This window comes from Artemia sp. Qi Xiang Cuo, chromosome 18 (assembly GCF_049724085.1).
Source record: "Artemia sp. Qi Xiang Cuo chromosome 18, ASM4972408v1, whole genome shotgun sequence".
In the NCBI taxonomy this organism is placed as follows: Eukaryota; Metazoa; Arthropoda; class Branchiopoda; order Anostraca; family Artemiidae; genus Artemia; species Artemia sp. Qi Xiang Cuo.
In genome coordinates, this window is record NC_142811.1 from 28,841,972 (window position 1) to 28,914,060 (window position 72,089).

At 35.0% G+C, this 72,089-nt stretch overlaps 1 protein-coding gene across 1 annotated transcript; it reads left to right on the forward strand.

Moving 5' to 3' along the window:
* The first annotated feature begins 8,723 nt into the window (after positions 1 to 8,723).
* Positions 8,724 to 57,115, forward strand: opa (Zic family member odd paired). The gene is made up of 3 exons (XM_089103951.1): positions 8,724 to 9,606; positions 47,143 to 47,312; positions 53,734 to 57,115. The coding sequence occupies exons 1-3, from the start codon at positions 8,724 to 8,726 to the stop codon at positions 54,061 to 54,063; spliced, it is 1,383 nt and encodes a 460-aa protein (XP_088960077.1). The 3' UTR covers positions 54,064 to 57,115.
* The last annotated feature ends 14,974 nt before the right edge of the window (positions 57,116 to 72,089 follow it).

Below are 72,089 nucleotides of genomic sequence, written 5' to 3' on the forward strand. Positions count from 1 at the left end.
AAATCAACTCTTCGATGGAATACAGAGTTTTAAATTTTTTTTTCTTAGAAGTGGGGCTCAGATGTTGCAAAACTGATAAAAAAGTTTCTTAAGCTTTTGCATGGTCCGTTTAAAATAAATGGTTAATACAGACAATGACATTGAAAAGCTTTATTTAAATAAGTTGATTCTTTTCAGGCTTGATAAAATTATGTACAATGACAATATATATTTTTGCACAGGGCCGTATACAGGATTTTTTCGGGGGAGGGGGAGAGTTAAAACAAACTTTAAAAAACACATCAAAAATTTGTTTCTATTCATTTATGTTACGGTTTTACGGGTCGGACAAGCATTTCAGGGAGGGGTGGGCCGAACTCCCTACCCCTCTCCCCTGGACGCGGCCTTATTTGTGCATAATCCATTGTTATGTGTCTTAGTTATCTCTTGTGTCGTAATTTCGCTTAAACTAATCTGAATTTTAGAGAAGAGTCTATTTCCCAGCAGTGACAAATGGGTTAAAAGCCGTGGTGTCAATTAGGGGAGAGGGCGAGAGACATGTGCCCCCTAAATTTTGAAAAAAATGCATTTTAATTCCCTCCCCCAATGCTTGTGAATTGACACCACTAGTCGAAAGCATTCTTACCCTGAAAAATACAAAATATCCTTAATTTAGAGTTTCTGAACAAGCATGTTCAAATATAGTTTTGAGTGTGCCTACAGAACCCCCTGTTATAAACACTTTTTCCTATTTTGGAGATTCATTAAACTAAGTTTTGGTGTAATTCAAATAAAAATTTTGGAAGAATGAAAATAATTCGAAAAGCTTTTTATGAAAAATTAAAAAAAAGCAATAGTAGCACACTCGCTCTGCAAAGGGAACAAATGTATTCATACTTATGCGTTGTGATTATGAATTATCCAATTATGCCACAGGAACAGCCCGGTGCACAAATAGCAGGGGAGTCGTTTGGGGGGGGGCAGTTGCCCTCTAATAATGTGGAGAAAAAAATATTATATATCCCATGCCCCTTGACTATCCGGATATAGACCCATCTTGCCCCCCCCAATAAAATGCTGGAGATTCGCCCATGACTAATGGTATTTCTCGTAAGTAGGTGACAGCAACATGAACATATGAAGTTACTACTACTACTAACAGCTTGCTGCAGCACTAAGCCATATGAGAACACAGCCCGCAAAAAGTGTCCTAGCCACCTCAATACTTCTCTCATTATAACCCTAGAAAGCGGGGTAGAGCCATATTTTTCTTGCAGCTTGCTTTTAGAAATATGGCTAGTCAAACGGGTACCCAAAATAATCCGTAGATAGTTCCTTTGAAAAACATCTAAAAAATCCTCGTCCATCTTCCCTAGTGCCCAAGTTTCAGAGCCATACTTGACCATTGTCATCATTGTAGCTTCCAATATTCTAATCTTGGTTCGCAGTATGATCTTTCTATTCTTCCAAACTCGATTCAACTGTGAAAAACACCCTGGGCCTGACTATCCTACTTTTGACATATTCTAATTCTACTTATTATATTTATACTTATTATAATATTACCCGGGTAAGTGAAGCTATCTACTTGATCAATCTTATCGTTACCCAATATCACCTCTTCACCTTCATTTAATCCTGGTCTGTTATTGCATTGTATTTTATCTAACAATTTTCAAAGTTCTTTCTTGCCTGGAAACACAGACTTGTACTAACTTAATATAGTAAACATTTGTCAAGCATTGCGTAAGAATCTCCGAGTTTTTCATATTCAAAGAAGAAGAAGAGGCAGAATTGAATAAATCAGTAAATGAAGACATTAGTCATTTATTTTAAAAGCAAGCTAGATATATATAGACAATTTAAGGTAAAATAGTTTACATACAATTAGTTATATTAAAAGGTTATTAGGCTACCAAGGGCGAATCTCCAGGATTTTTATTGGGGGGAGGGGGGGGGAGAGGAGTCCATAACTGGATAGTCAAAAAGCAAGGGATGTATAATATTTTTTCTCCACATTATTAGGGGGAGGGGAACTGCCCCCCTTGCCACCCCCAAACGACGCCCCTGGTTATTACTATCACTAATGATAAATAAATGAGCCTAACCTTAGGTTGCAAATTAAGATAGTATTTAGGACAATAGCCTAATGGAGAAAGGCACTATATATAGAAAAGAAAAAAAAATAGTGGCATCAATGCACGAAAACGACGGGGAGGAAAGAAAAAATATGGGGGGGGGGTGTATGACAATTTTTTTTAGTGAATTACACAAAAGAAATCAATGAAAATAACAAAAATGGCATTTTTCGAAATCTAACCAGGACAGGAGATGGGGAGAGCCTAGGGGGAGAAAATGCCTCTTCCCCTCCGCCCATTACCTCCCAATGTGTGCCACTGAGAAAAATAAAATAGTGAATCAACTTAGAGCCGAAAGTAAAGGCGAAGCTGCAGAGTAAATGAGCTTACGGACTATTCCAAAACTAAATTATGAGTTTGTATTTGTTTGTTGTTGTTTTTTTTAGATCAGTTCTAGCTTCAATTTAGTTATGCCTTTGATTGATTTAAATAAAAAACAAGTATTTTCAACTGAAAGTAAGGAGCAACATTAAAACTTGAAACGAACAAAAGTTATTACGGATATGAGGGTTTATATTTACGGATACGGATATATAGGCTTTCAGGAGTCGTTCTTAAAGAATTAAGACAGAATTCAAACTTTAGCGTAAAGAGCGAGGTGTTTTGGAGGAGTAACCCCCCTCATATACGTAACCATTTCTGTTCGTTTTTAAGTTTTAATGTTGCTCCTTACTTTCAGCTGGAAAAACTTGTTTTTTTTATTTAATTTCTGATTGTTGTTTAAATAATTCCAGGAAATCTGGCTACTCCTCCACGGAAAACTCCTTCCTCCGCAAGGATTTATTCTCTAGACAATTAAATCGGGATAAACATTTACCACGGGCGATTACTCTTAACATCTCCACGCGTAAAATTGAGTTGGCAATGAAAAAGCAAGACATAAGAAGAATTTCGTATAGGAAACTTCCTTCCCCATGGAAAATTATCACCGTGGAAAATACAACCAGTGAAAAATTCCCCTCCCCCACCCCGAAAAATGTATGCATAATTCCCAATAACAAATACTATATGTAAACAATGGGCAAATTTTATAACTTAAAGACCTTTCCCCAGGGGCTGTGGGAGGGTCATGATATCCCAAAAATTATAGTTATTCGTCCTTTCAACTGAGTTGAACAAAATGGCTATATTAAAATTTTGATCGGACAATTCTGAGAAAAAATTGGGGCGTGAGATGGGGCCTAGTTGCCCTCCAACTTTTTGGTCACTTAAAAAGGGCACTAGAACTTTTAACTTACGTTCAACTGATACCTCTCACAATATTCTATAATCACTGGGTCGATACAGTCACCCATGGGAAAAACAAACAAACAAACAAATAAACACGCATCCGTGATCTTTCTTCTGGAAAAATTACAAAATTCCACATTTTTTCAGACAGGCAGTTGAAACCTCTACAGTAAGGTTTTCTGATAAGCTGAATCTGATGGTGTGATTTTCATTAACATTATATGACTTTTAGGGGATGATTCCTCATTTTTTAAAATCAGGTAAATGTTCTCAGGCTCGTAACCTTTGATTGGTAGGATCAAACTTAGAGAAACTTATATATTTAAAATCAGCATAAAACTGCAATTCTTTTGATATATCTATTGGTATCAAAATTCTGCTTTTTAGAGTTTCAGTTACTATTGAGCCGGGTCGCTCCTTACTTACAGTTCGTTGTCCAGAACTGTTTAACAGGGAAAAAAAAAAAGGTGGTGAATTTCTTTGTGTCTTTGTTCCACTTTTATTTTAATATTTCTGGTAGTTTTCTGGTGTTTTAACCAGTTACAAGTTCTTGATTTCTTCCTTTAAAATTAGATAAAAAAAGAAGTTTTTTCAACTGAAAGTAAGAAGCAACATTAAAACTTAAAACGAACAGAAATTATTACGTATACGAGGGGTTCTCCCCTCCTCATTACCCCACTCTTTACGCGTTAAGTTTGAATATTGTTCCAATTATTTAAGAATGGCCCCCTGAATCACAAAGGGTTTAATTAGAATAAATAGCTCTTTTGAAAGCACTAAAACAAACTTTGGCGTAAAGAGCGAGGTATTGAAGAGGGGGAGAATCCCCTCATATACGTAATAATTTCAGTTCATTTTAAGTTTTAATGTTGCTCCTTACTTTCAGTTGAAAATGCTTGTTTTTTTATTTAATATCTGATCGTTTTTTAAATAATGCTGGGAAATCCAGCACCCCCTTCATGGAAAATTAGCTTTCCCCATGAAATATCTCTCCATGGATAAATCGTACAACGTAAACTTCTCCCCCTGAACCTCCCCCCCCCAACATAAAAATCCCCCCTAAAAACGTCTGTATACTTCCCAATAACCAATAAGATATGCAAACAATGGGCCGAGTTCACAACATGCAACTCTTTTCCCGGAGACTGTGGGGGATATTCCTCAAAGACATAGTTATTGAATTTTTTTACTATGCTGAACAAAATGTCTATCTCAAAATTTTGATCGGGTGACTTTGGGATAAAATGAGCGTGGGAGGGGGTCTAGTTGCCCTCCAATTTTTTTCGCTCACTTAAAAGGGGCAATAGGACTTTTAATTTTAGTTTGATTGAACCCTCTCGTAATATTCTAGGACCACTGGATCGATACGATCACCCCTGGGAAGAGAGAGAGAGAGAGAAAAAAAAAAAATAAACACGCATCCGTGATCTTTCTTCTGGCAAAAACACAAAATATTCCACATTTTTGCAGATAGGAGCTTGGAACCTCTACTGTAGGGTTCTCGGAAACCCTGGATCTGACGTTGTGATTTTCATTATGATTTTATGACTTTTAGGGATTGTTTCCCCCTTTTTTTCTAAAATAAAACAACTCTTCTCAGGCTCGTAACTTTTGATGGGTAAGACTAAACTTGATGAAACTTATATATTTGAAATCAGCACAAAAATTTAATTTTTTTGATGCATCTACTGGTATTAAAATTCCGTTTTTTAGAGGTTCGGTTACTATCGAGCCGGATCGCTCCTTACTTACAGTTCGTTATCACGAACCGTTTGATTCAGCATTGTTCTTTGTATCTTATGGTTTTCTATTTGGTTAAGGATTATTATTTTAAAATATGAACAATGATGGTGAGGGTATGATAAAACCTCATATAAGGTAATGTTTTACTTGGGGAAAGAGATGTAATTGTTCTTAGTAAGGATCAGTGTGTCCCCCATGTATTATGTCTTTCTGGCCTGATGGTACTGAGCTAACGACCATAAAAAAAATAAGGATAAGGCTCAGTCAATTATTTTCTTGAAGGAACTAAAGAGCTATTTTTAACTTACAACGAACACAAAATAGCTTCCATAGGATACCAATCTTAAAACGAATGGAAATCGCAATGAATGAAGAAATAAAACAGAAAAACAGGAATTACTTCGAATGAGTGTGGTGTTACTCCCCTTTTACATAAAGATGTATAGATTGTTATTTCTGCTTTGGGCAGAACAAAATATTTCTTGATCCTTTATATTTTTTTGTCTAAGTAAAAAAAAAGAAGCTAGCTAGCAGAAAAATTAACGGATATTTTTTTTTAATATAAATTATCGGTATTTATGTATTAGGTGGTACCCACGCGATTTATTGTGCTAAAGGAAACTAGTCAAACGGGTATCTGTCAATAGAGAAATGGATGGCAAAGTATCCTTGCGTTTACAGTATTAAACTGTTGTTTTTTGGGGTTTAGGGGGAAGGGAAAGGTACCTAGGTTAGGTTAGGCTATGCATTTAATATATGCTATTCTTTAGCCCCCCCCCGCCTAATGTGCACATAGATAGCCCAAATCTGTTTCTAAACTATTACGTTTTCATCATATTTTGTTTTATTTCATTAGAATTAACCAAACTTGGCTTCTCGCGTGGGTACCAGCTAATACATAAGCACCAAATTATCTTATGAAAAGCAATCATTTTATTGTATAAATACGGATGTCATTTTTATCAACATTTTCTTTCTTTTCAGCATGTTCCTTTTGAATAGAACTTATCTTAACAGCTTAACAACATTTCCAGAAGCATCGATTGTTAATATTCGAAGTCACCTATGATATTTCTTAATTAATAAGAAGGTCGAGCTTAAAACGAACAGAACTGTCCATTAATAAGAGTAAGGTTGCACCATACCTGAAAACCCTCCTAAGGATAATTTTTCATTTCTAATTTAAATGGACATAAAAAAAAACAGTTCAAAAACAATGATGATGTTTCAATGAAGAAATTATTGATCAAAAACATTCTTCACATCTAATTTGGCTTTACTATTTTAAAAGTGAACATGTTCTGTCAGGTTTACTTCAAGTGGCTTGGTGCTATAGTAATTTGTTGTAAGATGGTACTCTTCTATTAAAAAGACTCTTTTATATAGTGCTAGTTCCTTTATAATGAAATGAAACAAAATAGGATGAATATATAATAGTTTAGAAACACATTTGGGCTATATTTTTGCACATTTGGGGGTGGTGGGGGGCAAAGCACACCATATATTGAATACATGACCTAACCTAGGTACCTCCCCCCTCCTTAAGCCCCAAAAAACCGCAATTTAAATACAGTTCTTGCCTTTGTTTGTATCCCAGAAGGCATTGTAAACCTGTTTACATCCCTCGTCTCAGTCTGTTTCGTAACTGGTATGCATTGTCGTAGATAAAAGAGTCCGCTTAATAGAAGCGTACCGAAGAAATTATTATTCTTGTCACCATTCTTCTCCCTATTCCTTCCAAATGTACTAAGACACTAAATGGACAGTGGCGCCAATTAGGTGGGGGGGGGGGGGCTCCTAGATTTGGAAAAAATACTTTTTTAGGGTGGGATGTTGAAAATGTATTCCCCCCTCTGAAATTGAAGCCGTTGTGAATGGCTATTAGAGTTTGAATTCCTGGCAATGTACTTAGTTTTCACTATAAACGTAATGACAGTCAATCCCTATGGTGAGTTTTAGGGAGAGGCCAAGCTATTTATGTTAATTTTTGGTTGTTTTTAGTTTGACTTAAATGTTCATTGGAATTTCTGTTTGTCTTAGCCTCTTAGCTGTAATTTTTTGTTTCATGGTAATATTGCATAACGTGATTACTGCTCTTAATTATCTAAAGACTGAAAACACTCGCATTTTCCTGCATGTAGAAGTCTTCAAGGACTTGCAGACATTCCATAGTCATTCCATGTTTTTTTTTTTAGTTTGACTTAAATGTTCATTGGAATTTCTGTTTGTCTTAGGCAGGGGCGAATCTCCAGCGCTTATATTGGGGGGAAGAGGGTTCCATATCTGGATAGTCAAAGGGCATGGGATGTAAATATTTTTCTCTCCACATTATTGGGGGAATGGGCAACTGCCCCCCCCCCAAACGCCGCCCCTGGTCTTAGGTTTAATTTCTTTTTTCATGGTAATATCTGTTCGTATTAAATTTGATAATTTATTAGTAAAACAGGCTTAGAGAGCCGTTCCGGTAAGGATATCGAAAATTAAATTGTCAAGTTATTCTATAGACCTACTTTTTGTGGAAGACGCTAAGAATATAATTCGCTGGCAAAAAGAGCAGTTTATGGGCACGCACCTCCACCCACAAAATCAAGCAACTATATTTTTGCAAATGCTATTATTTATTATAATTGATAAAACCTAGTCTATTTGGTAAATTTTTACCAAATCCTATTATCGACTTACGAAAAAGTAAACATACCACTTGATGCCCTTTTTTATCCTTTTTCCAAATATAGTAATCTTATTTGTCGGAAATGAATTTCACCCCCACCCCCATTTATACCAATTCGGGGTATATATTTACACATTAGGGGGGTGGGGGTAAATTTTATTTCTGATATAAATGAGAGGTAAGATTGGAATTCTCCCCCCCCCCCCAACCCCCTAATGTTGAAATATTATACCCTGAATTCGTATATATAGGGGTGGGGGCTAAAATTCATTTCCGACAAAAATGATTATTATATTTGGAAATAGCATAAAAAAAGCTTCAAGTGGTATATTCACTTTATTCGTAAGTCAATAATATGATTTGGTAAAAATTTACCGCCTATTTAACTTTTGTTATTCCGATGTTAGTATTTTTCCCCCATAAAACCCTTTTTCCAATTCTCAGCCAATGTGTTGTTTTACCTGCTATTACTGCAAATGCCAAATAAAGATCTTTTTTTCTCCAAGTGTAATCTCTTGAGGCTCTTTACCTCCCTTGGACTGCATCATTGCACCCTGGGTTGACAAAGTTGACACTTACAGAGCTCTTATCACCTAATCAATCTATATCATTTTCTTTCTTTGGGGATACGAATGGATTCCCTGCCTTATAAACCGCTGGGATACTTTGTAATGTTGTTTGGGCCTCTGCTGAGCCTTCCCGAACCACTTAAAGAACCGCTAGGAGGGGCTTCAACCGCTGTGACAGCGCGTGTCACCTCCCTATGTGTTTACGTCCAGCCTCCTCGGAACACATTCTCTATTGGCTGTTTGATCAAGAATCTTCAAGTGGAACTTTTTATCTAGCCAATCAGGCAAAAGTAAGCTTTTGTGTTATTGACAGCAGGAGGACGGAATAGAGGTGGCTAACTGAGAAACCTGCTGAGCTACTATTATTCCTTCGTAGGGCGTCCTAGTGGTAGGATGACTGCTAGTTTAAGTGCAAGCGTGATGAATCCAAGTTTTATAAAGAGGGAAAGTCCTGCATCGGCTACAGCCCTGTTCGTACCAAACCAATTTAGTGCAGTGCCTAATTTCGGATTCCACCATGTTCCTAGTGCTTGTGCAACTGAGCAAAGTAGTGAAATGCTGAACCCTTTTGTGGATAATCATCTGAGATTGAATGATCAAAGTAATTTTCAGGGATATCACCACCCGCACCATGGGCAAATCCAGCAGCACCACCTTGGGTCCTATGCCGCAAGAGATTTTCTTTTTAGGAGAGATATGGGACTTGGAATGGGTCTTGAGGCCCATCACACTCATGCAGCTCAGCACCATCATATGTTTGACCCAAGCCATGCGGCTGCTGCAGCTCACCATGCCATGTTCACCGGATTCGACCATAATACAATGCGTCTCCCCATGGAAATGTACACAAGAGATGCATCAGGCTATGCTGCACAACAGTTTCATCAAATGGGCTCAATGGCCCCTATGGCCCATCCAGCCTCTGCCGGTGCTTTTCTCCGGTACATGAGAACCCCAATAAAGCAAGAATTACACTGCCTATGGGTTGACCCAGAACAACCAAGCCCAAAAAAGACTTGTGGTAAAACATTTGGCTCAATGCATGAAATAGTGACTCATATAACAGTTGAACACGTTGGTGGACCAGAATGTACAAATCACGCGTGCTTTTGGCAAGGGTGTGTGCGGAACGGGCGAGCCTTTAAAGCCAAGTATAAACTTGTAAACCACATACGAGTGCATACAGGTGAAAAACCGTTTCCCTGCCCATTCCCTGGATGTGGAAAAGTGTTTGCTAGATCCGAAAACTTAAAGATACACAAAAGGACACATACAGGTAAGATTTTTGTAGTTTTCAGCGATGTCTATTAGGCTATTTCTTGTGCATTAGATTAACCGTTATCAAATATATATATATATATATATATATATATATATATATATATATATATATATATATATATATATATATATATATATATATATATATATATATATATATATATATATATATATATAAATATATATATATATATATATATCAGTTTAGTTAACCTGAAAACTAAACTGATGCTGAGGCCAACTGACTCTAATTTATAATAATTCATTTTATTAATGAGAATTGAGTTTTAAATTCCGTGAATTTGTTCAAGCAAAAACTAGACTATTTTTTCTGATTTAAGAATGCTATCTGAAAGTTGGTTCAGCGACTTGGGAACTGACACTAGATTTCAGTTACTTTTTTGTCTTTTCGGTTTTGAAAGTGACTTTTAATTCCAAGCTCAGTTTTAACGTTATATCATTCGCTGTTGGCTAAAAGTATACCAGTATAGGAAACGTACGTGAAATGGATTAGGCCTACTAGTTAGGCTTATCTGCGTAATCCCGTGTTCTACATTGTGCCTGTTTAAGTTTGGTTGTTCCATAGACCAGCCTTATTTTAGTAAGCTAGGGGATGTACTATATATTAAACAGACGCAAAATGTATTTCTAAATGCCCAGATTGGCAACCACTTACAGTTTTCTTTATCTAATGATTGGCCTACTCCGTCGGTGCGTAAGTCGGAAGTTATATATGAACTCTGATCACCTTGACGTGACTGCATTTGAGATTGGTCAATATCTCAATAATACTTTATTTACAACTTATTATATAACCAGGAGAATTCAAGCATCAAAAATAGAAGAAAATGAATGAAGAAAATAAACATCCCCTGCGATAAAACTGCAAAAGAATCGTTGAAGGGATTACCGTTAGAATACTAATATATTTCTATGACATAAACAGGCTTTTACGCGAAATGGGTGGTTTTTTACCCGTCCTCCCTCAGAAAATTGTATAATTTCTTAAAGTTCCCATAAGAATAATTGTATTGAACAGCCAATAATTCATGTACAAAAACTTAGCGACACAACGATAGTAAAGTTAAACAAAATATATGCAAAATTGAGAGGTAATAAATATATAAAATTTAGCAGAATTAGGGAACATTTTGATATTTGACTTAAAGCTGAATAATAAAAGTATCGACGGTGAATGTATACTTCGGCAACCATGAAGTTAAAACAAAAAATACAACATATATTGGTCCGTCTGTTTTTATGTTTTTGAAGTATGTATCCCCGTCAAAATAGCGTTTTCATAGATACATTGGCATATAGTTAACTGTGTTTAATTCATAAATATGCCTTTAGATATTAGAAAACGTCCTTATCTTTAAAAAGCCTTTTGGACTTTAACAACCGTTTAGTTTCCGTACAGACTACAGTCAAGACCAGGTATGGAAAAAGTTCGGAAGCTGCCAGTAGCGAAATCACAAAAGCTGCTACCATTTGAGCAGCCAAAGTTATGGTTTGACAACCTTTTACTAGCAAAAAGTACTTTTTTTTTATGCAAAAATGATCTATTCAAACAATATCTGCCCACCAATCTAGAAACTATCAACCAGTATTGCAGCTACGCTACCCCACTTTTTGTACAGCTGGTGAAGGCCGTATTCACGAGGGGGGTGGGCTTACGGGGCTTAACCCCCCTTGAAATCTTTCTTCGAATCCTAAAAAATAACAAAAATGTATCTAACTACTTTTGGTGCGTTTTGTAAACTGTTTTTTCGTAAAACCCCTCCCGAGCAAAATACCCCCAACTTTGCTATGCAAAATTGGAACAAGTTTTTAGAATTAACTTGCTTAATATCAATAAAATCTGATTTAAATGAGATAGTTCTTCCGATTAAATCGCGCCTTGTTCAGCGAAAAATGCTCATTGGAGTAATCAGCGGAATCTTAATCTGTCATGGCAGATTGACATGGATATGCTAGTTTAGCTAGCACATAAAGATTAGCTAGCATATTAGGCAGTGAGCATATACGGTACTGTTCTATTAACCGGACTCTTTTAAATAGTGCTAGTTTGGTTAATGCTATTGAAATAAAATAGGATGACTATGTAATAGTTTAGAAACAACTTTGGGCTATATATTTGCACATTAGGGGGGGGGGCAAAGAATAGCATATATTAAATACATAACCTAATTTGACCTAGGTACCTCCCCCCACCCCCCCAAACCCCAAAAAAAAAAAATTTAAATATCGTATACGCAATTAAAACCACGCTATACATTGTATTTCTCTATAGCGGTGTCTTGTATCATCCCGTTGAAAAACGGGTTTTTCAGCCGTCTCGAGTTTGAGATATAAAAAGAGTCCGGTTAATGCACCGGTTAAAGTCCGGTTAATGCACCGGTTAGTGCGGTTAATGCACCGGTAAATGCACCGGTTAGTCCGGTTAAAGAACAGCACCAAATATACCTTTTAGTCACTAAATCAAAGCCCAAACGTATCCCAAATGTAGCGATTTCAGAGTCGAATGTTGATTTGGAATAATTTACTATAATCATGGATATTCTTCTTAATTCATTCATGAATGATATCGTTAAATCATAATTTATTAATGAATTAAGAAGATATTAATCTATGATTATGAAAAATTATCCTGAATTTCTTTTTCTTCCTCATTCTGTTCGTTTTAATAATTAAAAACTCTGTTGATGAATTAGTATGAGTGGTATAAACTACTAAAATGACTATATGACTTTCAGGAATTCCTGAGTAAGATACAGGAAGACAAAATTGTTTTGTAAATTATTTCCGCTAGACTGGAAAGAACAGTTTTTAAATCAGACCGTTTTTTTACGGTAGTATACCTTTGCGAAGTTTTGGCCTATGCTCCTCATGTCATTGCGGAGTTAGATGTTAAGACCACAGACCTTATTCACCCTCCGCTATTTATGTGGAGGTAACACTTCCATATATCCACCCAAATGTTACCCTTTTTAGTTACATAGCTACAAAACATAGCGAATAGCTACAAATTTTAACCTAGACTACGTTCTTTTTCATCTATTACATAACTCAATTAAAAAAAATGATTGAAAGTATTGAACGCTAGAAATCCAGTTGCTAAGTAATAATCATCTGTGTGTATTCTGTGAATGTTTGAATGGTCCGTTCCAGCATGTTTCTTTTTTACGCTTTTCTTCTAGTCTCTATTTTGGTAAGTTGCTATGACAATTAGAGCAAGTAATCGATTTTTTAATTTACTTAGTACATTATCTTAACGATTAAACATCAAAGTTAGTCCTTCTAAATACTTCAAAATGAGGAGAAGGTTTGAAATTATCTTTTAGGGATCCGTGGAACGGCGTTCTTTAATTCAGCTTTCTGTTATCTAAATCCAGTAGTTTATTGATTCGCCTATACTTAAACTACTTAAAGAAGATAATCTTTCTATTTGCATTTACTCATAAAGCTCTTCCTTAAAAGTTGCGTTTAGTTCAAACCAACTATATTAACGCATTCATAGATCTAGCCCGGCAATTATATCTATCTAGCCCGGCAATATATATCTAGCCCGGCAATATTTATCTAGCCCGGCAATATATCTATTTTGTTGCAGTAATCCTGCACTCTTCCTCCTTTCAGATGTCTTGTTTTGTAAATAGAAAGGTTTGATTGCAACTTGTCTATTAAAATTATATGTACAATTGATGTATTTTTCTTTTAATAAGCTGACGGGCTTTATGCTATAACTTGCCCTTTTCAGCCCCTGAAGCTTATTCAGCCGAACTTTGTATGCCCTGGGCTTATCTCAATTACTTTTTTCTTGGAGCAATGGCTCTGGCTCCAAATTTGACATCCCCTTTTTGATTCAGCGCAACCCTTAGTGAATTATTTTTTTACACTAGCAATTCATCACGACAACAGTTTTGGTTAGATCGTTTGAACTTCATTTGTGTTTTTTTTTTCTAATGTTTATTTTTACTTTTAATTATACATTTATTCCTTAAAAAACTTCCTACTCATGTGTTGCTTTAGCCTTATAACTGTGAAACAGAAATAATATTTAAGGACATTTAGTTAGAAGAATGCTGTTCAACACCTAAAGATCCTCATGAAAACCGTATAAATTTGACTTTCGTCTAAATAAATACCGGCCTTCGCCTTCTTTCATACCTTGTAAGAAAAAATGTTTTAAAATTAGTACTGACAGCCGTAACAATCTGCTGAACAGACAGAACTTAAAATGTAAAAGGCGTTTGACACAATTCCTGAAGAATGGAAATGTTCAGCTTTTGTTACTAGTGTTTTTTTTATTTCACACCTCTTATCTGTTATTTGATTTCCTAAACGGTTTGGGAAATAGGTATTTACGAGACACCTTTTGTATGAGAGCAAAGTATGTTTGCAGAAACAATGGTTAAAAAAGAACATTTCCAAAATTTTGAGGACAAAATACTCATAGATTTTGCCGGTGGGTTGTATAAATACTGAATTTATTATAGATTGGTTGTTGCAGCATATAGGTAGTCTACAGAATTCGTTACGGATGACATAAATTCTGCAGTTGTATCTGCGTGTTCAGTATTTTGCGACGTTAAAATTGTGATTAATTTAGATATACTTGCTGAAAATCCCTGGCTGGACTTGAAGCTAAGAGAAAATCCCTCAAAATTGCGGGACGCACTCGAATTACACAAAATGTTCCAGGGATTTTGGCGGGACTCTGTTTTTTTATCATTTCCGTCTCCCCGTTCAATGAGACAGATTGTTTCAGAGATTTCAGATAGAATAAAACTACTAAATGGCGTCTGATAATAGTTCAAACACCCGATAACATCTTTTCTGTCACTATCCATAGATGCTGGTTGACGCTAATCAAGCCTGTGGGAATTCAAGCGAGGTCAAGATACGTTTCAGCCTTGTGTAAACTCCTGTGTCAACTTAAGGCTTTCTTGACGAGAGACACAAGGGAAAAGACCGGATATATGTATTTCCTTAGTTTTCAGGTCAAACGAGGGTGTGTGAGATTTCCGTTAATAAGACAAATCTAAGTTTTTGCTCATTTTGACTAGTGAAAGTTGTCAATCAAATCGGAAAAGATTCTTACTTAGTAAATATGGTGTCAATCTAAATTTCAAATAGCTTTTGACTTCCTGTATTTTTGATATAAGAATAAATGACAGGACATTTAAGGGTTTCTTTTGTCTGCACTCTTATTTTAGAAATGAAAAACCCGAGCCGAGAAATTTTTCAGCTAGTTCTCAGGTTTTTGTCCTAAGCCACTTCGCGAAGAATACGCCTGCTGTCTGAAAGAAGCAAGATCTACTGTAAAAACTATTTATGTCGCACACTCAGGTGGAATTTCCATTTTCTTGATGTCTTTTGTTTATTAAGGTTGAGTCTTACTTAATTTCCGGCCTATCTGGTGAGAAATGTAATATTTAGCCTAAACTGCACATGACTATGTCAATGTAAACTTAGAACCAAAGATATTAAGCCAATTATAATGGTTGATGGCTACCACTGATCTCGATGTAGCCTACAGATATATATAATAATAATCTGTATTTAAAAGCCAACTAAAGCCATATACAAAAAAACATACTAAAGAAAAATTACACTTCATTTGACATCCTTCCCATCAATACAAAATTTCCTACTGCCACAATATAACGGGGAGTCCTAGACCTCATTAACTCACAAAGCAGCCTATCTTCCCCCTCCTCGATATTTAATCCCCTTAAATGAGATAGTTGCTTACACCGGAGGAGGAAATGGCCCAACCCATAATCATTTTCCCCACATCTCAAGCAACTACACCCGGCCTCCGGACCTTCCCTCTTTTTCCTTGCAACTTTAGTATAAATTGGAAGACAATTTGCTCGAATCTGAATCCAAATCCTCAAATACTTAATGGGCAATCCCAGCTTGAAATAAAACTCATGACCAAAATTCTCTTTTACTTCTCTATACAAAGCAAGACTCTGGAGATTTGTCCACAGCTGCTTGCCATAGCTGCACTTCTTGGTCTTCAAGTTTTGAACTAAATTCCTTGAAGAACTTTTCATGATCCTCTGGCCCTTTTCCCTTATCCCACGAACTTGAAAATCCATTCTCATCTAATATCCTTTTGATTTGTGCTGTCTATGATGTTTTGTTACACTGAAGGAGAAGATCTTCATATGCTGCTCGGGCGAGTCTAGTCTTGGGAAGTTCTAGAAGTCTTAACCAAAATTTGATGATTTGGGTATATCTTTTCAATTTCAGGTTAAATATACCAAGAAGATCACCTTTTAAAACTAACTTATGTGTTGTATTGTGTACGCCAAAAACTCGTTTATAATATTGAAGTTGAAGGGTTTCTAGTTGCTTTGCCGGCTGATACCCCCATATTTCTGATCCGTAATGTAAGATAGGCATAATTTTAGTATTAAATATATGTTTGTGGAGGCGTAGTTCACTTATTTCTGCTCTTAGTGTGCTTCTGTATATACCAAATAATGCATTTCTTCCTTTCTGTGCCATTGTTGTAATATGACTCGTCCATTTTCCATTTTGACAAAGGATGAAACCTAAGTATTTGGCCTTTTCCACCACTTCCAGCATTTTTCCGTTCAAAAAAAAATGTGGTGCTGATTCCAAGGGTTTTTTGCTAAAAATCATGACTTGGGATTTGGATATATATATATATATATATATATATATATATATATATATATATATATATATATATATATATATATATATATATATATATATATATATATAAACATATACTTAAAATCCATATTTATATGTATGCACAAACTAGTGTTGTTCTGCCAAAATTGCTGTTTGGTTAGAGCAACCGTGGTCTAAGTAACAACGTAAAATGACAAAAATAAAATAAAATTTTTCCATCTATTATGCGACAAAAATGATTTTTTGATATGAATGAAATCGAGTAACAATTCGATCCCAGTATGTTCATCCTTAATAGAATAAACCCAAAGGTGTAACTTGTATTCCGATTAAAGGCCCCACAACTACTGACTTCATCTTTAAGAATCAAGCCACCAAGAGAGTTGACTGAAACCATGCAGCCATCTACGGGGAATTAATTTTAAGCATTTTTTGTATCATCAGTGTCGACAGATTGATGCTCTTGTGATAAGCTAAGAGTATTTTTTTTGCTCTGAAAGCCAGCTTCTAGCCAGGCCCCCCCCCCCCTGTGTATGCACTTACCATGAGAACAAAACAAACATGTAAGTATTCAACTTATCCTGATTACCAGATGGAGCACACGCCTGGGAAAAAAACTTGAAGATATTTCTCGCAGTGTCTCAAGATAAAAAATTTATAATGTAAGAAATAAATTTAAATTAATTGTTTAAAAAGAAAATGAGTTTCAATATGCCTTTTTGTAATAGATGTAATATAACAACTGAGTTGAACTTCTTTATTCCTAAAAGTTGATTAAAAAAAAAAAAAAATTTGAAAGATTCTTTATTGCCGCGTTAAAAAGCCTTTATTTGAAGGCTAGGGTACTTTCAAAATCTAGAATCTCGTTCATTCAACGTGGCTCTATGTGAGTGTAAACGAGCCTTAGACATCTGGGAATGGTTTAAGTCAATCCATAGAGAACAAATTTGTCTTAACCTAGGGTGAAATGTAATTCCCTAGAATCCAAAGAGCAATTAAGTATTTCCAAAGATGACTGGAAGATTCAAATGACAGGAAATTGCCAGTTGGGTGTCCAGTCTGTTTATTGAGGGTGCTAAACCCGGGTTGCTCCCATTCTATTGATGACAAGGGGGTGGATATTGACATTAGAACACGAGATTCAGGAAGGAAGAAAGAGAAATGATTACGCGTATTCCTTAGGTTCGATGAGAGACATGTCTTTGAATGAACAGGTTTGTTTTATTACCCTTAATTCGGGAAAAATAATAGATAGATAATGAGCAACAGAAAAAAAAACTGGATTCTTTAGTTATCCAAAAGTATCACAGAGTTCAAAATGTAAGCTCGAGCTATGAAAAGTGGAGTTTGCAACAACAAAAACACAATCGTTGTGAGCACGTCCGCTGAAAAAGGGGGCATCTAGAGTAGACGTGTACGCAGTGGATTCTTTCAGGAAATGGGAATGTGGCACAACCTTGAAAATTTACTAATCAGATGATAAATATATGGGATAATAGAGAAAAGCGCATCAGTTTTGCGTGTCAGGGGGAAGGGGCGCGGGGGTTTCACGTTTCCTGATTTGCAGGTTTCTCAGATGTAACCAGATGGTATTTTTTGAGAAGGCGGTGGATGCAAATTTTGGTTTTGCGTACGATTATGGCTTCAAATTGAGAGACGGCCGTAGCAAGGAGATGCATATTCCCTCTGGTGCAGCATTTTTTATGGGCGTCATTTAGATAATATATAGGTGTATGTCAAATGTCTAAGATATATAGGCCCACTTTCGGTGGTAAGGAGAGGTATGAATTGTCTCTGGGTGCTGGAAAACGTACCTACGTCTTTGGAAAAAGGTGTGAACTAACATTATATTCTGCACAAAATTGCCTAGATAGATCACACTTTCTCAAAACTGGCTTTTTTTCGCCTTTTGCAGCAATTAAGTAAAAAAAATCTAACTTTTTAACTGAAAGTAAGGAAAAACATAGAAACGTAAAATGAACAGAAATTATTCCGGGCCACTCCTTCCTCAACTCTTGCTCTTTACTCTAAAGTCTTGAAGCTTTATAAGGACTTCTGATTTAGATTCAGCTACCCTTTTGTTTGAGCAGTCTTTCTCAAAGAAATGTGACAAAAAGTCAAGTTTCAGCGTAAAGAGTAAGGGTTGAGGAAGGGCAAACCTCACTTATGTACGGAATAAAATCTGTCTGTTTTAAGTTTTAATATCGTTCCTTAATTTAAGTTATAATTTTTTTTTTTTTTTTTTTTCGACTGTCTTTCAAACGAATTCAGGAAATTCCCTTCCCTTCCCCATAAGCGTAATATTTCTCCTGTAAAACTCTCCCGCCCCCGAACCCTATGTCCAGCGAAATTTCTCCAATATATACCCCCCCCAAAAAAATATCTGCATATTTCCATATAACAAACAACTATACGTGAACGATGGGCAAATTGCGTAACTTAAAGACCTTTTCCCAAGGATTATGAGGGTCATAGTCATCCCTAAAGGCATAATTATTGGACCTTTCGACTATGCAGAATCAAATGGGTATCTCAAAATTTTGATGGGGTACCTTTGGGGGAAAAAGGAGCGCGCGAGGAGGCTAGTTGACCTCCAATCTTTTTGGTCACTTAAATAGGACGTTAGAACTTTTTATTTCTGTTCAAATGTGCCCTCTCCCGATCCTTAGGAGCATTGGTTCGATACAATAATCCCCAAGAAAAAGAAAAAAGACAACAAGTAAACACGCGTCCGTGATCTTTCTTCGGGCAAAATAAAAATCCTCAATCTTGTATATAGGAGCTTGAAACCTCTGCCATTGGTTTCTCTGATGTGCTGAATCTGATAGAGTAATTTCTATCAGATCGTTTGACATTTTGAAAGTGTTTCTCTCATTTTTTGAAAATCAGGGAAATTTTCTCAGGCCCATAACTTTTGATGGGTATTATTAAACTTAATGAGTTTTATATGTCTGGAACGAGCGTAAAAAACTAGTTCTGTTGATAATTTTTTTAGAATTTCGGTTACTATTGGACCGAGTTTGTTTCCGCGTTCGTTACCACGAATCGTTTGAAATGGATTTTTGTTTTGAATCTGAACAGGACATGTAAATTTTACCTTCAATTTAGTAACCAAAATTACTTCAAAGGAAAGTGTTCAACTGATTAAACGTAAAAATGGTTTTTGTATTGAACCAATAGCATTAATCCAAAAAGATGATAGAATCAATTTATGACCCTGGCGCCATTTTTTAATGCTACCTGAACAAAACTTATTATGCGATAATAGCTTCGAGGCAAATTTTTAATTCAGCCTATCTTATGTATTGAATTGGTAGTCTACCATAATATACCAATTTCAGTACACCCAATTTGTTTTCAAACCGAGCATAATTTTACATATAGTTCTTAACCACGAAATGTTTCCCGGCTCTCTTTTGCTTTAACCTATAAAAATGGCCGTTTTCAACTAAGTTAGATGGACTAATAAAAAAGGTGCTTATTATAATGCTGATGATGATTATAGTTAAAGCTGGAAGATTGCCCGGCTGGAGCAAAACACATGTAAACGACAACGTTTTCAGTTGGGTCAAAATTATCTCTCATAGAAACAACAAAATGCTTAAGAAAGAGTCAGTTATTAGAAAGAAGAAAATTCGAGAGCACAGCTGACCAGCTTTCGTAAAAAAAGTAGGCCACTGATTAAATAAAAAAAATATTAATTTCAAATAAATTATGAATTAATTTGTTTGTTTTCTACCGTTACTTTGCCATGTTTGAAATAACAAGAAATAGTCTTTGGTTTTACATCTATAAAGGGTACTTGTTTAGTATCCGGGCAACACGTAATAAGTGAAGTTTGGTTAATGCTAATGAAATAAAACAAAGTATGATACAAATATAATAGTTTAGAAACAAATGTGGGCTATATATTCTCATATTAGGGGGGGGGGGGGTTAAAGCATAGCACATATTAAATACGTAACCTAACCTAGGTACCTTTTTTTGCCCCTTTAACCCCAAAAAACTAAAGTTTAAATCTTTTTCACGGAGTGAGCAATACCTTACTAGGCAGCGGAAACCTGTTTTTCATATAGCATCTTTGGGATTGTATATGCGGTTCTTCTCGCGTGTTCCCCGGATTCTAAACAAGCACCATAAAGCGTTAATTTTCTCTCTTAGAACAGTTTCTTGTTTATTTATTTCTGTTCGAGTAATAAATATTCCTTTGATTTGGGAGAAAGGGGTATTATTCAGCTTCAGGGTGGTTAATCCAGAAAGGAACTTTGAAAATGTTTTCTTTTTCCTGCAGTGGACGAAATTCCTTTTACGTTTATTTATGTTATCTTGATTGCTACAATGAAATATAATTTTTGTTTTTTATTAAATCATTCTGTTGTTCAGTAAAATTTGTCAGGTTAGTCGGTATCGGAATTTAAGTTTTATATCTGGCACTGTTCCCTTTTCTAAAAACTCGATCAGATCGCATATCTAGTTTTTGGAATTTGTACTTCTTTTATTCTTCTTGGGAAATGCGTGCGAAGAAGACATTTCAAAGCATCTGTATAAAATACATCAATAAAATTTACACGATCATTTGTCTTTCGGGGCACATATATCTGACAGTGTCATCTTGCAATGTAGAATCAAAACACCATTGACAATCTGACTCGGGACACATCTGCGAAAATATATCGCAGGGTTTCACTTAATTACAAACTGGAACAATGACAGGGGGGTTTCAAGGGGACGATTCATTGTAATTAGCTGTTGGACAATTGTGTTGAGTGCCAGGGCAGTTTGAAGAATATAAAATATTTTGAATTGATGAATTTGGTGATCAATAAGAGGAAGGGCAATGTTCTATTTAATATAATTTGATGGCAAAAGAAATGGGCGTGCCAAGAACCCAAATTCCATATGAATTTTTGGATCTTAGGGTTTTATCTATATTTACCCCCCCCCCCCCTCCTGGAAGACAATACGCTGAAACTAACATCCCTTACATTTGAATAGTCTGCATCCTCTTCTTTCTGTTACAATTTATCTACATAAACGAAAAGAAATGACTCTCTGAGACATTTTTATGATTGTATTATTTGGTATTGATTGTTCGCCTTTTTTATGCGTCGTGAATGTGTAATAAAAGGAGAAAGAAAGAAATGTATTATCCCCTTTAGGCATTTCCATATTATTGTTTCCTGGACGCAGTTTCTTTTTAAACCCGGATCAGTTTATGAATAATACAAGCCATTTTATAGAAGAGCCCTTTTCTTCCCCAAATCCTCGAAAAGCCTCAACAAGTCGCCTCTGTAATCCCCTTTCAAAATCCTTGTTTTCGCACCCACAAACTTATTCAAAGTTGAAGTCGGATTAGATTAGTTTCCACTACATTGAAGTATAAAAGATGAGGCGAAGAGTTTCTGGTCAAATATCAAGGTAGATTAAGCTACTGTGAATTAAAGATATGTGTAGCGGAAAGCTTTGAGCTGTATACACGTGAGGAGGTTGATGTAAGGAATGTGGTGGAGTGCTTCTTATATTCAAGTAGGAATTCAATCTTGACAAATTGTTCTGCCCTCTTGAAAAATAATAATAGGGAGTCGTCTTCTGATACAATTATCGTTAATGTGAATAAAGATATAAGCAATAAATGAGAGTTTTACGTTTTCCCTGCGAGGGGGCAAACCAGCCAATTTTTCCAGAGGGTGCCGATTTAAAAAAAAAATGATACAAAAAAATTTGTATTATATATTCTTTCGGTACTTATCGGTTAGCTGGAACACACGCAAGAAGGGAAGTTTGGTTAATGATAATGAAATAAAACAAAATATGATGAAAATATAAATTTAGAAACAAATTTGGGATATTTATTTGCACATTGGGGAGGGGGTGGGGGTAAATCATAGCCTATATTAAATACGTAACCTAACACAGGTACCTTTTTTGCCCCTTCAACCCAAAAAAACTAAAGTTTAAATATTTTTCATGGAGTGAGCAATACCACACTAGGCAGAGGAAACCTGTCTTTCATTAGGATCTTTGAGATTCTATATGCGGTTCTTGTCATGAGATTCTATATTATGTTTTAGAGGTAGGCTAATTACTTGGCAAGAAAAAAAAAATCAAAACATTAGTTATGTAATTAAAAAAAAAAAAATTGCGGAAATATTTTGAGTGCAATATAAAACATTTACATGTGCACACGTACTTACAGAGAAAGGGTGATGTGTCCCTAATAATAATATCTGTCCAGGGAACCCCCTCCACTTAAGAGCATATCAGTAATTACTCTATTTACAACATAGCCCTAAACAGGTTATTAAAAAGGAACGTGAATTAAATGAAAACAAAAATAGTTTTAAATGACAGTAAAGAGGGATATTCAAGCTCAAAGTCTGTAGAAACTATACATTATATGAAGGGTGTCGCTGCCATCCCTTTTAACCATGTGCTTTCTATGCTAGCATATGAATTTGTATAAATCTCATGAATGAATTATCTAACTTAGAAATAAAAGGTGAAAGAAAATCAATGGTAGAGCCTCGTCAATATAAGAGGTTATTTATACGCATTTGGTTAAAAAAGAATAAAAGAGACAGATTTCTTCTCCTGCAATTTTGGAAAAAATTATAAGAAGTGTAATTTCTATCATGCATAGACTGTGAAAAGATCCGCTCTACAGTCCAGGCCCCCTTATGAAACGATTTCTGGCTGCGTCTTTGTTGTCGTTTGAAAACGCAAGGCATGCTGTAAGATTGACTTGAATTTCTTTTACTTTTATTCTTTGTCTGATTTCCATATCGTCATACAAAAATCGAGTTAATCCTGTATTTATTTCTTTGTATGTTTTCCGCTAAAAACATATAATTTCCTGATATTTTCCTACGATTGTATTTTCGAATATACACTTGGCTTACTCTCTGCTTCTCTCGCGTCATTGACCTTGGCAAGTAACATGACCTTTGTCCCCATGACTTGATACCGTTATCATAAACTTTAACTGTTTGGCTGTCCACGAATTCTTGCTTGCAGCCCTGTTTCTCGCGTTCAAACCTTAAATGGCGTTGTACTATTTTTGGGGAAGGGGATCGGGCCTGGGCACTTCAGCAGGTAGTTTTTTTTGGGCCAGTTAGTATAATGAAAATGGGTCAAATTCTCCCAAAAAAGGAAAAATACAAACCATTAACCAGGTTTATAGGACTTCAGTGTACCTTCTTCTTCTGTTAAGATTTTATTATTTGATTTTGGGCTACTTCTATATCTCAGAATTGAAGCTCGGAGAACGTTCATTTTATCGCTACAGTTTGGATTAAATATTTGAAATTAAGGAACTGAAATAAACCACTCCTTGAAAATGTACAATTGTCTAAATAATGATTGATAGTTCAATAGCTTGATTGATAGCCGGTTTCAAAAGCTTGCTTCTTTGTAAATTTATTTTCCCAAGAATTCTTTACATGACAAGGAATATCAAACAAACCGAATGACAGCTTCCAAATATCGGAATCTTATTGGATAGTTCAACCCTTTGAATTTAAACAAGTTCGCAAACCTAAAACGGATTATCACCCTGAACTCCGCAAGGGACACTCAACGATACGGATCTTGGATTTTGAGGTGCCAAAACCAGTGTTATTCCGAAAGGATCTGTGCTTTTGTGCCATTGGGAAGAACCCTTGAAAAGTAGTAACAATAGACACTGCTTATAAACTGCTGCGCTAACCTATTGTATGAAGCTAGTGGGAAATGGAGACTCTTTTGTGTTAATTTTGCCCATGAAGATGCATTAAATGAAAGGGGGACTTGATTTGCTTTCCAGTAGCAGATATTATCAATTTTCATTAAATAATGTCAATTAGAATGATCAATGATATATAAATAATTTTTCTATTGAAAGATGGTTGCATAACATCAAAAGCCACCAAGTCATTCTTTGGGAACGAGCGTTTATAACAAGTACAATTCCTAAATGATTGATTTCTTTGGTGGAAGAAGATAGTCTGGGTGAGCAAAAAGTTTTATTTTACATAAGTACGGCGGTCATATCTCTCCTTTAAGTGCTTTCTTAGACTGGATCAATCTAATCTTATGACAGTTGGACCTTATCATAGTTATTGGCCTTGGAAATTTTTGGAAATTTCCTTGGATATGCCCTAGAGAGTGGGCACCTAGTCTTAGTAATCCTTCTGAAAACATATTTACACGTGTTTTTAATTTCGTCTTCCCCCCCTTCAGTTGACTAAGTAGTCGAAAACGAGTTAAAGGTGACAGATACGCTCTTTGCCTGCCTTAGGATTCCGATACATTTTTGGAAGTTTTGCTCAATATTCCTTTAGATACTAGCACTGAAGAAGTTTCCATACAGTAGAACTAATTAGGGAGGAAAAGTCGGATTAGAATTAAGACTTTTATGCCTTTATATATATATATATATATATATATATATATATATATATATATATACATATTCGAAAAAATTAAACTGCCTATGGTTTAGCGGAGTTGCGGAATCCAGTCAGTTGAAAAATCGCACCACTGTCCATTCCAACATTCCTAAATCCTCGCGTGTTTCTTTTACAAAGTGCCCTGTATACCTGAAGTCTTTTCATACCTGAATGTTAAATTAAGAGACTGACAGGATTGATTTAAAACAAGCCCGTATCTTGAAAAATGTCAGCTTGATGGGGTATTCCATTTGGCGGTCGTGTTACAGATGCATTTCAACATGCATGTTAGTGGTTTGTTTTTTAAATACTTTATCTAAGCTCGTCTCTTTAGGTCAAGATCTTATAATTAATGCCCCCCCCCCCACAACGACCCATGTTCCGATTGAGCTTAAATTTTGCACACGTTTTCTTTTCTAATGACAATACTGAATTATGATTAGCGCTAATCAAATATTTTATTGGTCTTATTGAACACTATTAATACGCTTACTGATCAAAATTTAGATTGCATAGTCAATAGCCCTCACCCCCTCCCCCTTTTCCGTTTTTGGTTAATCTGAAATTTTGAAATGTGTTGAAATTTAAGTTTTACAACGAATAATTTTATATCCGCATACACTAAAATATAAATAAATATTAAAATCTTTTTATATCAACTTGTACTAAATAATAAACATAATTTATCTTCTGCTACTCTAAAAAATGAAGAACTTCAAGGCTAAAGTGAATACATGGGGCACCTATTACGTAGCAAGTCGTCCTTGAATAGTTATAAAATATTTCACGATTACTCTTTTTACACAATTCTATTTTTAGCATTTATTTCCAGCTAGCAGTAAAAAATAATAATGTTTTGCTTGTTTTACAGTTGGAGTTATAAAGCCCTTTTCAAAAAAAGTTTTTAAGAATTTTATTTTACTCGTTTAGTCTTTAGTAAATCCTATAGTACAAAAGAGTAGTTTGTTCATACTTGAAAAAAAAAAGATAGGCTAAGTAAATTCGTAAATCTCGCTTGTTGAACTTTATGCCATTGCCGCCAACCTCTCGCTCGTTTCTCGCGAACTTTACGCCAACCTCTCGTTCAAACAATCAATAGCCATAGCTACTTGCCTGTGATGAATGTCATACCAGTAAAAAGGATTTAATTTGATAAATTTTATCTTTGAAGATTTTATGCTCTAAAATTTCGAAGTTAAATAAATGTTTTTAATTTTTTTTGCTTCTTCTCAGAAGAATCGAAATTGTGTAAGACTTTAGACGAAAGTCTGGTCCGGTCAACACAAGAATTTGTTAGCAATTCCTGATAATCTTGGTCTTTATTTTCGCAATAAAATGTGCAGTATCGTAAAGATACTGGTTTATATAAAATGTGTCATCGTTACCCCAAATTTTCAGTAATCTTTTGGAGGCACTTCATCCCGATCAGGGGACATGTAACATTTAGTGTTTTCTTGCCTTCTATTGTAGGGCCTTGATGCATAGATTTCAAAGTTCAATGTAGATTTGCAGTCACTATAGGAAGCCTACTTCGGATACGGGTAATTGTTAATGATAAGGGCCATGGGACTGACTTCTTAAGTGAAAGAGATACGACTTGTTAAGGTTTGAACAACCATGTTAATCTGAGACTGTGTGCGATCGACGGAATTCCAAGAACCATTTGAACACTCAAAGAAGCAATTAAAGAGCAGATCATGGATAACTTTGTCATATGCCACGAGAAATGCACCGCGCTAAAGTGGAATATTCTCGGACTTATAATGGACAAGAAAGACTTTGATTTTCGAGGTTTCAACTACTTCGAAGTACTTATAATAATTATATATCCTGGTTTAATTGCATTTTAATTCAAATTAAGTACTTGAAATGAGGAAATACATACTGATAACAGCAAACTTTTCAAATTGCAGGAATAAAGTGGGGTTGATAAATTAATTAAAACCCCTTTTACGACTATCTCTAAGCAGCAATTATGACCCCAGGATTACATGATTTGGTTAGAAACCCCTACGTTCCAAAGGTACATGGTTAGTTTTTTTCGCGACGAGTGAAATATACAACATTAAAATATTATTTGAGAGTTTTTTTCTTAGAATTATCATTTCGACCAATCTAAGGAGAGAGGTAGGTCTCTTACTTCTACCCTCTTGTGCCCAAATAGTTTAGAGCAGTGGTTCTTAAACTTATTTTGAGACTGTACCCCTTTTTACCCATAAAACAGTTTTGGTACCCCTTCTCAGTTACCGGTACTAAGTAAACTATAGCTAAAATATTAATAAAATTGCCTGTCCTAGAGTTAAAGGGTTGTTTTATTTTTTTGTTGGCACCCCTAAAAAAAATTTTTTTACCTCCAAGGGTACATATTCTTTGTCTGAAAGGGCGAGGGTTCGAATCCTAGCGTATGCAATTATTTGGTTTGGGACGGGGGTCAGTGGTGTGACTCTGTAAGCTCAGCCAGAGTCCACCCAGCTCTAAATGGGTACCTGGAGAAATCTGGGAAGGTAAACAGGAAGGGTTTGTAAAAGCACAGGATGGTTGACCCCCAGACCCCCATTGCACTTCCCGGCCGAAGGGTCAATAAACGGAGATCAGCACCGCCGGTAGGGCCTGTAAAGTCCAATGCCGTATTCTTTACCTTTCTTTCTTTACCCAAGGGGTACGCGTACCACAGTTTGAGAACCACTGGTTTAGAGTATTACAAAATTGTATGGTAACTCCTACGGAACATATAATTATTTCCTAATGCACGGAATGTATTATTTTTGTTTGTTTGTTTGTTTTTTTGTGGTGGCAAATGAAACTATATCTTTACTAGCAGTAATTCATGAATAAATTAAAAAGCCTGTTCAAATAATCTGAAACTAGACTGCCAGTCTCCAAATGCAATAAAACAATAAACATCCTGTTTATGTTTCAAGGGTTTGAGAATCAGGTAAAAATGAATAGACCATGATCTGTTTTTATGAAACTAAAGAGATTACTTCGAGGGACAAAGACAACATAAATAAGCACGTCGTTAAAATGTCGTTAAAAGAAGAACATCACATAAAACTATAGCAATTTCTTTATTTTTTGATTATATTCACATTTCCAGACAAAGTGATTAATTAAAACTTTTATTTCATTTACCTTACAGAAATTTGAGGCCATGAGCCATTATAGCCGCTACAACACACACATTAATAAAAATCCTTCCTTGATAATAAAATTGTCGTTTTTACAAAAAATATTTTCAAGAAAATAGACTCTGAAGTTAAAGTTTTCTTTTATTTGTGATGAAAGAAAAAGTAATTGGGCCAATTTTCATAACAGTCAAACAGAAAACCACAAGCAAATGCTTCGGAACAAGGGACATAAAGAGTAAGATGAGGAGATTCAATTTTCATAACAGTCAAACAGAAAACCACAAGCAAATGCTTCGGAACAAGGGACATAAAGAGTAAGATGAGGAGATTCAATTTTCATAACAGTCAAACAGAAAACCACAAGCAAATGCTTCGGAACAAGGGACATAAAGAGTAAGATGAGGAGATTCAATTTTCATAAAAGTCAAACAGAAAACCACAAGCAAATGCTTCGGAACAAGAGACATAAAGAGTAAGATGAGGAGATTCAATTTTCATAACAGTCAAACAGAAAACCACAAGCAAATGCTTCGGAACAAGGGACATAAAGAGTAAGATGAGGAGATTCAGGCTTGTCTTCTCTCTTAAATATCGGTATTTTACCTGTATAAAAAAGTTTTCTATTTGTCAGCGATGCTCCTTTTATTGATACTTTAAATTTATTATTTAAAATGAGATCATAATACACAAGGGCGGATCCAGGATTTTTTTCGGGGGGGGGGGGGGTTTACTAATTTTTGACTTTTTCGGGGTGGGTTTACTAATTTTTGACTCAGTTTTCGACTAATTTTACTGATTTTTACCTAGGTTTTACTAATTTTCGACTTATTTTCGACTCGGTCAAAAATTTCGGGGGGGGGGGTTCAAACCGGGTAACCCCCCCCCCTGGGTACGACCTTGATAATACATATTGCTGGCTTGCAGCTTGAAAAACTTTTTGGCAGAGAGCATTTGAGAAACTTGTTCCTTCATTCTGCGAATTATTAAACATTAAAATTAGAAAAAAAACGAATCCCCTGTTCTGTAGTTACCTACATAAAGAAAAACTATGTAATGTAAAATACATACAAATATAAATAATAAATAAAGGTTAATTCTTCGTCTTATCCCCAAAATAAAAGGTTAATTGTGCCAATGAATCCCCCTTTCGGGACTTTTCACTTTCAAAAATAATATACAACGGGTTGTGCGTTTCATGCGTGGCGGAAGTATGCCATACGTGGAATAAACGAGTGATTTGGAAGAGTTGTGTCATACGTGGCAGAACAAGTGTCACTTCAAGATATCAGCAATTTGGCGGAGAGCGGGCCGCACCTCGGTCCTACAATATGCTGGTATAAGCGTTTAGGTGTATAATTTAATTGAAAGCTAAAGTTCTATATATCTTTGAATTGCGTGTTTTTATATAAAGTTAATCTTCTTGCAGATTTTATCGCAAAAATAAGCTTTATTGGAATGAACCCGATGGGATTTTAATGAGCGAACTGTTTAAATATTCTATATAAGCTTTTGAAAATCCAATTACCTTAATCTTATTAGTCAAACCTCTTTTGTTAAAGAACTTGAACTTCAAGAAATAGTCAGAAATAAAGTGTATATAATGTTTTTTTCCACTTCTTATCTAAAAGATTTTTTGTCGAAAAAAGCAATAAAAGAGATTTTTACTGGCATAAACGTCAAAATAAAAGCCATTTAAAAATAGCGTGCTTCGAAATTACTCTAAGCAGCAATGAAAAGAAGAAATTTACCGAATTCGCTAGTATTTAATGTACTTGGCTTACTGTTGTGGGCTTTCAGTTTAATATATTAACATAATTATTCATTGGCTTACTTTAATCCAGTCTACCTGCCAGGGCCGTATCCAGGATTTTTTTTCAGGAGGTGTTTTACACGGGAATTTTTTCGGGGGGGGGGGGGGGTACACGAAAATACCAAGAAAGTCATCGTGTACACATAATGATCTTTGGGTCAACTTCCTCTCGAAACCAACATTTTAAAAGATCACATTTTGTATTCTCACGCGTTGGATTTGTTTTCTAAAAAGCCTAGTAGGCCTATAAGAATTCTGTATGTGCGTCACATAAAGTTTTTGAAACTTCAAAGAAGCAATTTTCTAATGCAGGGTCTGAAACAATTTCTGGTATGTGAGTATTATATGGTACACACTAGAGATTTTGGATCTACAGATAAGACAATAACCGGTTCATACCTGTCAGAAATTGAAGAAAATTAGCTTAGGCTCAGTTGAAATCTACGTTGTATGTATATTTTTATTAGATATTTACTATATAGAGATGGTATTTTGGTTAGGTTAGGTTTAGTTAGCTATTTAATATAATGCATGCTGTGCGGCCCCTACCATAATTATTTGCCGTAGTTATCAAAATTTTATTACTAAAGTATTGGATTTTCATCATATTTTTGCATATTTTATTAGGATTAACCTAACTTCACTTGTCGAGTGTGTGTCATATAATGCATAAGTACCCAATTTCTATTTATCTTGACATTATTGGTGAAAAATTTGTGAAATTGATCCCTCTTTTGATCTGTGCTTTCAATTTGTATTTTATTTTTTGTTTTTTAAGCATATGCCTATCGCTTTAAGGAATGTACTTAGGGAAGATTCGCCTGGGGGCTCTTTGTCAAAGGTGTTTTCTAATGCAAATTATGTCTTATGATAGCCTAGAGGTTAATAAAAGGTAGGCCTAAATATCAAGAACCGTCAGAAAAAATGAATTTTTTCATTAATAAAAATGAAAAAGATTAAAAACACAAAATTCAGCACGCTGCGACCTAGTGAAGGGCGTAGTCGGCTTGTAGCAATCCAAAATCAATGGATTGACGAAATATTTTTAAGGGGATCGTCTAGTGAGAATCTATTTTGGGTTTAACACTGATTTTTTTCGGTTCAGTTTTGAGAATGTGCTGCCTAGCGATGGGCCTAGCGATGGTTTGCCTTTCAAGCTTTCATCCCGTTTTTACATGTAATACGTCAGGAATTAAGCGAAAACTCAGTTCTCCCCCTTATTGTATTAGTTTATACCCCTCTCTAAAAAAGTTATGGATCTCCTGCCGAGTATAATTGGAAGTGTAATGTATTAAAATCTTGAAATTTTGTTTTAATACTTTAATAGGCTATGTTCAAAATTCCGACCTTATGAAATTTACAAAATTCATCAGTAATCTCTTCAAAATACATTACTTCAAATTCGTTCATCAGGCCGTTTTGATCCGCTCAATTAAGTGCTCACGTACCAATTATTCAGTTTTTTTTTCGTTTTGTTACTTCGTAACTTCAAGTTTGCCCTTAAGACATCAGCACGACACTTTAAACTGGACCTTTCAGTGTAAGACAGCGTAAGACATTAAATTAGCCGATGTATTTTCGTTGCATAGCATTCCTTATTGTATTTCTTAACATTAAACAACTAAATAAAAAGAAAAAATAACTTGCAAAATCAATTACATTTTTCGAGGAAAGGAAAAACAACAATTTAGTGTTGAAAGTAAAGTGCTGCTTCTCATAAATTAGGTTAAGCCCTTTCTTTTATGGCAGAAAAGAAAACTTATCAGTAAAAAATTATCAGAAATTAAAAATAGAAATTTAAATGATCCCAAATACCATAAAGAGTAAAGTTACAACTTTAAACAAACAAAACTTTAACCTGAATGGGAGGGGTTATTGCTTCCTGTCCACCCTTTACGTTCGTGAAGTCGTACTTTCTTAAGCGATAAACATAGATTTGGTGTTATATCTTTTTTGACCAAAGGGAACTTGAAAATACCAGGGGAGCAAAACTTTTCGGAAGAGTTTTTTACACTCTATAGTATACCTAAAGTCAAACAATAAATTCGTTCTCAGTTGATTCTCAAACATTTTCTCAGAGTAGGAACAAATATAACTCAGCTTTAGACAATTGCATTTTTCGTTCTTTTGAAATCCTTAACTTACCTGAAACAGCCTCTGAATTGCTTTAAGAATGGATTCCGTTGGTAGATCCAGGAGGGGGGGGCAAGATTTTTTCTGGTGCCCTCATTCCTTGTTTGTTTTTCAGTTTTTCACTCTTTAAAAAATAAATTTGTAAATTTCGTCAATTATTGGCGCCCTTGTCTCATTCCCCCCCCCCCAAGATTTTGCTCTAGATCTGCCCCTGATGGATTCAGCTACTAAAAGTGACTATTAAGACAGTTTTCAAATAGGAATTTAAAAAAAAAGACCCATTCTATAAAATACATTATTAATTATTGACGAAATCAGGTGTTTGAAGTTTCTAAGGTAGGGCCCTTAGGGCATTTAGACGCACTTGAGGTACAATCTATGCTCAATTTAGCGTTGATGGCTTTCCTCCTGGCTGAAAATTGATAACTGTATTGAAACTTCAAATGTTTGAAAAGAGAAGAAATAAGTGCATCAGTCCTTTTAAGTAGCAAGTATGGGTCAATAAGCAGGGAAATACGTGGGGAGAGGGCCCCAGACCCCCCTCAGAATCCTGAAATTTCTTTAATTTCTGGGTACTTCTTATTCAAATCATCTAATAGTTTTTTTTTGTTATTTAACCCATCCATTTTTTGTTATTGCCCGTCCCCCATCCCTGCATTCTTGCCAACTATAAAGCCCTACCCATGTTAGGAAATGAAGTTCCAAGGATCATCTCTTGTAGACTATGCCCTCCAGCCATCAGTTGAACTCCAGCTATTTAGCGACAATTTCTTTCGAGTGTCTTAAAGCGCCGACATTAGTTTTGGAAATCGATGCAATGGAGCAGGTGCGTCATGGAGTGAGCCTCTGATTCGACGACTAAAAATCTTCTTTTTTTTATTATTTGCTCTCTCCCTCTGAAAAACTGCTGAGCACATACCTGTTGTGGAGTTGTATGTACTCCCGTACAATCCAGAACACACTCGAGAAGTTTGCTTAATGTAAGATCTAAGCTAACCGGTTTCATAGCGACAAAGACAAATGACTTGTGACAGAATGCATTAGACTTGTATAATTTGGGCTATGTATTTGCACATTAGGGGTGGGGGTGGGGTGGTAAGGTTACGTTTGGTTACCTTACCCTCCCCCCCCTTAATATGCAAATATATAGCCCAAATTATATTATTATATAAACTAAAGTATTGTATTTTCATCATATTTTGGTATATTTTAGTAAGATTAACCTAACTTAACTTCTCGAGTGTGTTCTGGATTGTACGGGAGTACCATTTATATATATATATATATATATATATATATATATATATATATATATATATATATATATATATATATATATATATATATATATATATATATATATATATATATATATATATATATATATATATATATATATATATATATATATATATGCTTTCCCTGGCATGGCAACAAGGTAGGCTTTTATATATAGAATATCGTGACACAAATAGTTTGAATTGCGCTATTATTGCGGTAAATAGAGCTATTTCGCTGCCAATGATTCGCATTGTTGCTTGTCTTCCAACAAGGCTGTTGTTCCAGTGTAACAGGAGTCAGCATATATGGTTTACCGACTCCAGAGTACTAGTACTGGTTAAAACTCACCCAAAATGATTCCAAGCTTTTCGGTAGCAAAACAGTCTACAAGCTGTACTACCTTTTTTGCATAACATTCCTTTGCATGACTTAAGGTTATATTGGCCAGTATCCTAAAACCTGTTTTGATGTTTCATTTGAATTTTTCATGTTCGTATCAGCTAATAAAGCAGCTGCAATATATCAGACCGTATATATTAATGATGTCAGAATACCGGACCCAATTTCTCTACCCACTTAAATTGCCAACATTCTCGGATATCTAATTTGATAGGAGGATTGCTGAGGGGGCGTGTGTTAATTAACAAGTTTACCCATAATCAACTCACCTAAATTAATTTAGCCTACCGAACTAATTATAAATGGAAAGGATTGAGAAGTTGGTAATGTTCCCATGCAAACATTGGGGTAACAATAATGATTATATTAACGGGTAGAATGGTTTATAACCTTACATTTATTTAAGTCTCAGTTGGGAGAAGGTATTGAATGGATTAACAATTTGGCTGCTTTTAGAGCAAGTTATTGTCAACCAAATTATTATGATAAACTTTCTACAACGAAATTAAAAAAAATGCCGGCCTCATGAATTCCTGTATAATTTTTTTGTTGGACGAAGGATAACCCAGTGTAAAAATATGTCCAGGAATGAAACAAAGTTGGAAACTTGGCCGGAAGTACTTATTTCTTAAGAATTTTAGAACGTTTTCAGCTTTGTAGGTTTTTTCCGATGGAGACGTTCAAACCTTTAACATGCCCCCTTTCCCTCCCTCAAGGATGCGCACAGTTTTATTAATTTAGTATAGTAGTACTTGCCATAAAAGAAACATGCGATATTTTCAGTTTGAAGTTATTATTTAGTTGAACATACACCCAGCCAGTGATTGGAGGTAATGTTTTTAATCCCCTGAAATAATAAGGTCATTCATCTTTCATGAGACTGGCGTAAGCTGGATTTGCCCGTTGCTTTGGTAATTTATGATACAATGCTTTGTTTGAACACCCTCGCATTTCCCCTTTACTTTTCATAATGCTAAATAGTTCACCGGAGACATATTTAAACCCATCGTAGTTTATATATCAGAAAGGCTGTTATTTTTTCTCCTTATAATCTTTGTAAAATTTATTGTTATTTTATTAACAAATAATTAAGAATTCATATTTGCTGATGCCGGTTGTAGGCTATAATTTAATTCTTTACTTGAGCAAGAGCGGATCCAGGATTTTTGTTCGGGGAAGGGGGGGGGGTACTAATTTTCGACTCGGTTTTCGACCAATTTTACTAAGATTTTACTAAGATTTTACTAATTTTCGACTCGGTCAAAAAATTTTTTTTTGGGGGGGGAATCAAACCGGGTCCCCCCCCCCCCCTCTGGATACGACCTTGTACTTGAGCATTGTTTCAATTTTGCTGAATCTTTTCGTAAGAAACTCACAAGTAAGTTTTCTTATTTTGAACCGCACCCTTTTTTTTTATCAAGGAGATGCCGGTTTACTAAATTAAGTTTGTCGCTTTCTTTTCAACAAAATAAAAACTAGTATTCATTTCAATTGAAAATGAAGAGTTATATTAAAACGTAAAACAGAAGAAATGATCATACAGATAAGGCGAGTTGACACCATTCTTCCCCCTAAATCCCCTGATCTTTACTCTAAAGTTGGATTTATGCTTTATTGGGAGTATGATCAAAATCATTATGTCGGAAGTTTTTCGTTTTCTTATATTCAATATCTGTCTGTTTTAGTATCATCTTTAGGGCTATTCAGAGAAGGGCTGCCAACCCCGCTCTCTACACTAAAGTTCAACTTTAGCGTAACAATGCTGAGAAAATAACAATCGCCCATAAAAAAACGAACACCCTAGAAAAGTAACTAGGGCACCTCAAATACCAACAATGATTGGTACTTGTCTATTACATAAAACACACTTGAGAGGTGAAGTTTGGTGACAATACACTATGATGAAAATAGAGTACTTTATTACCAAAATTGTGAAGGTGATTTGTGAATTATTTAATTGGGAGCTTCGGTGTTGGCTGACCGTCTCAAAGACAAAGAAAAGTTCATTATTAACGCTATTCTTGAGGACACCGGTTAGTTTGCTTTGACTAGTGATAGAATATAGTGTCTCACCATGGAAGTTCAAGAATCATTTCAGATTGTTGGAAGGGCTACAACACAACTGAGCTGTTAAAGCTGGTTGCACTCATTTGAAAGGGAACCACAAAAATAATTTTGTCGACCCAGAAACCGGCGCCTCTACCCAAAAAGTAGAGAGAATGTGGGGTTCCGCAAAATGGAAAACTATAAATAGGTTTGTTTAGGTTACGTATTTAATATCTGCTATGCTTTACCCCCCCCCCCTTAATGTGCAAATATATAGCCCAAATTTGTTTCTAAACTATTATATTTTAATCATAATTTGGTTTTATTTCATTAGCATTAATCAAACTTCACTTCTCGAGTGTTTTTTATATAATAGACAAGTACCAACCCGCCCGAACAAAAAACCTTGCTATGGGCCTGGGAAAGGGATTATCAATGACATTTTATTCCTGTAGAAATTTTATCACCCTTTCACATCTGTGTTGCAAAGTATACAAATTTAGATTTTTATTTACAATAAAATGTCACCGACTCGTCATGTTTATTACAGGGTTATTCCAAATATATTCCACATATTTTTCTCATGCCAAAAACTTTTATGGGTAACTTTATACTTAATGAATTTCATGTATTCAGAATAAGCATCAAAAGCACAAACTTCTGACGCATGTGCTGTTATCAAACTTACGTATTTAAGAGTTTCAAGCTCTATTGACAAAGGTCGCGCTTTCTATTCCGTTACAATAAGCGTGAACAGTTTAATTTATATAAAAAAAAATGATTTTTAGTTATTTACTCTAATTCTTCAAATATGGCGCAAAACGAATTTTTCCCTGCTTGTGTCAATGTTTGGTACGAATAAATCTACATTTCATTTAAGTATTTATATGGACATGATACACCTTGTTAGAATAAGAATCGTGCATGGATTTATAACGTGTATGACTTCAGGTAGAGCAAATAAGTCCCAACCCCTCCTATCTAACCGTTATAATGTTATATAGGTACGCTGCATATCTTTGGAATTATAATCATCCAGAGATCGTAGGATCATGTTCAATATCAAATATAGGCTACCCATAGGAAAGGCACTTACGATTTTTTTTAGGGAGGGGGGGGGCAAATAACAAAACATTGCTAGATAATTTAAATAAGAAGTGCCCATAAATTAGAACAAATTTAAGATTATGGGGAGGGGGGCTGTGGGGAATAATACATTGCCTTTAGTTTATATTGTCAGTTTTATGTCTGAGTGTACATAACGATAAACTGACGACTCAGTTTTTATGACAATTATATCGAGAATAAAAATATGCACGAGCTAATTTAAGCAATCATGTGCTGTCGACGCAGGAGATACAACAAAATCATCAAAGCATCTTTCTGACTCAAAGATTAGATAATTAAAATGTTAAAAAATAACTATATAATCAGGGCTGTACCCAGGATTTTTTTTTTTTTTGGGGGGGGGGTTACAAAAGAATTTTTTCAGGGGGAGAGGGGTTGCACAAGACTTTAAAAAACGCTCCAATTTTTTTCATTTTCATTTTGTTGCGTTTTTACGAGTTGGAGAAACATTTTTGGGGATGGGCTCAAATCCTCTAACCCCCCTGGATACGGCCTTGTATATAGTTTGAAACTGAGTACGTACGTAATTAAAGGGGGACTTCGTACCTGCGTTCCCCTCGGAACATATTTTATTGTCACAAGTTTTTTTCTAAAAACCATATTATACATAGAAGTTTGAATTTTTTAATCATACTTCCTGGAATGGATTCCCTTCCCCCAAAAAATGAATTTCTGCGTTGGTGCCTGTACAGCTAAGTTGCAGTGCGCATAAGCAAGCTTTTGTTTACTGTCAGTGTATATGGCAGATGTTTTATGACAGCTCAGTATTGTTGCTAATTTTCATCATCCTCTGTCTATACTGTATCCTCACTGGTGTATCCCCTAGAAAAATATTCAGAGATTACGAATCTAACGAACCGTTTCAGGGCGTACCGGGGAGTGTGAAATAATGAACTTCCCTTAGCAGGGGGCATTGAAGGGGAAAGGGTATTTTTGAACTTTTTCACCATACATGGAGCTCAGGTAAAAATCTCTTTGTATAGAAGTTGAATAGACGGCTCGGTGAAAAGTTTGAAATTGATAGGAGAATGCAAAGTCTTGAAAATAAGGATTTTAGCCTACACAGCTGAACACTATACAACCGGAGATTTATTATGGACATAGTCAAGTGTCCGTGAAAGAACAAAATCTTTGATGCATAGCGGTGACTTCGTGGAAGATAGTGGATAGCTGTCTCTTATTGAAAAGAACCAAGCTTCAGTTATCGGTGTTTTAAATGCTCTAATATTTATGTTGTATATTAAAGAAAAATGGTGATTCCATGTATCATAGGTCAAAGCCTGTTTAAAAATGATTAAGAACAAAATAGAGCGCTTAAAACTGAAGCATTTTTTTTTGGGGGGGGGGGTCCACAAAAATTCAAAAATGCATAGAAAATTTGTTTATATTCCTTTTGTTGCGCTTACGACTCAGACACACATCTCGGGGGTTGCTCAAACCCCCGAAACCCCCTGGATAGGGCCTTGGCTCATATGTTGAATACAAAGAAAAAGACTTCTTGATTATTTTTATGTACATGTTCAGCCAAAGCGAAAAAACTGTTTAGCTCAGACGCTAGGTAGGCCTAATACTTTGTGCGGGATTTTTTTTTGCGCCACGGGTCCTAAGCCAAACCTATCTAAGTTAGCCAAATATTGTTCTTCAAGTCAAGTTCAACCATTTGTTCTTCCATATATATATATATATATATATATATATATATATATATATATATATATATATATATATATATATATATATATATATATATATATATATATATATATATATATATATATATATATACAGTACCGGGAGTTCGGCGGCTTCGCCGTCGCGCCCCGGCACTCGGCACGCGACAGGCTTCTAATTATTAATTCTCACTGGTGGTTGTCTTCTAAGAAGAGAAAGTTTTGGTCTTTTGGGCATTCCCTGACGTTTAATTGGACCTCAAGTAAGAAGTGGTATCTGAGTATAATTAAATTTTTTTATTGGACCTTTAATATCTATATCAGTTTGTCTTTTTTCATTATGAAACACATATTGCCGAACCTTTGTTTCTTTTAATTGTTCAGGTAGTGGGACAAACACTTCTTTTTCTACCAACGATTTATCTATTCCATATTTTGATTTTCAAAGGTATGGTAGGTATTGATGACCTTATCCATGTCAAAATCCAAAACTCTATCATCCTCGATATCATTTTTAATTAATTTGGTTCGTTTTACCTCGGCAGGTTATTCGCCATTAAGAAATCTATATCACAGACCTTCGTTTTTAAACATAAATACGGTGGGTATAGATGGCCTGATGCATATCAAAATCCCAAACACAATCATTATCGCTATCATTTTCAATTTTGACACGTTGTGATTCACGCTGTCCAGGTTGATTTTCATTGATTCGCTCACATGTTCAGTTTCGCTTGTTTTCTAGCCGCGTTTGTCTTTGCTCTTCATTTTCATTTTTGACTTACTCACATGCTCGGTGCGGCATGTCTTCTAACCGCGGGTCTTAGCTCTCCATTTTCATTTTTGACTAGCCACCGCTGTTCTTCTAACCGTTTGTGTATTTGCTCTTCATTTGCATTTTTGACTGGCTCACATGCTCGGTGTCGTGTGGTTTCTAACTGTGTTTGCCTTTGATTTTCATTTTTATTTTTGAAACACCATCGCCTTTCTTAGAGACGCGTGTGTCTTTGCTCTTCATTTTCATTTTTGACCAGTTCACACGCTTGGTGTCATATGTCTTCTAACCGCGTGTGTCTTTGCTCTTCATTTTCATTTTTAACACGCTCTATTTGTCGTTTTCGCATATCTTCTAACTGTCTTCGCTCTTCATTTTCATTTTTGACACGTTTTTGGATTTTGATTACTTCAGATACTTTAGCAATGGCCTTTTCTTTAGCTACCCGAATTGGTTTTGTCGGAACGGATGGTCCAGGTTATTGATTTTCACATCTATTCATGTTTGATAGTTTAGGTATTGCTTCCATATAATCATCTTTTATAGTAACTGGGAATTTTTGTTCTTTGGGTCTTCCTTTAGACATTGTACTAGATAAATAATTGATTATCTTAGATAAATATAACTGACTACATTTGGAAACATACGTGGCTTATATAAGAGGAATGACGCCATAAAATGTCTTGATGTTGTAACTTACATGACGTGATTTGCAAAAACAAAATTAAGCCTCTTAACGATTTTTCTCAGACTTCTGACGTATCTAGATCGTTTTTTTTTTATGCGAAAATATCCCAAGATACCAATTTTCCCGAAAAAATATGGAGCCGTCTTCGAGAACATACATATATAAATACATAAACAATTATTACTCACTTATAAAAATATATATATATATATATATATATATATATATATATATATATATATATATATATATATATATATATATATATATATATATATATATATATATATATATATATATATATATATATATATATATATATAAAAGCTCGGGAAACTAGGTCTAGACAAAAATAAAATTATACACAGTAGAAAAAACAGCAACTAGCCTGGAGATGAAGCTACTACAAAGTTTATCTATTATTTATTGTAGTTTTTAAAATCTGGAGAATAAACCAACAAGAGAAACTACAGCAATTTTCCCATTTACAAATAAGAAGAGTAAACGTGGTGCATTTTGATTTGGGTGGAAGCGAGAAGTCGTCAAATTGGCTTTGAAATCTGTAAACAGCCGACATCTTAAAGTAAAAATAGCTAACTGACAAAAAGCAACTTTGGCCCTCTGCATTTCACAGGTGGGAATAACTGCAGGTCAAAATCTTTATTATCACCATAACAGTCTGGATAGCTTCGACTATGCGGTTTATTGCTTATTTTTCATATTTTTGGATGGGAAGGCATGCAATCTATTATAGGGAATTACCAAGATGCAAATGTGAACGTCAGACAGCTTGACATACTGCGTTATTTACTACTTTTTTTGCGTCGAAAAGTACTAAGCCAATTCATTGCTGAACGAATTTTGAGACAAAAAAATTTTCATTGATGAAATGCCGATAAATAGGGAAGAGACTACATTTTTCTTTTTTTGTGGAGTTATTAACCAAAAGATTTGTTTGAGCATCACTGCGTCCTCTTTTCCAAAGTTAAGAAAACAAAAGTTTCAAGCTTCAAATAAATCTATTTTAGTAATAATAACGTTTCTTGAACAGAGAGAATGAAATTAAGCGAATGAAATGAATGCACAATGAAAACTGTTTCATGATTTCATGAATTGACATTAAAAAAGAAATCGAACGTAACTTATCTAAACAAAACAATTTAAAGTAATTCTTAAAACTCCAAATATTTTTTTCCTCTTTGAGTTTTGAAAAAGGTACCAATTGGCGAAATAACAGAGTAACAGAGTTTTATCAGTGCTGGTTCTGGTCTCTCTTGTATCCGGGGCAAAATCTTGATTAGTGCCCTCCTGTCTGCCACGAAATTGTCAGGCCAAATTTTAACAAAATTTTCATTTATTAAGAAAATTATTTTCAATTTATTAATCGATTATTAATTTATGTATTTAAATATTTTAAAAATTATTATTTCAATATTTTGTATGTTTTACGTTATTTTTATTTTATCAATAAACTAATAATGTATTAATATTTTCATTTATTAACTGCACAATTTACTTTATTTTCGTAAAGATAAAATTTCAAAATTACAAAATGATTTTTAACCGTTAGATTATTTATTTGAAATGTTGCATCCCTAAAATTCCTACGCCCAGGGCAAGTACCCCCTCTGTCCCTCCCCTCCTGCATCAGAGTTTTGCAAAGGCAGAAATAACCAAAATTGGACTAATAGAATACTAGGGCAAAAACAGTATGGAAACTAAAAAAAAGAATGATACTTTCATTTACTTCAAGATATATTCAAGAGCATTTTTTTTAAATATTTATCATAGTATTTTGTTAATTCAAACAAGTTTAGTTTATGAAGATGTTGGTCATCCACTGGCTGTTTTTGGGAGATAATGAATAGAATTAAAAATCGTTTGTGCCACAAAATTAACCTTAGAAGGAATTATTCCTTAGAAGGAGGAAAATTCAATGTTAATCTGTGTGTGCTACAGGATAAGAATATTTTAAAACAAAATTAAAAAATGTATTTTCAAATACATACAGTGATCCTTGTAATTTGTAAATTTGCTTGTCGAATGAAAAACAACGAATAACAATATTAGCCTCGGGTGCACCCATGTACTTTATCTTCTTGCTAACATATTACTTGATGCTCATCTCTCGCGAGAAACTTTGATCTTAGGTCAGTATGATGTCAGGAGAGCTTTTGACTCTGGGATTCATGCCCAGGCTTTGGTTGAGCTGTGTAAGCGAGGCGTGCGTTCTTCTATTGTAAGGTCACTACGTGATATGTATAGGAACCTCAAGCTTCGTGTTCGTTTGCAAGATGGTGAGCTTAGTGGGGAGATATCCGTACATAAGGGAATTAAGCAAGGGGCTATAATGTCTCCTACTTTGTATAATAACAGTGTTAATGATGCACAACAGGTTATCTCTCCGAGTTATATTTGCAAGCATATTGACTTGTCACTTCTGGGTTTTGCAGATGATCTTTTAAATCTGTCTCGGTTGCTTTCTTCATTAGGAAATAATTTCTTGAAAAAAGTTATGCTGATATTGGTTTGCAGTTTAATGTGGAAAAGTCTGCTGTTTTGTTTTTTAATTGCCCTGAAGATAATGCTACAATCAGGCTTGGTGGAATTACCGTAACACCGTCTAGTCACATTACGTACCTTGGCCTCCCGATTGGTCGTAATCTTCGAGAGACCCAGTCTTTGCTTATTGAACACCTTTCTAAAAAAGTGCGCATTGCCTATGCGGGTGTTGTCACTGGCCGTCGCAATTCAAGCCGTAAATATTTGGCTCGTCTTTATAATGCAGTAGCTTTGCCTCATGTCTTGTACCTGTCTCCGTTTTGGAAGCTCCTGAGTGCACGAAACAAGAAAGACATAAGGTCGGTGTTTTTCAAGTATGCCCGATATCTTCTTCAAGTGCCGCCTTTTGTTAGAAACCGCCATATTGTTGCGAAATATGGAATTGTTGAGCCTCTGAGTCCCGTGGAGGAGGTAATTCAGAATTACTCGAAAAAACTAGAGCTTCTGGATCACGAGTGGGCCCACCTTCTCAAATAGTTGTGTTATTATGTAGTTTTTTCTGTTTGTATTTGTTTTTCTTGCCAGTTTTTGCTTTTTCTTTCTTTTCTAGTTAGTGCTCTGTCTTTTTCTGTTGATTGTAAGACAGGTTATTAATAAAATTCATTCATTCATTCAATATTATTGTGTTGAAAAAAAGAGTCCGGTTATTTTGGTTTCAATTCAGTAAGCAATAGTTTGATTAAGATTCAAACTGAAAAAAAACTTCTTTGAAAGTAAAACAGATTTAATCCCCTTGAAAGATTATACGCTCAGCTGCATTAGTAGCTAGGAAGAAAGTATCCGAAGTAATGTTGTTTCATTTTAATGAATAGTAAAGATCAAGCTCATAGCCTTACTGTAAATTTCATGTTTTATGATATTTCAAATATGTTCATACGGAATAATGTCGATTGATGACTATGAATCTTTCGAAATTTCATTCCGTTCGATTCTGTCGATGAAAACTGAACCATTTCTTCCTCTGTTTTTGTCTATTCGTTTATATAACTTATATACTTATTTTATAAGACCTGATTTAGAACGTTCGTGTCAAGAGGGTCTATGTCAACACAGTTCGTGGTAATGAATTGGCAAAAATGAATGGTGCTATTGATAAACAAAACGGAAAAAGGAGTCTTGAGGAAAATTTAAAAAAAAAAAAGAAGAATAAGATTTGTATGCTAATTCTCAAAGTTTAAAATTCATTAGCTGCCCGCCAAAACTACGAGTCTGATAAAAATGTTTGTAGTTCTCAAAAAGGGGAAAAATCTTGAAAAGGGGGAGTAATCTTGATGAAAATTATACCATCGAATATAGCGTATCAGTAAATTCTTTTAATAGGTCCAAACCCTTCTTGAGAAGGAAGATCACGGATCAGTTTATTATACGGTCACCCCAAGGGTGACCGTATCGGGAGAGGGCTCGTTCGAACAAAAATTGTTTTCTAATCTATTTTACAAGCAAAAAATACTGTACCACAGAAAGTGGCGTCTTCTTCTATTTGAAGGCGGAAAACAATGTTGGACCAATGAGTACCAAAATACTATCAAGTAAAAATTCTGAGATAGCCAGTTGGTTTAAAACTATTTTTTCAGTTTCTCTGTTCCAGAGGTCATAATGTGCGTTCGCATATTTGCTCCTAAAGATGCAAGCAGTCCATACAAAATAAATTGCTAATAACGAAAGTCATTTTAAAAGCTTATTTAACTGAACTGATTCATTTGAAACTTTATGAAATTGTCTACGCTCGTGCATCATTGAAAATCAACTATTATGGAGGAGGGCCAGCAAATCTTTGGATGCATAAGGAGGGCTGCCTGAATCCTAAAATAAGAAAAAAACTTTTTGATATTAGGAGTGGGGTTTCAGGGGTGGTAGCCTTCCCCATATTCAGGGCAACCATAGGTATGACATGAATGAATTATTTTATTCAGTGACTAAAGCCGTAGAGAGTATTTCACAATCTAATCTACAAAATGTAGCATAAAATATCAAAAACTGAAAATCACAAGCAAAATACTAAACACCACAAAAAAACAAGGAAAAAGGAAAAACAATAAGTCGACAAATATTATTAACAATTAATAGTAATTAAATGAAGGGGAAAAGGAAAAAAAAGGAACAAAAAACTATACAATATCTAGTCTCTTTGTTCGGTTCGAGTATTCCAAAACGGCATACCGAGCCTCTTAGGAAAAGAAATTTAGGTATGATATTGTAACCAATGAGAAATTAAATAAAGAACAAGTTGTTTGAAATGAAAGTAAAGAGCAGCATAAAAATTAAAACGAACAGAAGTTACTATGTTAATGAGGAGGGTTTCCGCCCCCTCAAACTTCACTCTTTACGCTAAAGTTTTACTTTTTGCACTCGATGCCTTAAGAACGACTTCTCAAATACAAAGGCAATTAGAATTGGATAAAAATGTTCTCCATATTCCTCAAGAAAGAGTGAACTTATAGGTATGCGTTTGCTTGAAACGGTGAAATTTTTAAGTAGAAATGTTTTAAAAGGTAACTGGTAGACAAAAAATTGGCAATTGTCCCATAAGTATACTTTTTGCACTCACAGATGCTTCCAGTAAAGCATTATAAACCTTTGCAAGAAAAGGGACGGAGGAGGTGGGGAGGAAAATCTCCTCCCGGATACGGAACGATTTCTGTTCGTTTTAAAGATTTAATGTTTCTCTTTATTTTCATTTGAACAAACTTATTTCCTTATTACGATACAATCTAGCTATGTTAAATTAAATAAAAAAAAAAAGTTTTTTTAATTGAAAGTAAGGAGCGGCGTTAAAACTTAAAACGAACAGAAATTATCCCGTATATGAAAGTGGCTGTCGCTTACTCAACGCCACGCTCTTTACGCTAAAGTTTTTCATTGTTTAAAAAAAAATAGAGTTGTGAGAAAGTCAAACTTTCGCGTAAAGAGCGAGGCGTTGCGGCGGGGACAGCCCCTTTCATATACGGAACAATTTCTGTTCGTTTTATGTTGGGAAATTTATGCTCTAGCCATTTTAAGAACAAAAGTAGATCTTGTTTTACTTCATAAAGAAATCATAAAATGACATTTTTTCAACCTAACTAGATTAAATACAACCTAGCTCTATTTAATATACTTCAAATACTTCAGATTTAATTAGTCCAATTTTAAATTTAAGCATCCAACTCATATACTTTTGTATAAAGAGTAAAAAGCAATAAAATTATTGGTTGAAAAAACAACACATAAAACGTACGAAAGTTTGGAAACAGTGTGTCCTTTTCCAGAACTATGAATATAACTCGCTCTGTCCGCTCTTAATGCAATAACCCTCCATAAAAAATCAGCTCCCCATCTAGCCTTAAACTTCCAAATGAAAAAAACAACTTTAAAAACTAGTTTTTCCCTTAAAAATTTTATGTTAGTTTTTTTTTAGAAAAGCCTTTAAAAGAGTACACTCTTCAGAGTAGAAAGTACATGTAATTCACATAGTTGTAATGATTTCGTTAGCACAATGGAATTATTTACATTATTTCCACACTTGTTAACCCAAGTATTCCCCAGAGCTCACTCCAAAATTTGGAGAAACAAGAAATACCACAACCACTGGCCTGTCAAAATTATTTCTGTAAAACCATTGAGGCCAACTGATGCGTTCTATTCAAGCACAATGGATGTACTTGACCCGTGTAATGAACGATGCGGCGTTTTCTCTCTCGCAACAGTCTTGCTCGCTTTTCTCATACAAAATGATAACATTTGGAAGTGACATTTCTTCCCCCGTAGGGGTCTAATAAACTTAACCTGAAATTGACAAGCTAGTAATGTTATTCTAGCTTGAAACAGTCGGCTTCAATGAGGAAGAAGACTTCAGATGTCAAGGAATTTTGTAGAAAAAAGGAAACGAAACGAATATCTTTATTGTAGAGTGCCAACTCGTTATGTCTTGTATATATATATATATATATATATATATATATATATATATATATATATATATATATATATATATATATATATATATATATATATATATATATATATATATATATATATATATATATATATATATATATATATATATATATATATATATATATATATATATATATATATATATATATATATATATATTGTTGCTAATTTTAACTAATAAAACCCACCTCGTTCGAAATCCACATCGTCTTCTTTTCAGGGTTTAAGCGGGGGAGGGGGAGGCTAGCCTCACTGTTTTTTGTGGTGGCTCTTAATTGTAAACTTTGGTTTGCCTTTTGATATTATTTTGTTGTAGATGATGTTATAACAAATAAAAAACACTGCTAGAAACACAAATTATTTTAAGAAATGCGTAATTAATGCTTAGGTCTTTAAAAAGTTTAAGGTCGCGGTGGGCCTACTCTTATCAGCGATAACATATGTTCATTTTAAGCTCAACTTGATTATTACCTTTAATTTCTGTTTAGGATTCATCTATGCATTCACTGAGTATCAGTTATCCTTATATTTATTCATTAATAGTGGTTTTTGTTTGTTATAAGTTTGAGTTATTATATCAGTTTTTCTTTTTCGTGTTTGGTTTTAATGTTTTTTTTTAACTTTTGTAGAAAAACTACTTTTTGAAAGTTTTTTTTCAATTAATTGAAATTCACTTCCGTGGAGGTTCACTTCATCTGTTTATGAATTATTATTTCCAAACGACCATTCCTATCTTTCACTTACGACAATTGACAAAGCGAGAACATTGTTAATTCTATCAGTAAAGGATAAGAAACAAAAATAGGAGCTCCTGATAAAAAGCTATTGTGCTTCCTCAGCTACAGTTACTGACTTTCATGATTTTTTTCAGGCGAAAAACCGTTTAAGTGTGAATTTGAAGGTTGTGATAGAAGGTTTGCAAATAGCTCAGATAGAAAGAAGCACTCGCATGTACATACATCGGATAAACCTTACAATTGTAAAGTGCGAGGATGTGACAAATCTTATACTCACCCATCTTCTCTCAGGAAACATATGAAGGTAACCTCATTTTTCTTCTTTGCGTTAAGCTAGAAGTATCTTAAGAAGATAAGAGTTGACGTCCACGTTAAGCCTCGTAATATTTATAGATTTGAGGATTTCGGGCTTGAAACTTCCTTAAGATTTTTCTCTGCCTAAGTTGATGGGAGCGTTGTTTCCCAATTTTTCGCTTGCCCATATCAGCCCCTGTGCTATTTCAGACTACTGATTTCTTTGAGCAGAATTACTTAAAAGGACTTGAAAAAACATTAACTTCATTGAATCAAATAAGAGCAAAAAGGGATAATCAAAAATTAAATAAACTGCTAGAAAGCCGTGTGACTAAATATATATTATAATAGTTTCACCATTTTGGAATAAATGCTGAAGTGTAATTAATTAGACAGAAAGATTATATAGATAGCGTTAATAAAGAGTTTGAGCGAGCAAGGTATACTGAGTTTGTTTTGGAGGGACCAGAATTTCTGGGTTGGACACAATTTAGAAGAAACGCAAATGTCAGGGTTTCATGGGATTCAATGTTGGACCCAAAGGATCCCTCCGCTCACATTCGTCGAATATCAATTTAATACGTTTTTCAAAACAGATTTCTTTGTTTCAAACAGACTTTAATTTGGGTGCTATAGTCTGAACGACCGATTTTAAAGACAACTACCCCGGTTTTATTGCCTGTATTTTAATTAAATACTGTGGTCAAGTGACAAGTTTAACAATATATCGATTTTATGCACATTCTCAGAGTGTCATTACTACAAGGGTCAAAATGCTAGGCCTTTCGAAACTGTCATACCCCTGCGGAATTTTATGGACAGTTGTATTTTGAAGTATCTCATTATTGGGGTAACCGGCTTAGTTTTTATGACCATTGGATTATCCTTGGTCCCATACTTTTGTTTGTCATAGGAAGAAAACCCTTTAAATTTACAAAAAGTTGTGTTTTACTGCTCTACGAAATACCTTATTAGAATAAAAACTAGATCAATCTTGGAATATTGATTTATAGGACGATAGCCAAGCTTCATATCCTTTTAATATGCATATTTTTAAAAATGTCAAGTTTCCAAATGACTTTTTGAGCAACTTGTCTGAAGCAGAGATAAGAAATAAGAACATCGTGTACCAGAAACAATGTAGGCTATATGCTATAATAAGTGTCTCAGACCACAATAATTTTAGTCCTGAAAACAAGGCCGTACCCATTTTTTTCGGAGGGGGTTTTACTGAAAAAATATTTGGGGGAGTGGGGTTTACACAAAAAAACCTCAACGCATACAAAATTTGTTTATATTCATTTTTGTTACGGTTTTACGAGTGACACCAACAGTTCGGGGGGTTAAAACCCCCTACTCCCCCCCCCCTTCTGGGTACGGCCCTTCCTGAAAATGAAAGAAATCCCCCAATTAGTTCTCACAAAAAAGACTATACCATTGGTTCAGGACTATTCATTCAGCTCATATATATTGTTAAAGTTATTCGCAAAAACTTAAAACTTAATTGCAAACCCTAAAATCTGGAGTCCTGTAACTAAATACATATGTGCAACTTTCCGTTCTTCTCCCTCTGTGTGCTGGGTCCTCTATGATGCTTCATAACAGCAGGTCAAAGTTTTAAAACGGTGATTTTATTCAGAATAGTCGAAACGCCTTAAAGTTAAATTCCGAGCGGGTAAGGGGTGACATGGTGGTTGCATCACCAGGGGCAAGGGTGCCGGTAGATCTGCCAAAGGAAACAATAAGTATTACTAAAGACACGAGCTGCAGAACCGACTGTTTCAAGTTCACATGAATGTTGACCACCAGCCGGCCTCTTCGGCATTCTGTTTTACCTCTATTTACGTACGTATTTTGTTTAGGGGGGGAGGGGGCTGTGATCTTTTTAACGCGTCAAAACTTTGTTTATACGCATTTTTGTTAAATTTGTATGAGTTTGGTAAATTGTTTGGGGGAGGGGGGGCTCAAACCCGGTAGCCACCTGCATACAATATTTTTCTCTCCGTCAAAGCTGCTTGTGTTACAAAATGAAAAAGTGGGTGGGTTTGATTTCGCAGCATAATCAGTAGCTGAGTATACATTTGATCACGCTGAGAGGCATGGATATTGTTTACTATAAATGTATATGCTGTAATTGCCAGTCTAACCAGAGCTATTTAGCTTGTATTTTTGGTCCAGGAAAATAATTGCTTGCTCCCGAATTGAAAGTTACTTGTAATTCGTCATTTTTTTGTTCATACAGGTAGCAATTACGGAGCAGAAATATTTTATTAATGAGAAATTTCTAATTGCATTTAGCCCAAGGGGAACTACTTGTGCCAAGAATATGACATTAATTTTTGATCAAATTTTAGAGTAATGCGCAAAGTTATAATTTGGGTTGAAATTATCGTAATTTATAAAAGACAATAAAAGCTTTCTTAACTTTTGAAAAGCAAAAAAAGCTTTCTATAAACCTCAGCACAGAAAAAGAGAGAGAGTTGAACATTACATATATATATATATATATATATATATATATATATATATATATATATATATATATATATATATATATATATATATCCTTACGCGAAAGCAGTTCTTTGAGTATGAATCCCCCCTTTCTCTAAAAGTAAAGAAATAAACATGAACTCGTTGATGATATAATGGCTATGAATAAACGTTTGGTAAAATTGCGATAATCCAGTATCTAGGAAAGTTTGTGCGCTGGGAGTTATCTGGCTAAGGAAATGAGGCTCATTTGAATGGATCTACAGCCCCAATTAAGGTCAAGGAAAGTGTCTTCCGCTCTAGACTCCGCCATATTTCTACTTTACAGACCTAAAAATGTTTATTAAAAGAGGAGAGTCCAAGAGGTCACCCACTTACCACCATTTGGTACTGCTCGGTGCGTCACGTTTGCCACACAGTTCCGCCACGCTCTACACGCGCCACCTGGTGTACGTGATTCCTGAACGTTGGCAAATCCTTAGGGACTATCTTACATTAAAAATGAGTCGTTTTCTCAACTATCAAACAGTTCGTGGTAACAAACTGTAAGTAAGGAGCGACCCGGCTCAATGGTAACCGAAACTGTAGAAAACGGAATTTTGATACCAATAGATACATCAAAAGAATCATATTTTAATGCAGATTTCAAATATATAAGTTTCATCAAGTTTAGTCCTACTTATCAAAAGTTACGCGCCTGAGAATGTTTTGCTGATTTTCGAAAAAAGGGGAAAAGACCCCCTAAAAGTTATAGAACCCTACGTATACGATTGGGTTCATCCCCTAGTCAATACCTCGCTCTTTAAACCAAAAATTATTTTTTAATTTCATAAGATATGTTTATTATTGTTAACGGCCTTTGTGATTAAAGGTTAATGTTCAAAGAATTGTAACAAAATTGGAACTTTAGCGTAAATGCCAAGGTATTGAATAGGGAGCGAATCCTCTAATGTGTATTAAAAATATAGCAATATAGAGGTTCGTTACCTAAGCTAATTCGTAAGTTATGTATATTTATTACTAATAAAAACGTTCGTAAATAAAATTAAACAGGTTTCGAGAGAGCCATTTAACCAATTAAAATTAAAATTAATATTCAATTTTTTTTTAATTATTCATGTACGGTGAGGCAAAATCAAAACCTGCATTAATTCAAAAACGTTCAAAAATTAAATAAAAAGAACAAGTTTTTTTTAACTGAAAGTAAGGAACGACGTTAAAACTTAAAATGAACAGAAATTATTCCGTATATGAAAGGGGCTGTCCCCTCCTCAACGCCTCGCTCTTTACGCTAAAGTTTAACTTTCTCACAACTCTATTTTTTTTAAACAATGAAAAACTTTAGCGCAAAGAGCGAGGCGTTGAGGAGAGGACAGCCCCTTTCATATACGGAATAATTTTTGTTCGTTTTAAGTTTTAACGTCGTTCCTTACTTTCAGTTAAAAAAACTTGTTTTTTTTATTTAATAGGATAAGGGTCCGATTCTCTTGAGCTACTGGCTTTGACAAGGTAGTTCCAAGGATTGGATGAATTTTCCACCAGGCCTGATCATTGGTAACATTTTGAGTTCAACTCGGGGCCCCACTTCGGTAAAACTCTAGACAAGCTCCTTTTCCTTTCTTGGAAAGGGGTTAGGCTAGGAAAAATAAAACTTTCAGGGATCGATCTAGAGACTAAACTATTCCCTGAAAAGGTATATTGAAGTATCTACCTCCACTCTTTCTCCCTCTAGAGGGCCCTGACCATTGATGACATTGAAAAATCTTTTTGTCGTAAAAGTGAAACCTTGCAAAATAGATCTTCTGCTTAAATGAAGTACAAGCAAGGCCGTACCCAGAGGGGGGAGGGTTAGGGAGGTTTGAACCCCCCCTCCAAAATTTTTGTTTGACTCGTAAACAACGTAGCAAAAATGGATATAAATTTTTTTTATGGTTTTTTAGTTTTTTTTGTGTACCCCCCCCCCCTCCGAAAAAAAATCTTTGAGTAAAACCCGCTTCGAAAAAAATCCTGGGTACGGCCTTGAGTACAAGAAAAGTGTTTTCAGGTTCACAGCTTTGCTCAATCCCAATTTGTGAGGTTTCGAAGACCTGCAAGTACCATTCCTAAATTTTGAAAAAAAACCATCGATATGGCTTAAAATTCAACTGAAGTAACAGAAATTATATTTTCAAAAGTAAAACCAGAGAAAAGAAACTTGAAAATTAATGTATTTGATGTTTTTTCAAAATTCCAATAGGTTAATTAGGTAAATTTCTAAGACTTAGAAATCAGAAGAGGGCTAAAATAGTAGCTTGGCAATACCTTCACGGAGTATGTTTTTTGGCCCTGGATTCAATACTGAAAGTCTCCTTTTCCTAACCCAGCCCCTTTCCAAGATGGCTATAAGTAGCTTGTCAAGAATTTTACCCTGACTTCCCCCTAAAAGCCTTCATACATGCCTACAAATCTCACATACCTTTTAAGTCTAAAAAAAAGCAAGTTAGCCTACTCTGACCCAACTAATTTACTGGGCTATGCACCTACGTATACATTAAATCATGCCGCTTTCAAGCATAAGGAAAAGATAAAACAGGGTCGTGGAGAATGTTAAAAGTAAAAAAAAAGTTTATCATACTTCAAGACATTCGATGAATCTGTCTGTAGTATCTGCAATCTGCATGATATGAATTTTGATAGACCACATTCCAAAGACAGTTACGGAGACGAAGTTTGAATTATAATAACTACGTCATTTGACACTAAGATCCTTCTGGGTATGATTTGGATAAACCAATCAGAGCTCTTGGAGAACCATGTTTATTCAGTAACTAGTGGAGCATTAATTTTTAAATTCCCACAAAACCCTGTAGAGTGTCGAAAGAAATTGGGAGTTTTGTGGCTAGATGGTTTCAGTTTCAATTTATTAACCGCGCAAATTTTTGACAGCATAAAAAGAAAACTGTTTGTAGTCTATATTACCCGTCTTTTATTTACCAGTTTGGCAATTCTGGCATGTGGTTTTTAAATTAATAGCTTTTTCAAATTTATATTAAAATTGAGCTTTTATTATGAATTTGTCTCTAAATTAACGAGGCAATTAATTTTGGAGTTACAAAGCTATTGTTATTAAACTAGTGCCATTTCTTTCTTCCTCATAGTTGTTTAATGGTAAAAGTCTTTCTAAGATATATAAAAACGATAATTTTTTCCGAAATGTGTTACCTCAGATTTGCTGGTTATCTTTATCTTACTGTAGATCAACTTAATCAATAGTTTATCAATTAAAAAATAGAGGTACTTGCGTATTATAGCGACCACACTGTTGTTCTACATCTGTTGTAGTGAAAAATAATAATTTTGGAGAGAGCGAACGGTACTTACATATTAGCCAGGCAGAACACGAGAAGTGAAGTTTGGTTAATGCTAATGATTTAAAACAAAATAGTATGAAAATATTATAGTTCAGAAACAAATTTGGGATATATACTTACACATTAGAGGGGTGGGGGTAAAGCATAACATATATTGAATACGTAACCTAACCTAGGTGCCTGTTTTTGCCCCTAAACCCCAAAAAACTAGAGTATAAATATTGTTCCCGGAGTGAGAACCCCCCTGTTTCAAAGGAATTCTTTCTTTAAAGAAGCTGCCTGGCCAGTTTTTCGGATCACAAATTTTCACGTGTTGCCTGGCTAATACGTAAGTACCGAGCGAAGTTCCCTATATCCCCCAAAATTCTTGTTCCGTAAGCTCATGGGTACGCGCCTGTCCAAGGGAGCTGATATAAGGAACTAATAAAAAAGGTATTTTGTTACCAAAAGTAGAAGACTATTGAGAAGATACAATTGAAGATACAAAATTAGTGATACAATCCAATATTAAACCTTGTGGTTCTTCGGGTCACGAGTAAGCGAGGACTTTGCTAATCTGGAATAATGACGTTCACTTCATAATTTCAGGTACACGGAAAAAGTCCCCCTCCAGCCTCATCAGGATGTGATTCCGACGAGAATGAAAGCATAGCCGACACTAATTCTGACTCAGCTGCGTCTCCATCACCAAGCAGCCATGACAGCTCCCAAGTCCAAGTTAATCATAACCGGCCGCCTAATCATCACAACCTTGGCCTGGGTTTTACTAATCCCGGTCATATTGGTGATTGGTACGTTCATCAATCTGCTCCTGATATGCCTGTCCCACCAGCAACAGAGCACTCTCCTATAGGGCCGCCTATGCATCATCCTCCTAATTCATTAAATTATTTTAAAACGGAGCTGGTTCAAAACTAGTATTAATGTGATTATTAGATGGTCTTACCAAAGAAAGGTTGGCGGATGTGCCTTCCATTGGCCTTCTTTAATCGCTCTTGAGCATGTGGGGCACTTACTTTGAAAGGGATTTCTGTGATATTGGTTAATTGGAGTTTTTTACTTGTATATTTTCCTAGGATTACTTATGATATTATTAAAATATGAAAATCCCCAATTTTCACTACAAAGAAGGGTATTGTCAAGTCATAGAAGCAAAAGGAAACTTTACACAAAAACAAAAGAAATTTGCCTTCTGTTGTTGGAAGTTGAATCTTCTATACAGTATAATAATAATCAAATATATTCAAACTAAGTTTGGCCTTGTACAATTAATTGAGATTTTATTCCAATTTTAGCGTAAGAAGATTAATAATCTTTGATTATCTTTCGCCTTTTCCTTGCACATGCTAGCATCAAATCTGGATTAAATTGGGCAGGGAATTCTTGATTTGTTAAATAGAAGTAAACAAATCGTGGGGTCGGCCAGAAGTAGATTCAGAACTGATTCACAGGTTAATATGGTTGAACGATCCCTGTGGAAGCTGGTTTAATTCTTAATAGCTTCGTCAGCTTCTAGCTTCCTCCATGAATGACTTGACTTTACAGATCTTTGTTGCCAAAAATGTGAGGTGAATTTATGTACGGTGTGACTGTTATACTGCCGGCTAGATTCATGATTACAGAATAAATTGCAAATACTAAACAAAATATACCGTTTAAACGAAGAACAAACCTTAATAAGAAAAGAAAGTAAAATTATTGAAATGCGCCCCTAGTGCAAAATTTATTAAAAAACACATATGTGCATGTTGATGATCTGACAATGATGACACCAAAAAGTATCGGTATTTCTTGATTAGTTACACCACGAGAAAACTGCATGCTTTAACAATCTATTTGTCGTTAGAGCAATGCAATAACCTTTTGTCCAATAATAAAGCATAATTTGTTATGAAGTAACTACAAAACGTTTAAAGAAAACATTCTGGAATTGTATTTTAACAATTAAAACGTTTGACAATCAGTTTATCAGAATTTTCACATCTGACAGTATTAGTCTATAAAATAAGATGTGTTTTCTCGTGGGGAATTGTTCCTAGATACCACTTGCCTTGTATAGTCGAAAATTCACGCGACATTTTTAAATCTTTACATGAATTTCAAACACCAGCTTTATAACTATCTTAATATATTTCTCCGAGCAGTGTCCTAAGCAGACATATATTTGGAAATTATTTCATGAGGGGGGGGGGGGGTAAATTAGAAGGAAGTATAAAAAAATGAAAAATTGTAAGGAAAGTATTAAATATTTGTAGGGAAATTTGCTAAATCTCCAGGTGTCGGGCGAAGGAGGAAAGTAGCCCAAAAACCCAAATCCTGAATACATACCTGGTCCTTACAAATTCATCATTCCTAACAGGGAATGCAAATACATTAGCTATCTGATTTTCAAAGTTTTCAAAAAGTCTTGAAACGTTTACTCGCGTTCAGCACTACTCAATTATCAGCAAAAAAGAAATTATCTTTCTTTTATTACAATAAAGTTATCAGGCATTGATTTCATTTCAATGAAAAATCTTCACATTTCAAATTAGGGGCGCAAAACCATCGTGAGGGTACTTTAATGACAGCTTCTATCTGGTATGTCCAAAGAAACCCTTGTGTTTGGAAATTTGATATCCAGTCTAAATGCTGAGATGGGTGCAATCAATAGAAGGCAATTATTCTGTTCTCATGAATTCTAAGCTTCAGACAATGATATTGAAGTTCACCACAGTTTGTTGTGCTTTATTGTGGTCAAATTTAAAGATTATATACCTAACGAAGATGTGGCATAGCAATAGGAAGAAAATTTGTTCTAATTGATTACTTTTGTAGCGGGTTGTAGATTTGTAACAACGAAATCTTAGCAACAACAACTGATACCACTTTTATTGTATAACAAATAAGCAGTGGTCTCAATTGGGGAAGGTGGAGCAGAGGGAGGCGCGTGCTCCCCTTAGGTTGTTTGCCCTCTATATTTGGAAAAAAAACTTTTTTTAAGGAGGGGTATTTTTAGTGAAAAACGTCTTGTCTTGGTATTTACATTAAAAAATTGAAAAAATGGTAATTTTGTCTCCCCCCCCCCATTGATTCTGAAGCCCCCCTTCCTAAATTATCATGAATTAATCCTATCAAAAACTGGGTAGAAAAAAAGCTATCTATTCACACAAATGTTTGTAAAATCTATTCCCGTGTTGTCACATCTTCGCTGGAAACAACAAAATTCTTATCACAATTGAAAAGCTTGAGAGCACGTTCCATAATACTTTTTACAGTTATTCTCAGTTCTTTCCGCCGGGCTTATCATAGATGAATCGATACAAGGACATCCATTGATCAGTTGGCAATGCTGTTTATAACTCAAATCTTCAAAACGATCAAATTCAATTAAGTCTTAATTGCAGTAGGTACTAGGGAACGTGGCCCAAGTTTAGTTTATTTGTCTTTCTTTTCATTATTGCGTCAGATGTTACTTTGTTATTTTTTAGATATATCTGTGGTCTTTTATTGGTCTTAATTTTTTAAATTGCACTGTTTATGAACAAAAACAACAATGAAGTTATTAGATTTTAATCAGCGCTTAAGTTTGATAATTTGAAAAGTCTTAACACAATATTTAGTGTGTTTATCGTGAATATCTATGCATTTCTTGTAGATCAAATGGTTCTACAGTTGCAGAGTAATCTTGTAAAATACGTATATGTAACAAACGCAAGTACATGTCAGTCATTTATTTTACAATTTATTGGTTTGAAGGGGAAGGCTTCAGGACATCGAAACGTCAGGACCACTACCGTCATAACATCGACAAAAAATCCGTCAGAACCACTAACCGTCAGGACATCGACAGTCATAACGTCGACACTTCAGTTCATCGACAGTCACAATCGCTACCCGTCAGAACGTCGACAGTCATAACATCGACACGTCAGGACATCAACAAAATCCATCATAACATCTAAAATTTTAAACTTTAGTCTTTTGGGGTTTAGGAGGAAAAGGCACCTAGGTTAGGTTAGGCTACGTATTTAATATATGCTATGCTTTACCCCGCCCCTGTGCTAATATACAGCTGAGATTTGTTTCTAAACTATTATATACTTATTACTGTTATATAAACTTATAATTTTTTTTGTCGATGTCCTGGCGGATTTTTTTGAGGTCCTGACGTGTCGATGTTATGACTGTCGACGTTCTGACGGGTAGCAATTGTGACTGTCGATATTCTGACGTGTCGACGTTCTGACGGTTAGTGGTTCTGACGGATTTTCCTTGTCGACGAAATGACGTTTAGTGCTTGTGATGGTTAGATGAAATGGTAGCATCCCTTTAAAGCTATCCACTTCAGCCTGAAAAGGCAAAAAAAGTATGTTTAAACATACGGTTTTATTACAACTACCCAGCAATTAAAGTTGCATCTTCTTGCATTATTTATTGTTTTTCAATTGATTTGTATTTTAAATTACTAAATTTTAGGATTTTTCGTGAAGAGATTAAGTGTTATGTTCGAATATGTATATACAATGTACAATATGTATAGTTTAACGTTTTAATGATGGAAGACCAGTTTTTTGTTGTTAAAGTAAGTGGCATTATTGTAATGGTTTACATAAAATCGATCGTTCTTAATAAATGAAATCGTTATTCTAAAAATTTGTAATTCTTTCAGATTTATATAGTTAGAAGCGAAATTTAGGTTTAAACACAAATAACTGTTCAAATATGGATAATCCTTTTGTTAGACAGTGAAAAAGAATGCTGGAAATTCTGGATATTTTCATCACATACACGGCGACCGTAATCACCAGATAAACCTATCAGTTTATTAACGTGTTCATGATCCTATCAAATGATTAATATGATTTTTCTATTTTCTCTTATATTTCCATAAAATTGCATTTTGTGTTTTTAAATCTGTAGGAATATTGCAGGAAATACGTTAATTTCTTTTTGCTTTTACAGACGTTTCTTTTTTCCATATTATAAATTTCACAAGTTTATAACAAACAACAAAACTAGAAAAAGATAGTATGAAGATAGTTATAAAGATATAACTATCATAAAGATATAGATAGTTATAAAGATATAGATAGTTATAAAGTTATAAAGATAGTATAAAGATAGTTAAAATGAATAAGTTTTAACTCATAATAAATAGTGGAAATAGTTTTTCGATGAAAAGAAATAATGAATTTATAACATAAAACGAGTGAAAAGTAGGTAATACAAACCATTACACCTAAAACGAGAGAACATTACTGTGAATGAAGAAATGACAGCCAAAAGAAACAAGATTGAAGAACCAAAGGGGGCCGGTATATGGAAATTCATCTTTGAACTAAAAAAGATGTCATTTCTTAATTCTTATAACGCTTTTCAATAATCAGACAGTTCTTGATAGCAAAATGTAAGTAAGAAGCGGCAATTTTAAAAACTAAAAAAATGAAATTTTGTAGAAAAGAGCAAATCACGGCCAATAGTAACCAAAATATAAAATTGGCTTTTAAAGAAACTGTATAGTAACAAATATTTTCTATGTGACGCTATTTTAAAATAAAAGCTTTCATTCAGAGTCCTATGAAGAGTAATATGTATTTATCAGAAGAACTTCCTGAGAATCTAGAAAAAAGAGTCTCAAACCACCGCAAAATGACGTCTAATTGAAAAAGGAAGTACACCATTGAAATTGTCATTGTCGAAAAGGCTCATGAACGGAAAGAAAAAGGCTCATGTGGGAGGCTCATTCGAACGGAAAGTTAAAGTTCTACTGCCCTTTTTAAGTGACAAAAAAAAATGGAGGGCAACTAGGCCCCCTCCCACGCTCATTTTTTCCCCAAAGTCACCCGATCAAAATTGAGATAACCATTTTGTTCAGCATGGTCGAAAATATGATAACTATGTCTTTCTGGATGATTTAATCCCCCGAAGTCCCCGGGGGGAGGGCTGAAAGTTATGAACTTTACCCAATGTTAACATATAGTACTGGTTATTGGGAAGAATACAGACGTTTTCAAGCCGGATTTTTTCTGGTAGTGGGGGGGGGGGGAGTGCGTCGGGGGTTATGTGGGAGGATCTTACCATGAAAGAACTTTTCATGCGAGAAGGGACATTGCTATGAAGGGGGCACCGGATTTCCCAGCATTATTTAAATAAAGATCAGAAATTATATATAAAAAAAACAAGTTTTTAACTGAAAGTAAGGAGCAACATCAAAACTTAAAACGACAGAAAACATTACGTATATGATTGAGTTAATCCTTTAGTCAATACCTCGCTCTTTAAGCCAAAGATTATTTAGTACTTTCGTAAGAGCTATTTATTCTAATTAAAGGTATTTGTGATTAAGGGGTTACTTTTAATGAATTGGAAGAAAATTTGAACTTTAGCTTAAAGAGCGAGGTATTGACTAGGAAGCGAACCGTCTAAAATACGTATTAAAATACAAGAATATAGAGGTTTGTTGCGTAAGTCAAATCGTAAGTTACGTATATTTATTACTAATAAAAACGTTCATAAATAAAATTAAACAGGTTTCGAGAAAGCCATTTAACCAAATAAAAGTAAAATTAATATAATTTTTTTTTTTAATTATTCATGTACGGTGAGCCAAAATCAAAACCTGCATTAATTCAAAAACGTTCAAAAATTAAATAAAAAAAAACAAGTTTTTTAACTGAAAGTAAGGAACGACGATAAAATTTAAAACGAACAGAAATTATTGCGTATATGAAAGGGGCTGTCCCCTCCTCAACGCCACGCTCTTTACGCAAAAGTTTTACTGTCTCACAACTCAATTTTTTTAAACAATGAAAAACTTTAGCGTAAAGAGAGAGGCGTTGAGGAGGGGGCTCCCCAAAGTAAGGAGCGTCTTCGTGCAAAAGTAACCGAAACTCTAAAAAAGATAACTTTTATAATAATTAGTACATCAAAAGAATTTTCTTTTTATGCCGATTCTAAATATTCAAGATTTATTAACTTTAATCTTACGAATCGAAAGCTACAATCCTGAAAAAATTAGCCTGATTTTCAAAACAAAGGGGGGGGGGGGGCACCGTCCTAATGAAAATATCACCATCAAATTCAGCATATAAGAGAACACTACTGTCGATGTTTGAATCTTCTATCTACAAATACGTGGAATTTTGCATTTTCATGCCCATTTTCAGTGACCAAAAAGAGTTTGCCACGGGAAATGGCGTTTTATATAATTCTCTGGCACTAAACTACGATTTTGCCCTAAAGAAGCCATTAATGGTCAACATTAATTGACAAGAGACAGCCAATTTATTTATGAGTATCAAAATTCTATAACTTGATATTCTGAGTTTCTCAGCAGCAGAGAAAGTAATGCTGTACGGAATTTGATCCTAAGAAGTCACGTAATTTAGTTTATATAAAATAAATGGTAACTATAGATATTTATTATCTAAATGCTTGATTGAATAAACCAAGTTGATTCACTTAATTTTTCATGAAATTACGTACCTTATATGCCCCCAGGGCATTAATTACAACCCTTACAAAAAGGGCTGTGAGGGTGGTAGTCATCCTCTAAGACCTAATTTCCAGAACTTTCAACTACGTTAAACAAAATGGCTATCTCAAAATTTTGATTGGATGTGTTTGGGAAAATAGTCGGCGTGAGTGGGGCATTAGTCGCTTTCTAATCACTTCCAACCATTAAAAAGGCACTAGCCCTTTCAATATCTAATCAAATGAGCCCTTTTGAAGTTTCTACGACAACGCTTTAAATAAAAACCTAATTATCCTCCAGAGCATAACTAACACCCCTTCCCCTGCGGGAGGGGGGGGGGGGTGTCATCCTCAAAGACCTAATTTCCAGAACTTTATGCTACGTTGAAAAAAATGGCTATCTGAAAATTTTGATTGGATGGATTTGGGGGAATAGTGGGCGTGAGAGGGGGGCTAGTTACCCTCAAAATACTTTCTACTATTCAAAAGGGCACTATCCCTCTCAATTTCCAATTGAATGAGCTCCTTTTGAAGCTTTTATGACAACTCTATCTGTAAAAACCTTATATGCCCCCAGGGCATAACTTACAACCTTTGCCCTGGGGGCTCTGGGTTTTTTTTTATCCTTAAATAAATAATTAACTTTCAATTACGTTGAACAAAATGGCTATTTCTAAACTTTGATTGAATTTGTTTGGGGAAATGGTGGCCGTGGGAGGGGGGTTAATTACTCCCCACTCACTTTCGACTATTAAAAAGGGTAATTTCAATTTCCAATCAAATGAGCCCTTTTTGAATTTTCTACAACAACTTTCTATATAAGCCTTATATGCCCCAGGGCAAAGCTTACAACCCTTGCACTGAGGGCTCTGATGGGGTTACTATCCTAAAAGACCTAATTTCCAGAACTTTCCACTGTGTTGAACCAAATGGATATCTCAAAATTTTGATTGGATATGTTTGCGGAAATGGTGGGCGTGAGACGGGGGTTAGCTGCCCTTCAATCACTTTCGACTATTAAAAGGGCACTAGCCCTTTCCATTTCCAATTGAATGAACCCTTTTTGAAGTTTCTACAACATGACTTTTTACAAAAAACCTTATATACCCCCAGGGCATAACTTACAACCCTTGCCCTGAGGGCTCTGGGGGGGGGAGGGGTTGTCATAGACCTAATTTCAAAAATTTTCAACTACGTTGAACAAAATGGCTATATAAAAATTTTGATGGGATGTGTTTGGGGAAAAGGTGGGCGTGAGACGGAGGTTAGTTGCCCTCAAATCACTTTCGAGACTATTAAAGAGGGCACTAGCCCTTTGAATTTTCAATCGAATGAGCACTAGCCCTTTGAATTTCGAATCGAATGAGCCCTTTTTCAAGTTTCTATGACAAAGATTTCAATAAAAACTTATATACCCCCAGGGCATAGCTTATAACTCTTGCCCTGAAGACGGTGGGGGAAGTTTTCTAATCAAAGGTATAATTTCCTGAAATTTAAACTGCGTGGAACGAAATGGCTATCTCAAAATTTTGATTGGATGTGCTTGGGGAAATGGTGGGCGTGGAAGGGGTGTTAGTTGCCTTCCAATCACTTTCGACTATTAAAAAGGGCAGTAGCCACTCCGATTTCCAATTGAATGAGCCCTCTTCGAAGTTTTCACGACAACTTCTTCGATAAGAAGTGCCCTGGTCTAAACGAAAAAAAAAAAATAATAATTAATACATTATGCCAACATTGTTCTTTACTTAGATAGCGCGATTGCGCTGCCTATGATACATTAATCTGAATAGGGTTCTAAACCCTATGCTTTCTAAAAGCCAGAATATAATTTGTACTTTACTGAAAAAAATGTGCATTGTCAGTTTAATATACATATGCTGATATTTATGCCTTTAAATCATAATTAATTTTTGATTTCTTAAAGTTATAAAAGTGGAAACATTTAAAAGAATTTTTTCAGTAAAGTACAAACTATATTTTGGCTTTTAGAAAGCAAAGGGTTTAGAACCCTACTCAGATTAATTTCTGCTCGTTTTGAGTTTGACTCATTCTAATTTCTGTTTATTTTGGGATTCATTTATTTATTGATACTGAATTGTGGTAGTTGTATGCTTGGTAGATTATTTGATTCTATTTTTGTTCATTTTGGTTTAATGGAGTTCTTTACATTTTTTGAAAAACTTTTTTTTGCAAAACGTTTCTTTGATTAATTTCTGTTCGTTTTATACTGACATAGTCTTTTTCAGAGAGAAAGACTGAGCCTCTTTTGAAGTTAAACAACCATCCCTTTTAGAAAAACCTTTAATACCCTCTGGGCATAACTTACAACCCTTGCCCCTAATCTCAGGGGTTTGTTTCAACCCCAAAAGCCTTGTTATATGATATTTAGACTATTTTAAATAGATAGGCTGTCTCAAAATTTCTATTAGACGCATTTCAGGTTAATATGACGTGTGTTTAGGGGGAGGGGGTAGCTGCCCACTAATTACTTTGACTCTTAAAAAGAGCACTAGTTCGTCTGATTACCAATCCAATGAGCCCCCTTTGAAGTTTATATGACCACACTTTCTATAAAAACCCTATATATCCCCAGGGCATAACTTACAACCCTCGCCTTGGGGGCTGGGGAGATTTGTTATCCTCAAAGACAAAATTTCCAGGCCTTTCTGATAGGCTGAAGAAAATTGACACCTACACACTTTGATTGAAAGTTTTTGTGGAGATGAAGGGTGTGGAGGGGGGCAATTGCCCTTTGGTTCTTTTTAACTAATAAAAAGGCATAAAACTTCTCGGTCATCTATTGAGACGCCACTTTTTGAAACTTCTACGACAAAACTGCCTATGAAAATCATAAGTACCTGCAGGTCATAACTAACGACCTACGTCACCAAAGCTATGGGGGGAGGGTTGTCATCATCTAATGCATAATTTCAAGATCTTTCAAATATTTTGAACAAAATGGCCAAATCAAAATGTTGATCGGAAATGTTTGGACAAATGAAGGGCGTGGGGGGGGGGGGGGAGGAGATTCTCCCTCCGATTACTTTCGACTATTAAAAAGGGCGATATCCCTCTCAATTTCCAACCGAAAGAGCCCTTTTTGAAGTTTTTCCAAAAACACTTTCTGTAAGACATTATATGCCGCCCAGGGCGTAACTTACATCCTCAGCCCTGAGGGCTGTGGGGGATTGTCATACTCAAAAATATAATTCCCGGACCCTTCAACTACGTTCAACAAAATGGCTATATCAAAATATTGATCAGAAGTGTTGGGGGAAATGAAGGGTGCGGTGGGGGGGGGGAATTTGGCCTCCGATCACATCTAAGAATTAACAAGGGCACTAGCTCTCTCAATTCCCAATTGAATGAGTCCTTGTTGAAGTTTCTACAACAACGCTGGCAAAGACCTAATTTCCAGAACTTTAAACTACCTCGAACTAAATGTCTATCTCAAAATTTTGATTGGATGGGTTTGGGGAAATAATGGACGAGATGGGGCGTTAGTTGCTCCCAATAACTTTAGAATATTAGATAGGGCAGTAGCCCTTTCAGTTTCCAATCGAATGAGCCGTTTCTGAAGTTTTTACGACAACGCTTTCTATAAAACCTTATATCTCCCCAGGGTATAACTTACAGCCCTTGCGCTATGGGCTGTAGGGGGAGTCTCATCCTCAAAGACATAATTTCCGGACTTTTCAACTACGTTGCACAAAATAGCTATCTTAAAATTTTTATTGGATGTGTCTGGGGAAATGGTGGGCGTGGGAGGGGTTTTAGTTTTCCTCCAATTACTTTTGACTATTAAAAACGGTACTAGCCCTTCAAAGTTTCGAAGTTTTTGAAGTTTCTATGACAACACTCACTATAAAAACCTTGAAAAACTTTCAACAACGTTGAAAAAAATGGCTATCTCAAAATTTTGATTGGATGTGTTTGGCGAAATGGTGGGCGTGAGAGGGGGGTTAGTTGCCCTCCAATTAGTTTTGACTAGCCTATTAAAAAGGGCATTAGCCCTTTCAATCTTTAATTAAATGAGTCTTTTTTTAAGTTTCTATGACAATATTTTCTATAAAAACCTTATATGCCCCCAGGGCATACCTTAAAAACATTGCCTTGAAGGCTCGGGGGGGGGAGGTGGTTTGTCATCTTCAAAAACCTAATTTCTAGAACTCTCATCTACATTGAACAAAATGTCTGTCTCAAAATTTTGATTGGATGTGTTTGGGGAAATGGTGGGCATGAGAAAGGGGTTAGTTGCCCTCCAATCATTTTCGACTATTAAAATGGCACTAGACCTTTCAATTTCCAATAGATTTAGCCATTTTTGAAGTCTCTACGAAAACGCTTTTTATAAAAACCTTATATGCCCCCGAGGGCATTACTTACAACCCTTGCCCTGAGGGGTTCGGGGAGTTTGTCATGCTCAAAGATATATTTTCCAGAACTTTCAACTACGTTGAAGAAAATTCCTATCTCAAAATTAATAAGATGTGTTTTGGGAAATGGTGGGCTTGAGAGAGGGGTTAGTTGCTTTCCATTCACTTTCGACTATTAAAAACGGAACTAGCCCTTTCAATTTCGAATCAAATGAGCCTTTTATGAAGTTTCAACAACAAAATTTCTATAAAAACCTTATATACCCCCATTGCATAAATTACAACCCTTGCCTTGAGGGCGCTGAGCGGGTTATCATCCTCAAAGGCCTAATTTCCAGGACTTTTGATTACGTTGAAAAAAATGCTCTCCTATCATTTTTGACTATTAAAAAGGGCACTAGCCCTTTCAATTTCCAATTAAATGAGCTTTTTTTAAGTTTCTACGACAACGCTTTCTATAAAAATCCTTGCCCTGAGGGGTTTGGGGGTTTGTCATCCTCAAAAACGTAATTTTCAGAACTTTCATCTACGTTGAACAAAATGGCTATCTCAAAATTTTGATTGGATGTGTTTGGGGAAATGGTGGGCTTAAGAGGGGGGTTGATTGCCCCCCAATCACTTTCGACTATTAAAATGGGCACTAGTCCTTTCAATTTCCAATAGAATGAGCCCTTTTTGAAATCTATACAAAAATGCTTTTTGCCTATCTCAAAATTTTAATAAGATGTCTTTGGGGAAATGGTGGGTGTGAGAGGGGGGTTAGTTGCTCTCCAATCACATTTGACTATTAAAAAGGGCACTAGCCCTTTCAATTTCCAATCACAAGAGCTTTTTTTGAGTTTCTACGACAACAGTAAGAAAAGAAAACAGTAATGGTTAGAGAGTTTGGCGATTTTGTAGGTATAGCAATCTAGTTATAACCAATACGGTGTTTTTCATAAAATGGCTCATGAGTTAACTTGGTATTCACGTGATGGTAAGACAGCAAACCTTATTGATCATGTTATAGTATTAATTAAAAAAAGCTTCCCGGAAAATAAGTTTTTTAAAAGAAAAGTAAAGGACATTTTAAACTTAACATAAGGAGATAAAAATATCTTTTAAATTAAAAAATAAAAACCACCATAAATTGCTATTAAATAATAAATGAAAACCAAAACGAACAAAGATTAAATAAAAAATAATAGCAAAAAACATACAACAAACAATAATATAAATTAATAAATAGATCTTAAAGCGAATAATGCTTAGATTGATTATGAAAATCAAGCTTAAAACAAAAACAAATATTTTGCTATTAAAGTATAAATGAAACTTAAAAAGAATAGGAATTAAATAAACAATCAATGCGAACAAACATACAATATATCTTAATGTAAATGAATGAATAAATCTTAAAATGAGTGAAACTTTAATTGAATATGCATATCAAGTTTGAATCGAATAAAAATAACTACAAACAAGAGTTTGGGTATCGTCTCACTACAGAAGCCTAAAACCTACTGCGTCATTGGCGCTTTACTGAAAACAATTCTTTTGAAATATTTTCACTTTTGTAACTTTAAGAAATCAAAAATTAATTAAGATTTTAGGGAATAAATATCAGGAAATGTATATTAAATTGACAATGCACATTTTTTTCAGTAAACTCATTTGAATTTTTTTTCAGTAAAGTACAAATTATATTCTGGCTTTTAGAAAGCATAGGGGTCTTGAACCCTACTCACATTAATTTATGCTCGTTTTGATTTTGACTCAAATATTTATTTTAATTTTTGTTCGTTTTGGGTTTCATTTATTTATTGATACTGATTTGGGGTAGTTGTATGCTTGGTAGATTATATGAAATTCCGGACACCAGGTGTTGAAAATGTGAACCATACCACGACGGAATGGGGCTGCTACGAGAATTAGCCTACCCTCCACCCCCTAAATTGACCATGTGGATTCAAAAGTACCAATGGCACTTGCTTGCGAGTGGTGGAACACTCCAAAACTTGACATTTTATTATATTTTGGTGTTTCATGCAAGAAAATGTATGTTCCACAAGTTTTGAGGTGCAGTTTTCCGCTCAAATGGAAATGCCTAGAAGCCATAGAATGTTTTCATAACAAACTAACACGATTAGTTACAAAAAAAGGCAGAGTTAAAAAAATGGCAAAACTATATGAGTCTTGAACAGTCTTGGAAAGTATAAACAAAATCAAATTGAATACTATATGTATAATGATATTAATTGTTGAAAGATCCATCAGTTCAAGATTTTTTTCACTGTAATTTTTATTTTCATTTTCAATGCTGTAAGAACTGGAAAATAATAAATTTGTTGTATACCAGTAAATCGTTTTCAGTGAAGCACCAATGACGCAGAAGGCTTTAGGTTTTTACAGTTAAAGAAGGGGGCAGTATCCAAATTTTGCTTGTAGAGAAACTATATTTGTCTTGACCAATCTTGAAAAGAACTAATAAATTAAACTGAATATTTGATGCATAATGATATTAATTGCTAAAATCTCATCAATTCAAAATTTTACTGTAATTTTAATATTTATTTTCAATATTAAGTACAAAAAAAAAATTGTAATACAATTCGTTTTCAGTAAAGCGCCAATGACTTAAAAAAAAAAATAGCTCCAATAAGGGGGTTTAGACCATTTCACTTGCTGACACAAAGGAATCACGACCGTTTGGAATTGACTTCAATAGAAATGTGTGCATCGAATCACTTTTGCACCAATCACTAGGAATGCATAATACCATGAAACTGGATAATTATTACTGATTTCCACTTCGCTTCTCCCATGCAGAACCCCTTCCCATAAGGGATTAGCCACCCAAAACGATCTATTTAACGTAGCATTGCTTACAATATCTCCTCTCGGGCCCTGGTGGGCTGCGTCTCCCCACCAGGGGCGACACATAAACATATCCTCCAATTTGCGTTGCAAATGGGAGGAGGGGGTCGGATTGAATGCTAAGGGGTGGGTGGACGGGGCTGGCTGTACACAAAATCCTCGTTGGTGGCCCTGTTTTCACTAATCTTAGTGCACAACTAAAAAACAATAAAACATCAAAACCTTATTGCCCTTATGACCTTTAGTTTTCTATTGTCTAAAACTTAGTAACATAAGAAAATTAATCTAAAAATCTAAAATAACTTAACACAGGAGATAACCATTCACAAGCAGTATATAGAGCTATCCTGCCATTTGCGCTGCAAATGCGAGAATATTATGGGGTTGGACGGACCTATCCTCCCATTTTCGCTGCAAATGGGAGGATATAATAAATAATGTGATCAAACAAAGCCCTATTTTCTTCATAAGAAAACCTTATATGTCACTGTATTTTTTTTTCGCCTTAGGAATATTTTGAGCTAAAATAGCTATTCCAAATTTGATCTGGTCCATTTGAAGAAAAAAGGTGTAAGGGGGGGGGGGGGCCCTCTCAAAAATTTTGACTCTTAAAAGGGTACGTGATAACTAGTCGAATGAGCTGTTTTTTGAAAATGAGGAGTTCTTAGAAGAAGGCCCAATAGTTTTGGCTGTGCAAAACCTTCCAGTTGATGACCCTGTTTTCACTGATTTTATTGCGCAACTAAAAAACCAATAAAATATTGAAACCTTATTGCCTTTATGGCGATAAGGAAATCCTTTTATATGGAGGCAAAATCAATAAATAGAAAAAAATTCTTTTAGTATCTAGAAAGAAGTATATAATCGTTGCAGTATATAAACCTATCCTCCGATTTGCGCTGCAAATGGGAGGATATTTGGGGGTCAGGTTTAATGCTAAGGGGTGGCCGGGCGGGGCGGGCTTTGCACAACAAAATGAGGAGTTTTTAGAAAAAGACCCAATAAAACATTAAAGTCTTATGGTCTTTATGACCTTGGGTTTTCTATTGTCAAAGACTTAGTAACAGAAAACATTAATTAAAAGAAAAAAAAAACTAAAATAGCTTTATAAAAGATGTAACCATTAACAATCAGTATGTAGAGCTATCCTCCATTTGCGCTACAAATGGGAGCAGGGGGTCGGGTTTAGTGCAAAGGGGTGGGCGGACGGGACTGGCTGTGCAAAACCTTCCAGTTGGTGGTCCTGTTTTCACTGAACTTATTGCACAACTAAAAAAAAATAATAAAACATCGAAACCTTATCGCCTTTATGGCAATGAGGAAATCCTTTTATATGGAAGCAAAATCTACAAACAGAAAAAATTCTTTTAGTATCCAGAAAGAATTATATAATCGTTGCAGTACATAAACCTATCCTCCTATTTGCGCAGCAAATGGGAGGAGGGGGTTGGATTTAATGCGACGGGGCTGGCTGTACAAAAAATTCTCGTTGGTGGCCCTGTTTTCACTAATCTTAGTGCACAACTAAAAAACAATAAAACATCAAAACCTTATTGCCCTTATGACCTTTAGTTTTCTATTGTCTAAAATATAGTAACATAAGAAAATTAATTTAAAAAACTAAAATAACTTTACACAAGAGATAACCATTCACAAGCAGTATATAGAGCTATCCTGCCATTTGCGCTGCAAATGCGAGGATATTACGGGGTTGGACAGACCTATCCTTCCATTTGCGCTGGAAATGGGAGGATATTAGGGCGTCGGGTTTAATGCTAAGGGGTGGGCGGGTAGGGCTGGCTGTACACAACAAAATCAGGAGTTTTTAGAAAAGACCCAATAAAACATTAAAGCCTTAAAATCTTTTTGACCTTATGTTTTCTATTGTCTAAAACTTAGTAACAGAGAAAAATTAATTAAAAAAACTAAAATAACTTTACAAAAGAGATAACAATTAACAAGCACTATATCAGGCTATCATTCCATTTGCACTACAAATGGCGGAATATTAGGGAATCGGATTGGATCCTAAGTAGTGGACGGACAGGGCTGGCTATACACAACCTTCTTGTTGGTGGCCCCGTTTTCGTTAATCTTAGCGCAAAACTAAAAAATTTTAAAACATCGAAACCTCATTGCACTTATCACATTTAGTTTTCTATTGTCTAAACTTTAGTAACATAAGAAAATTAATCTAAAAAACTAAATAACTTTACACAAGAGATAACCATTCACAAGCAGTATATAGAGCTATCCTGCCATTTGCGCTGCAAATGCGAGGATATTACGGGGTTGGACAAACCTATCCTTCCATTTGCACTGGAAATGGGAGGATATCACGGCGTCGGGTTTAATGCTAAGGGGTGGGCGGGCAGGGCTGGATGTACACAACAAAATGAGGAGTTTTTAGGTAGCCATTTTGTTCAAAAAAATTCAAGGGTCAGATAACAAAAACTTTGGGTCGACACATGTTGTACAAACATAACATGTGTAATATAATTCGTTTCATAACTAATTCAGCATTTGAAAAAAAATAAGTTCTTCAAAATCAATGAATCAATACAAATGTAGAGCATTGACCTATGGCAATCTGTTCAGAAAATATTGAAAAAGTAATCAATGAAAAACATTCACGCCAAACCTTATTTCGTTTCAGACTTTTGATATCTTTCACATAGGTGCAACATTTAAGCAATGGAAATTAAAAAAAACTGTAAGTTATTTTTATTATATCCTTGGCTTCTATTTTCATTACTGTATCATTTTATTAAATTAATCTGTAACACTATATCAAGAAATATTTCTGTCTGGAATAATAATTATTGCGGAAAACATTCTGTTACAAGGAATGGAAAGGATTTAATTATATACTGAAAAGAAATGGGTTTAACTGACCACAGCAGGGGCATAATTTTTAATGGGACAGGGGGGTAAATACCCCCTCCAGATCCCAGTTTGCAACCCCATACCCCAACCCCCCCCCCCCCTCAGCTGAAATTTAGTTTCTTCAAAATTTTTGTCAAAACTAAGATAAGCCTGCGCAATTCAAGTATCCAGATAAACGAGGCACTTTTCTTTAGTATATATTTTACTTTATTGAACTATATGGTTGATATTTCATTTTTCACTGTCATTTTACTTGATTTGGGAAAACTGGCTCCAACTTTGCCCTCACGCAGGATTTTGACAAAATTACGTGACTGAACAACAGTCTTTTTTAGCCCCCTGTCCCCAAAGAAAAGTCACTTTATCCAGTTTTATACCTCCAAAAATTATGATTTGTAAAGTTAATTGAGTACATAGGATTACGTATCATTAACAAATTTTGGCTTGAAATTTATAAATTTATTTTTAAATTTTGCTTGTAATACATCTCATTATTAGGTTTTTTAAATGGGCTTCTTCGAAAAATATTTGGGCCATAGGCTTGATTTTACTCCAAAATTGTTCTATGTAATTAAATAATTACAATATACTTCTTGATGAGTGTGCGTAGCTGGGGTAATGCCAGGTAACTTGGTGTTGTGGTAAAATGTTAGTAGTAGTAATAGTCAAGGCTGTCTTCATGGGAAGAATTGAAAGGTTTAAATTCCCCCAACCGAAATGTTTGTCAGACTCGTAAAAACGTAATAAAAATGCATAAAAATACACTTTTGATGTTATCTTTAATTTTTCATTCTACCCCCCCCCCCCCCAACTAAAAATCAACCCCCTCTACTGAACCAAAATCCTTGATACGGCACTGGTAGTAGTAAAATTTTTATTTTTTAATTATCACCAATCATTTTTTTGTTATTATTAAGCCTAGTTACCCACTGTACATTTTGAATTAAGACCTGTTATTAAATTTCTTGTTTTTACGTGTGCTGACTGGAATGCCCAACATGTGCATTCGGATTTTACGTTTATAATATTTTACCGAAAAATTAAAAATGAAAAAAAAACTGAAAATAATTAAAAAAATACGATGATGTTGAAAAGAAATAAATGTTATGTTTTTATTACAGAATTTACATCCAGAATGGATTGCTGAGCCTTTTTTTGAAGTTTCTACGACAACGCCTTCTATAAAAAACATATCTTAAAACCCTTGCCCTGAAGGTTCTGGGGGAGTGTCCTACTCAAAAACATATTTTCTATCTGGAAATCAACTACACTGAACAAACTGGCTATCTCAAAATTTTGATTGGATGTGTTTGGGTGAATGATGGGCGTGGGGGGGGGGACTAGTTGCCCTCCAGCCATTTTTGACTATTA

What these genes read in the sequence shown, in the direction of transcription:
- opa (XM_089103951.1), top strand. Translation starts at nt 8,724, where the DNA reads ATGACTGCTAGTTTAAGTGCAAGCGTGATGAATCCAAGTTTTATAAAG. An exon ending in ACACAAAAGGACACATACAG is followed by an intron (nt 9,607 to 47,142) that starts GTAAGATTTTTG and finishes GATTTTTTTCAG; the next exon opens with GCGAAAAACCGTTTAAGTGT. An exon ending in CTCTCAGGAAACATATGAAG is followed by an intron (nt 47,313 to 53,733) that starts GTAACCTCATTT and finishes TCATAATTTCAG; the next exon opens with GTACACGGAAAAAGTCCCCC.